At 46.1% G+C, this 72,089-nt stretch overlaps 1 protein-coding gene across 1 annotated transcript; it reads right to left on the bottom strand.

The window, feature by feature from the left end:
- Window positions 1-22,698: 22,698 nt before the first annotated feature.
- Window positions 22,699-53,063, bottom strand: LOC543033 (putative fucosyltransferase-like protein). The gene is made up of 7 exons (XM_044582146.1): window positions 52,640-53,063; window positions 47,291-47,451; window positions 44,041-44,282; window positions 25,131-25,235; window positions 24,513-24,669; window positions 23,391-23,618; window positions 22,699-23,141 (listed from the first exon to the last, which is right to left on the bottom strand). The coding sequence occupies exons 1-7, from the start codon at window positions 52,952-52,954 to the stop codon at window positions 22,886-22,888; spliced, it is 1,464 nt and encodes a 487-aa protein (XP_044438081.1). The 5' UTR covers window positions 52,955-53,063; the 3' UTR covers window positions 22,699-22,885.
- Between the last annotated feature and the right edge of the window lie 19,026 nt (window positions 53,064-72,089).

Below are 72,089 nucleotides of genomic sequence, written 5' to 3'. Positions count from 1 at the left end.
ACCTGGTGCCCCTGTTCCCGGTGCGACAATTGGGAAAAGAGGACAGAGGCTGAAATGGGCAAACACCTGCAGAAGAGTGGTTTTACGCCCGATTATACGGTGTGGACATATCATGGTGAGTCTGCCCAACGTGACCGAGCTGAGGTGGATCGTCGTCGCACCGACGAGCATGGTACCGGGATGGAAAACATGGTGCAAGACTTGGATGATGCTCGGGATTCGGACGAGGAGATGGAGGAATCTGCAAAGGCCTTCAATGAAATGTTGGAGTCTTCAAAACGTCCGCTCCACGAGCACACTGAGCTTTGTCAGTTGGATGCCATCTCACAAGTAATGGCTCTGAAGGCTCAGTTCAACTTGGGCAGAGAATGCTACGACGCAATGATGACAGTATTTGGACGCTTTCTACCCAAAGGCCATGTAATGCCTGCAAACCTGTACCAGTCGGACAAAATCCTCCGTGCACTGAAGATGCCCTATGAGAAGATACATGCCTGTGAGAAAGGATGTGTCTTATTTAGGCTTGACTATGCGGACTTGAACTATTGTCCCATTTGCAAGTCTTCCAGGTATGTTGTGGTAGACAACGGTATGGGTGAGAAGACACAGACCAAAATCCCCGTTAGTGTTCTTCGGTATATGCCAATCGTACCAAGACTTCAACGTCTTTTCATGGTCGAAGAGACGGCCAGACAGATGACATGGCACAAAATGGGCAAAAGAACCGAACTAGATGCAGATGGGAATCTGATGATCGTACACACATCGGATGGTGTTGCATGGAAAAGTTTGATGAATTACATGCTGACAAAGCGGCAGATCCGAGGCATCCTCGAGTCGGCATCAGCACGGATGGGTTCAGTGTGTTTGGTCTGACGGCAACCCAATACAGTTGTTGGCCCGTATTTGTCTTTCCACTCAATCTCCCCCCCGGACAGATTATGCAAAGAAAGAACATTTTCCTGACGTTGATAATTCCAGGGCCTAACTATCCGGGGAAAAATATGAATGTGTACATGCAGCCGCTTAAAGACGAATTGCAAGAAGCCTGGGATAATGGGTTCAAGACATACGACGCCTATAGCAAACGGAACTTCATAATGCGTGTCTGGTACATGTACTCGACGCATGACTTGCCGGCGTATGCGCTATTCGTTGGCTGGTGTGTGCATGGAAGGTTCCCGTGCCCCACATGCAAGGGAGCTCTTGAGTTTCGTTGGCTTCAGGCCGGTCGCAAGTTTTCTTGCTTCGACATGCATAGACAGTTCCTGGATCCTCGCCATAAGTTCAGGAAAGACAAGAAGAACTTCATCAGAGGTAGAGTTGTCAAAAACTCTGCACCACCTGCGTTGACAGGCCAACAGACCCTGGATCAGTTAAACGCTCTCGAGCCAGATCCAGAGCGTCCAGGGTACTTCAAGGGGTATAATTCTAAGCACGCCTGGACTCACAAGACATGCTTATGGGATCTGCCTTACTTCAAAGACCTCCTTTGCCCACACAACATCGACGTGATGCACACTGAGAAGAATATCGCCGAGGCACTTTTTGGTACATTGTTCGGCATAGATGGGAAGTCAAAGGATAATACTAAGGCTAGAGTCGATCTGGAGGCGCTATGTGATAGGCCGTTACAAAACATGAAAGAACCGAAAGGAAAGCAGAACTGGACGAAGCCAAAGGCATGGTTCAATCTTGGAAGGCCAGCTATGAGGGAAATTATCTTGTGGGTGAAAATGCAGTTGATGTTCCCCGATGGGTATGCAGCGAATCTAAAGAGGGGAGCGAGTCTTGATAAATTGAAGATATTTGGTCTCAAGAGTCATGATTGGCACATATGGATTGAGCGGGTAATGCCGGTGATGTTGCGTGGCTTCATCCCTGAGGATGAATGGCTAGTACTGGCAGAACTCAGCTATTTCTTCCGTGTTCTTTGTGCGAAAGAACTATCGCCTGGCGTGCTAGAAGAAATGGAAGAGTTGGCGCCGGAGTTGATCTGCAAGTTAGAGAAGATATTTCCACCGGGCTTCTTTAATCCAATGCAGCATTTGATTTTGCATCTCCCGACCGAGGCAAGATTGGGGGGGGCCGTGCAAAATCGTTGGTGCTACCCAACTGAGAGGATGCAGAAGACGCTTCGACAAAAATGTAAAAATAAACGTAGAATTGAAGCATCGATGGCTGAGGCATTCATCACTGAGGAGGCGGCAAACTTCGTGACAGCACACTACGAAGCCAAAAATCGTCATTTGCATAATCCGAAGCCTCGGTACAATGCTGACGAACCTCAAAAGGGTGGATCCAACCTCAGCCTATTCAAAGGGAATCTCGCACCAGCCAGTGGTTCGAAACCAGTATCTTTGGATAACGAAGAATGGCGGACCATTACGTTGTATATCTTCAACAACCTGACAGAAGTGCGGCCGTACATCGAGTAAGTTCTCGGTACATTGTTTCGCAACTTCTATTTCCTTTGAACTGCTCTTATTCCTGGATATTTCATACAGTCGATACGTCGCCATATTCTCGTATGGAGCGGTGATCCAAAAGGATTCCGTCGAAGAGTATGAGCTTCTCGCAAAGCAAGGAGGCGGCTATCCCGGTTTCATCTCTTGGTTCAAACAAACGGTAATTTCTATTAGACCATTTCATTTCATTCGCTAATTTCTGCCTAATGCAACAATCCTTTCGTATTAAACTTGTAGGCTAATTCAGAGTCTATGGACGCCGAATTGAGACAAGTCGCTAATGGTTTTGACTATAAGGTCCGTTCATTTGACAAATACGACATCAACGGGTATCGCTTTCGTACCTATGGCAAAGAGCTATCTATGGCCGACCGAAAGTCTACAAATTGTTGTGTATCTGCTATCGGCGAAGGAGGTACCGAGTATTATGGGAGAGTTGAAGCAATTTATGAACTTCTATTCTATGGTGACAACCCACCGAATGTCGTACTCTTCAAATGTTATTGGTTTCAGCCGAAGGAGACTAGAAGGACTCATGAACATATAGGGCTAGTTGAAATCAAACAAAGCACCCATTTAGATGTTCCTGATGTCTATATTACGGCTCAACAGGCGACCCAAGTATTCTATCTACCGTGGGCCTGCCAAACTAATCCAAATCTGAAAGGTTGGGATGTCGTTTATGAAGTGCCGCCACGTGCTAGACTATCTCCCCCAAAGGAAGAGGATTATGAACCTCACATTAACCCAGACACATATGAAGGAGAATTCTTCCAAGAGACACGTCTTTCCAAAAAGCGTTTCAAGAACCGCTATACTTCACCCCAAAACATTGAAGTAGACAGCGACAGTGAATCCGACATCAACCCAGAGGAGGAACAAGAAGAGCCGGAACAAGAAGAGGTTACTGCTGCGGATGACCTGTCAATGCTTGACCGATTACGTCAAGGTGGCCTTCCACATGTTGATGCCACTGAACCCTATGAGCCCGTCATTGATTATAGTGATGATGATGATTATGCATTTATTGATGATAGTGATCGAGATTATTAGTAGTGTCAGGTATTCAATTTTTTATGTTGTACTTGATGATGATACACTTAAGTGATATACATATTATTATTCATGTCGGTATTTTTTTATGTTGTACTAATTTCGTTTACTCTTTGTCATGGCAGGTGTTGAAAGATGGTGGGCGCTGGTAAGTTTCTTCTAGTGTTTTGCTTAACAAATGCATAAAGACCTAGACTTAGCCTTATTTCCTCCAATATGCTTACCACAATGACCTAGAGTTAGCTTCTTTTCCTCCAAAATGACTTAATAAGCTTACTGACCTCCAAAACCATCCATTTTACCTAAGTTAGCTCTAAAACGATCTATACTTAGCTTTGTTTCCTCCAAAATGACCTAAGTTAGCTCTAGTATGCTTAGTTAACTAGGTTTGCTCAATAATGACATGTACTTAGCTTACTTATGTCAAAAATGGCATAATTAGCTTAGTTAGCTCATAAACAATCCATTTTACCTAAGTTAGCTCTAAAATGACCCATTATACCTTAGTTAGCTCATAAATGATCCATTTTACCCAAGTTAGCTCTAAAATGACCCATTTTACCTAGACTAACTCCAAAATGATCCATTTTACCTATGTTAGCTCTAAAATGACCCATTTTACCTAGGTTAGCTCCAAAATGACCCATCTTACCTAGGTTAGCTCCAAAATGATGCATTTTACCCAAGTTAGCTCTAAAATGACCCATTTTACCTAGATTAGCTCATAAACGATCCATTTCACCTAGGTTAGCTCACAAACGATCCATTTTACCTAGTTTAGCTCCAAAATGACCCATCACACCTAGGTTAGCTCTAAAATGATGCATTTTACCAAAGTTAGCTCATAAACGATCTATTTCACCTAGGTTAGCTCATAAACGATCCATTTCACCTAACTTAGCTCAAAAACGATCCATTTCACCTAGGTTAGCTCCAAAATGACCCATCTTACCTAGGTTAGCTCTAAAATGATGCATTATACCTAAGTTAGCTCATAAACGATCTATTTCACCTAGGTTAGCTCATAAACGATCCATTTCAACTAAGTTAGCTCATAAATGATCCATTTCACCTAAGTTAGCTCATAAATGGCATATACTTCTTCTTCTAGTCACCTTTTTCTAACTTTCTTATTTGCCTTTTTGCAGATTTCATTCACTTCACGGAAGCTAGCTTGCTATGATGGAGTGCTTGTTTTTTCTTTCATTCTCCTCTAGTATTCTTCTAGCTTGCTATGATGGAACTTGCTATCTTGATGAAACTTTGCATTGTAATATGTATGGATGGAACAATGTGTATGTGCAACTTGCTATGTATGAATGGATGGAACTATATATGCATGCACGATGAAACTTATGTGCTGGATATGTCATTGTTTGCTGTTAAATAGCCCTGTGAAATATATATATATATATGTCATATATTTGCTGTGAAAATTGCTGGATTTAAAAAAAAAGAAAAAAAAGAGGCACCTTTGCCGTCAGCCGCTGATGGCAAAGGCGCCTTTGTCGTTGCCGCAAACGGCAAAGAAGCCACGCAGCGGCGGACGGCAAAGGCTTTGCCTATAGTGGCAGATGGCAAAGGCTTGTCCCGCAGTGACGTCCAGCTGACGTCATTCGGCGGACGGCAAAGGCCGGATGCTCTTTGCCGTCAGCGGCGGACGGCAAAGGCTGCCGTTAGCCGCCTAACGGACTAACAGCACATTTATTGCCGTCGGCTTTCTTTGCCATCAGCCGCTGATGGCAAAGGCCCCTTTGCCGTCCGCTTCAGAAAGCAGACGGGAAAGAAGCTCTTTACCGTAGCCTACTTTGCCGGAGCCTTTTGTCGTCCGCAGCAGACGGCAAAGGCCTTTGCCGTCCGCCATCCTTGCCTTTGCCATCCGCCGTGGCAGACGGCAAAGTAGCTGATTCCTGTAGTGTGTGGGGCAGTATGTGGATGAGTTCAGTAAGTTCGCTCGCTATGCCCGAGATGATGTGGCCACAGATGTCGCGAAGCAGGAGAAGTTTATGGAAGGGCTGAATGATGAGCTGAGTATGCAGTTGATGGTAGCAACATTTGCTAACTACCACGAGTTGGTAGACAGGGCTCTTATGATTGAAGGGAAGCAGCAGCAGATAGAGAGCCGCAAAAGGAAGTATGGACAAGGGAAGTACAACTCTGGAGCTCAGCAGAAGCCTCGTTTTACCCCGAACTCGGGAGGACACACCCATCATAACCATGGAGGCCACACTCACAATGGAGGAAGTTCTCATAAGCACAGTGGCCCCAAGAATGGAAATGGGAATGGAGCAAGCAGCAACCAGAATCGTTCCAATCTAGCAACACCCGCTAAGAAGGACCTGAGTCATGTCACCTGTTACAAGTGCGGGAAGACTGGGCACTACGCCAACGATTGTTCTGAGTTGAAGAATGGCAATGGAAATGGAAGCTCTGGGAAGAAGCCCAATCCCTTCACCAGAGGTCAGGTGAACCACATCAATGTGGAGGAGGTTGAAGATTAGCCTGACGCAGTGATTGGTAAGTTTTTGGTTACGTCATTTATCGCTCTTGTTCTTTTCGATACTGGTGCATCGCATTCATACATATCAAGGGGATTTCTGGACAAGTTTAAGTTACCAACCTTAGCCCTTAGGTCACCCATGTTAGTAAGCTCGCCAGGAGCAGAGTATATGGCCAGCCGATGGTGTGATCGGTTACCATTAACCATTGGTAGCCATGTTTTCCCCTCAGACCTAATAATTTTGGAGTCACAAGGATTGGATATAATACTAGGCATGGATTGGCTATCGAAGTATGGAGGAAACATCGATTGTGCTAGTAAGTCGATACTTCTCACCACCCCTGAGGGTAAAAGGATTAAGTATGTATCCAGGCATGCGCCAAGGAGGACCCAAGTGAATTCCCTCTGAGGAGTTGTTCAGGAGGAAGTGCATGTTGTGAAGGATTACCCGGATGAATTTGCAGAGGAACTACCAGGCATGCCGCCAGATCGAGATATAGAATTTTTTATAGAGTTGTTGCCAGGCATCGGACCAATATCCAAGAGACCGTATTGGATGCACGCAAATGATCTGGAGGAAATTAAGAAGCAGATTAAGGAATTATTGGAGAAAGGTTATATTCGACCAAGTTCATCACCGTGGGGAGCCCCAGTGCTCTTAGTTGAGAAGAAGGATGGATCTTTGAGAATGGTTGTTGATTATCGTGCATTGAATGAGGTGACAATCAAGAACAAGTACCCATTACCGATGATCAATGATTTGTTTGACCAGCTGCAAGGAGCTAAAGTATTCTCCAAGATCGATCTTCAATCAGGATACCACCAGCTGAAGATCCGAGAACATGATATACCTAAGACAGCTTTCACCACAAGGTACGGGCTATATGTGTACACGGTTATGTCATTTGGATTGACTAATGCCCCTGCCTATTTCATGAGTATGATGAATAAGGTGTTCATGGAGTTCTTGGATAAGTTTTTTGTGGTGTTCATTGACGATATATTGGTATACTCGAAGAATGAAGAGGAACACAAGCTGCATTTGCGTTTAGTTCTCGAGAAGCTCAGGGAAACATCGGCTATTTGCCTAGTTCAGCAAATGTGAGTTTTGGTTGAAAGAAGTTGGATTTCTTGGACATGTTATATCAGGAGAAGGTATAGCAGTAGACCCTACCAAGGTTAAGTCTGTCACAGAGTGGTTGGCACCCACCTCAGTAGGAGAGATCCGCAGTTTTCTTGGACTCGCGGGATATTACCGGAGATTCATTGAGAATTTTTCCAAAATTTTGAAGCCCATGACGGAGTTGTTGAAGAAGGACACCAAGTTTAAGTGGGCCAAAGGATGTGAAGCCAGTTTTCAGGAGTTGAAGAAACGTTTGGTTATAGCCCCAATGTTGATTCTTCCGGATATACGCAAGGATTTCCAAGTGTATTGTGATGCTTCTCGCTTGGGACTTGGAGGTGTGCTTATGCAGGACGGGAGAGTAGTTTCATATGCTTCACGACAGCTTCGACCTCACGAGCTAAATTATGCCACACATGATTTGGAGTTAGCTGTCGTAGTGCATGCGCTCAAGACCTGGAGACATTTTCTTATTGGAAACCGTTGTGATGTGTACACGGATCACAAGAGTTTGAGGTACATTTTACTCAGAAGGAGCTGAATCTCAGGCAAAGGAGATGGTTGGAGCTCATAAAGGATTACGATATGAAGTTGCATTATCACCCAGGAAAGGCCAATGTCGTAGCAGACGCTTTGAGCCGCAAGAGTTGTGTCAATACCCTCGTAAGCGGAGGATTACCGCAGGAGTTAGCCGACGATCTCAAGGAACTTCGTTTGGAGATAGTTCCAAGAGGTTTTGTTGCAACAATGGAGGTTCAGTCTACATTATTGGGAAAGATTCGAGAAGCTCAGAAGGAGGATAAAGAAATTGCTGAGATAAAGGAGAAGATGAGCAAGGGAAAAGCCAAGGGTTTTCATGAGGATGAGCACGAAACTGTATGGTTTGAGGATTGTGTATATGTACCCAATAATGCAGAGATCGGGAAGATAATACTTCAAGAGGCCCACGATTCGCCATACTCGATTCACCCCGGAAACACCAAGATGTATTTGGATTTGAAGGAACATTTCTGGTGGACAGGTATGAAGAAGGATATTGCCGAGTATGTAGCAGTATGTGATGTATGTCAGAGAGTGAAGGCAGAACATCAGAAGCCAGCAGGATTATTACAGCCTATGCCGATACCCGAATGGAAGTGGGACAAGCTTGGCATGGATTTCATCATCGGATTACCCAGGACTCGATCTAGATATGATTCTATCTGGTAGTAGTTGATCGTTTGACCAAAGTGGCTCACTTTATCCCAGTGAAAACCACCTACATGAGTGCGAAGTTGGCCAAGATATATATGACCAGGATCGTATGTCTGCATGGAGTTCCGAGGACCATCGTATCAGATAGAGGAACAAAGTTTACTTCGAAGTTTTGGAATCAGTTGCACCAGACTTTGGGTACCAGGCTAGAGTTCAGTACAACCTTTCATCCACAGACAGATGGACAGACCGAGAGAGTCAATCAGATTCTGGAGGACATGTTGAGAGCTTGTGCGCTAGATGATGGATCCAGTTGGGATGATAATTTACCTTACGCAGAGTTCTCATACAACAACAGTTATCAAGCTAGTTTGAAGATGGCACCTTTCGAAGCTTTGTATGGAAGGAGGTGCAGGACACCGTTAATGTGGGATGAAGTTGGAGACCGTCAGTTGTTTGGACCGAATTTAATCAAGGAATCTGAAGAGAAGGTTAAGTTGATTCGAGATAGACTGAAGGTAGCTCAGTCCAGGCAAAAGAGTTATGCGGACACTAAACGTAAGGAGGTAGTCTATGAAATCGGAGACAGAGCATATCTTCGTGTGTCACCACTCCGAGGAGTTAAACGATTTGGAGTTAAGGGAAAGTTAGCCCCGAGATTTGTAGGACCATATCGAGTTTTGGAACGTATGGGAGAAGTGGCCTACAAGTTGGAGTTACCGAAGGACTGTCAGGAGTTCATGATGTGTTTCACGTTTCCCAGTTAAAGAAGTGTCATGCAGAAATGGCCGATATTCCTCTGAGGGATACAGTGCCCCTGGAAGCAATTCAGTTGGATAGTGACCTAACCTACGAGGAGAAACCCGTCAAGATTCTCGAGTTTGCCAGACGAGTTACACGCAGCAAGGTTATCAAGTTTTGCAAACTTCAGTGGAGCCACCATACCGAGGAAGAAGCCACCTGGGACCGAGAAGAAGACCTATGGAAAGACCACCCGCACCTATTTTCTAGCCAACCTGAATCTCGAGGGCGAGATTCATCTTAAGGGGGGTAGGTTTGTAACATCCCAATTTTCAATTTGGATGTTATACATAGGTCATCATATGCATATCATATTTTATTTGCATTTTGATTTGTGATCCTAGAAATCTTAAGCAACTCAACGACCCAAGGAGAGAGTTGGGGATTTCATTTATTTTCATATTTGAAATTTTTCTCAAATTTGAAAAGAGGATCAATTTGGTTTTAATATTTTTCTCTCTAATTATTTCCAATATTAAAAATAAAAGAGAGAGGATAATATGAATTCTTCAAAAAGAGAGGAATATTGGAGGAGAAATTTTAAAATCAAATTTATATTTATTTTTTTGGATTTTATTTGGTATTTTATTTGAATTAGAAAAATATGCATTTTTGAAAATTGCATTTTTTAGGCCAGAAAAATGTTCACTTTGTTCTAAATATTAGGTTTAGACGGCGAAAATTGTTTTTGGCATTTTTAGAAAAAAAAATTATATTTTATTAGGATTTTTCTTCGAGCGAAATTATTTAAAAAAAAACTTCTTCCCGCCCGACTGGGCCGAAGGCCCAGCCGAGCAGGCCGGCCCGCCAGGCGCCGCCGCCTTCCTCCTGCGGCGCCGCACGGACGCCGAGAAACCTGGCTCGGACTCCCCATGGCAGCCCCGTCCCGCAAGGCAGACCCCCCCGGGCCTTTATAAGGCGCCGACCCCGCCGCCTTTTCCCCACCTCGCCCCACCGCAGCCGCCGCCCCGCCGCCTCCTCCTCCCCACCTCGCCCTGAGCCACCGCAGCCCGCAGCCGCCGCCGCGCCTTGCGCCGCCCGCCGTCGCGCCTGCCGCCGCCGCCCGCTGCCGCGCCTCGCTCGCGCCAGCGCACCGTCGCTGCCCACGCAGCGAGCCGCCGCCGCCCTGCCCACGCCGTTCACCGGAAACCGCCGTTGACCGCCAGTTTTTCGCCGGTTTCTAGGTATAAAACCTAAATCGGTTTTTTAGGGTTTCTTCGGTTTTCCCGGTTTTCCTCGGTTTATTTCCGTTCGGTTCTAATTAGCGAACGTTCACTCGAACGTCTCCGTTACCAAACGTATTTGTTCGTTTGTCCCTGATAGCGAACGTTCGTTCGATAGATTTTTTTTCTCTTCTTTTTTCGGCGAGGGACCTATCCGCGATTATTTTTATCGCAGATTAGCCCCTGATCTTCAAACCCTCGCAACTTTTTGCTCATTTATCCAAATCCAGTGAAACCAACGCCAAAGTCTTTATCTCGGACCCCTCTTTCCAGTTAACCAATTTGAACATGGTTTTGACAAATTAAAATTTGGTTGCAAGCAGATTTGAATTTGAACTTCTTTTGATTGTGGTTTGAGTTTCGTAGCTCCGATTCGATTGATTCTTTTTGCAAATCGAAGCTCTTCAGTCGAACTTTCAGTTTGGATCTTTTCTTTTGAGTTTTACCCTTGCATCTTATGCTTGAGTGCTTATGTATGTTATTGTTTGTTTGCGATAGAATTTCCGGAGTTCGAAGCGTGCTACTACGAGTCACTAGGGTTTTCAGATCGTCAGCAAGGCAAGTAATACTTTGATCATTGTAACGCCCATGATGCGGCTATATCTTCCACGTGTCGAGGCACGACTTAGAGGCATAACCGCATTGTGGTATTGTCGCAAGAAGGGTTATCTTCACACAATCCCATGTAATGAACAAGAATGGGATAACGAGAGTTGGCTTACAATCGCCACTTCACACAATACATAAATTAATTCATACATCATCCAAAATCCACACATAGACCGACTACGGTCAAATCCAAATGAAAGGAAGATAACCCCAAAAGCTAGATCCCCGATCGTCCCAACTGGGCTCCACTACTGATCATCAGGAAACGAAACATAGTAACGACCACGTTCCTCGTCGAACTCCCACTTGAGCTCGGTTGTGTCACCTGCACTGGTATCTTCGGCACCTGCAACTGTTTTGGTAGAATCTGTGAGTCACGAGGACTCAGCAATCTCACACCCGCGAGATCAAGACTATTTAAGCTTATAGGAAAGGATGGGGTAATGAGGTGGAGCTGCAGCAAGCACTAAGCATATATGGTGGCTAACATACGCAAATGAGGGCGAGAAGAGAAGCGACGCAACGGTCGCGAAGCTAGAAATGATCAAGAAGTGATCCTGAAACTACTTACGTTCATGCATAACTCAAACCGTGTTCACTTCCCGGACTCCGCCGAGAAGAGACCATCACGACTACACACACGGATGATGTATTTTAATTAAGTCAAGTGTCAAGTTCTCTACAACCGAACATTAACAAATTCCCATCTACCTCATAACCGTGGGCACGGCTTTCGAAAGATAATACCCTTCACTGGTGTCCCAACTTAGCCCATTATAAGCTCTCACGGTCAACGAAGGATAAACCTTCTCCCGGGAAGACCCGATCAGTCTCGGAATCCCGGTTTACAAGACATTTCGACAATGGTAAAACAAGACCAGCAAAGCCGCCCGAATGTGCCGACAAATCCCGATAGGAGCTGCACATATCTTGTTCTCAGGGCACACCGGATTGTCCAAGCTTCCGATAGGCGAGCCCAGAGTTGCCCCTGGTGGCCACCGGCGACTGACGGGTTGGACCAACACTCAGAGGAGCACTGGCCCGGGGGTTTAAAATAAAGATGACCCTCGGGCTCGCGAAAACCCGAGGGAAGAAGGCTTAGGTAGGAAAATGTAAAACCAAGGTTGGGCCTTGCTGGAGGAGTTTTATTCAAGGCAAACTGTCAAGGGGGTCCCATAAATCACCCAACCGCGTAAGGAACGCAAACTCAAGGAACATAATACCAGTATGACGGAAACTAGGGCGGCAAGAGTGGAACAAAACACCAGGCATAAGGCCGAGCCTTCCACCCTTTACCAAATATATAGATGCATTAATTAAATAAGAGATATAGTGATATGCCAAAATATCCATGTTCCAACATGGAACCCACTTCAACTTCACCTGCAACTAGCAACGGTATAAGAAGGGCTGAGCAAAAAGGTAACTTAGCCAAACAACGGTTTGCTAGGAAAAGATGGTTAGAGGCTTCACATGGCAATATGGGAGGCATGATATAGCAAGTGGTAGGTAGCGCAGCATAGCAATAGAGCGAACAACTAGCAAAGCAAAGATAGAAGTGATTTCGAGGGTATGGTCATCTTGCCTGCAAGGTTCTCAGAGTTGTCGAAAGCTTGATCCTCGTAAGCGTACTCAACAGGTTCCTCATTCACAAACTCGTCTCCCGGCTCTACCCACAGCAAGAACACAAGCAAAGGAACCACAATCAATCACGGGAAATGCACAAGCAACATGATGCACTACATGCATGATATGCGAGATATGATATGCGATGCGTATGCGTGCTCCGAAAGAAAAAGGATGAACAAGGCAGCAACTTGGAAAACCAAGTATGCCACTGGAAAGATGAGATGATTTCGGTCGAAATCGATATAAAGATTACCGGAAACGGATGCACGGTTTGCAAATGGCAAGCAAAACAAGAATGACACGATTCTGCAATTAACAGCATGATAGCAGTTAGAATACATCAAGTAACTATGCTACAGCACCCCAACATAGCAACAAAGCATATGGCAGTGATCTACAGGAGATTCTTGACAAACGATGAACACTGAGCTATGGCTAGATCGCACCATAACAGGTTCAAACAAGCATGGCAAAAGTGCAAAAGATATCAGCTTCACAGACTTGGTGAAAATACTGAACATGGCAGTATCAGGTAGCAATGTTCAGAGCAATCAATCAACATGCTACAGGAACTTATCATAGAAAAACAAGGCATGGAATGAGTCTACTAAATGCATAGAACAAAAATCCCTTACTGACCATGAGCCAGAAAGGCACAGAAGATATGATGGCACCCATGTAAACTTAGCAAGTTTCGTTAACAGGTTTCAGACTTAGCAGAAAACAGAGCATGGCATTAACAGAATTATGAAAGCATCTTTGTGAGCTCGATTCACTCATCACAAAGCAATGCATGACAAAACAAGCATACCTAAAGCAAGAAGACATGTTCATGAAGCTATCCATGGCAAGATCAAGTTAATAGCATGTATGGATCAACTACAACAACCTTGGCAAAATTGAATAGCATGTTAACATTCTGCCAGGAACATTTTATAGCAAAAGTAGAGCAAGATTGAGACATGCTAGGGCACTCCACAATTGCAAACAGGGGCATGGATGGATAGAGCATAACCATATATTCAAAACATCCTTACTGAAGTATCTCAAAATAATCATGGATCTCACTGTAGCCACATGGATACATGGCAACAAAATAACAGCAGGAAAAGACTGCAAAATCCTAAGTCCCTGAAAACAGAAACATCACGAAGCCTAGTTTGCATGCTTGTGCTAGTCACCACATAGATCACAAAAATACATGGAATACACCTCTGTGATGGAATGGCATAGATCAAAACACCTTTAGAGCTCATGCCCATAAGATGCACACATCAAATGCAACAAAAATAACAAAACACCAAGTTTTGATAAGTACCGCAGTAAACATCATATAGCACTCTTGCACCAGAGATTTGGGCCTCAAGATGGACTCAAACTAGCATGGTACAATGGAACAAAATGAAGAGCATCTCGTGACGAACATTTCGATATATCTTGCGCATGAAACGGAGCTGTATGCAATGAGATATGATGTGATGAACATAGCAACATAATGTGATAATTACGGGACTTAGCAGAAATATCACCTCCCGAAACAGATCTAGGGTTCGGGGCACGGACGCCGAGGTTCGCCGTGTCGGATCGGGTCAACGGAGTTGGTGCCGGAGAGGAAGGAGATGGCCGGAGCTCGGGGAGGGGGCGGCGGAGGCGCGGGAGCGCGGCGCCGGCGGGCGGCTCCAGTGCGGGACGGCGGGGCGGAGCACGACATCGGCCGGTGGCGCTGGGCGCGCGGTGGCCGGCGAGGGATCTGGCGAGGCGCGGGCGACGCGGGGCGCGGGCGACGCGGGGAAGGCGACGAGGCGGCGGGGACACGGCGGTGGGGCGCGGGCTCGCGCGGGCCGGATCTGGGCCGCGCGGTGGTGGGAGGCGGCGGCGACAGGTGGCGAGGCACGGTTGGACGCGGGCGGCGGCGGCGCTGACGTGGCGGCGGGGGATTGGCCGGAGTGAGGTGGCGGTGGTCGTGTCCGGCGCCGGGCGGACACGTCCGGCGGCGCGGAGGAGCGGGGCTAGGGTTTGATCTGCGCGAAAATTCCGGGGGAAGCACTTATTTATAGGTAGAGGGAGCTAGGAGACTCCAAATGGAGTGCGGTTTTCGCCCACACGATCGTGATCGAACGACCGAGAGCATGGAGGGGGCTTAGATGGGTTATTGGGCTGTTTGGAGGGGGGTTTGGCTGCAACACACAAAAGGTCTTTGCGGTTACCCGGTTAACCGTTGGAGCGTCAAACGACCTTCAAATGGAACGAAACTTGACAGGTGATCTACCGGTGGTGTACCAAGGCCACTTGGCAAGACTCGGTCCATTCCGAGAACGTTTAACACCCTCCCACGAAAAGAGACAAGAGGGGGGTGTGCCGGTGCATGTGGGAGTGTCGGATTGCAAAACGGACAACGGGGAAAATGCTCGGATGCATGAGACGAACACGTATGCAAATGAGATGCGCATGATGACATGATATGAGATGCATGACATGAACAAAATGCAAAACGAAAGACAAAAACCCAACCACGGAGGGAATATCATAACACGTAGCCGAAAATGGCAAGAGTTGGAGTTACAAATATGGAAAGTTACATCCGGGGTGTTACAATCATACCCCTTTATTACCTAGTTTTTATGCATTTTTCTCAATCCTCAAACATTGCATGAGTAGGATCTGATTAAACATGTGGGTTTTGGGAAGTAGATGATGAGGTAGAACCTATTGTCCTTTATTTCAAACCCTGGGAGTTACTTCTACGTTATGCTCATATTGCTTTGCTATGCTCGTAGACGTGGTTTGGGTTTGAGAGATCCATGACAGATGTGAGTGTATTATTAAAGGTTTAACTTAAGGTGGCTACTTTAATACACATCTAGGTGGATTGGTTTGTGGGCACCTAGGGAATCCAGTGTTGTCCAAGGAGATCCCGGGGAATCCGTGTGATCATCCTATGGTTCGCCACCCAGACTCAAAGGGATCATAAGATTATTCATGCTAGAAACTTTCGTGTGCAGCCACAAGCCATTATGGGCTCTGGCATAGTTGAGTATGTTGTGTGACCTCTTTCAGTGGTAAACTAGCAGATGTAGGGGATGTAAGTGGTACAGTTTACCCGTCAAAAGAGTTAATGCTTCCGGAAGACTGTGTCTCGGTCATCCGTTTCTCAAACACCATGTAGTGCGAGAAATTCAACGGAGGAGATCGAGTCTTGTGGGGAAAAGTGCGCAAACCTCTGCAGAGTGTACAAACTAATCATGGTTAGTCGTGTCCCCGGTTATGGACATCTTGAGTATCTGGTGCTTGAATTATTATGTTGATCTCATCACTTTACTTAATTAATTTGTTGGGTTATTGATTATTAATTTTGGGATTGAGATGGGGTTTCCATACTCAATGTTTTCAACCAACTTGATAGTTAAATGAAATATATTCCTTTGTAGTAGGGAAAAATTGGCTTTACGCAAAATAATAACCATAGAGCCTCCACCAGCCATATATGCATGTAGTGATAATTGTTATCTTGTTCATTGCTCTATAGTGTTATTTTGACAGCATATTCCATGTGCTGACCCGTTTCGGGCTGCAACGTATTATGTTGCAAACTTTTCAGACAAAGAGTAAGGTGCGCTAGGTCGTTGTCGTGCACTCAGCTATGCCATTGCAGTTGATGGACTCATTTACCTTCGAAGCTTCAGCTGTTATCTTATTTAGATGGCCTTCAGCCATATTAGTGTATAAGTTCTCTTTTGAGACATTCGATGTAATAAGTGTGTGATTGAACTTTGTTATAAATCCTTCAAGTACTGTGTGTGTGTCAGCATTACCGATCCAGGGATGACACTTATGCACAGAGATTTGACCGTCTGAGGTCGGATCGCTACATGACTGATGGTGGCTCACATTTTATTCATGGTCTTTCCATAAATTTCTTGCTAAATATGATGTCAACCATAGAATTGCATGCCCCTATCACCCTCAATCTAGTGGTCAAGTTGAATTAAGCAATAGAGAAATAAAGTTAATTTTGCAAAAGACCATCAATAGATCTAGAAAGAATTGTTCTAACAAACTTGATGATGCATTATGGGCTTATAGAACTACTTATAAAAATCTTATGGGTATGTCTCCATATAAAATGGTCTATGGAAAAAGCATGTCATTTACCTCTTGAGTTAGAACATAAGGCATATTAGGCAATTAAAGAACTCAATTGTGACTTCAAACTTGTCGGTGAAAAGAGGTTATTTAATATTAGCTCGCTAGATGAATGGAGAACCCAAGCTTATGAAAATGCCAAATTGTTTAAAGAAAAGGTTAAAAGATGGCATGACAAAGAATCCAAAAGGGAATTCAAAGTGGGTGAGTATGTTCTATTGTACAATTCTCGATCTAGATTTTTTGTAGGAAAACTTCTCTCCAAATGGGAAGGACCGTATATCATCGAGGAAGTTTACCGCTCTAGAGCTATTAAGATCAATAATGCCGAAGGCACTAATCCGAAGGTGGTCAATGGACAAAGAATTAAGCATTATATCTCAGGTATGCCTATTAATGTTGAAACTAATTATTGAAACTTTGACACTGGAGAAATATATAAAAGAGACCTTCCAAAACACTCTAGAACCCTAAAAAGGAAGAGGTATGTGATACGGTAAGTAAACCAACTCCAAAAATTCCATACATATACTTTATGTCAGTTTTGGAATACTAGAAAAAATACAAAAATAAGAAACACCCGAGGGGGCCACCCACGTGCCCACGAGGCACCAGGGCGCGCCCTGGTGGCTTGTGGGCCCCTTGTGGGCCTTCCTTACTCTGTTTTCTTCTGGAATAATTGGTTTGCAAGATAAAAATTCTTTATATATACTCCCGAACGTTTTGACCACCGCATCGCAGAAATATCCTCTGTTCTTGTTTCGTGCTATTTTTCTGTCAGATCTGAAAGTATGTCTTCCCAAGACTCGGATGGAGAGAGCTTTGTATCACACTATGTTGCAAATCCAAGGATCTATGGGGACATACATCCCTATGGGTGGTTCACGAAGGAGGAGCAAGATGTTAACTCGAAGAGGAACGGAAGACGCGAGCTCGGATGGAGATGATGCCCCTCTACCTCAACCGGGAGATATGCATGTGGAGTTCAAGAAGTCGAGTCTCCCAAACACAGTAAGCAAATCTAAGATCCAATTTATCCCTTTCTGTCTTCCAAAGGAAAACAAGAACACATTGTGTGAGAAGATAGTGGAGCTTGAGCAAGAAATTAGCAAGTTGAAGGAAGGAAACTGTGTTCTCAAGTGGAAACTAAGGGACAAGCCCATCACTTCATCACCACCACCATCACCGAAGAAAGAAACTTGAGTACACGGGTATGGGCACTCCCCTTGGCTTGTGCCAAGCTTGGGGGAGGTGCCCCGGTATCGTATCACCATCACTTTTATTATCTTTACCTATTTTTAGTTCGGTCCTTAGTTATTTCGTGATTTAGTTGAATAAAAGTTTAGTATGATCTATTTTCGAGTGCTAGTTTCGTAATCTATCGATTTACGTAATCGAGTTGAGAGTTATATAATAAAGAGTAGTTTGAGTTTTTGCTTCTTTATTATGTTTCAATCCTAGCAATGAAAATAATGAAAAAGATCATATGCTAATCTTATGGAAAGTAATGACATTACATAAGGAAAAGTATAAGTGGTAAAATTTATTGAAAGTTGACAAACATAGCATTGATCAATGATGCAATTCATGAAAAATTAATAAGGGAAGAGAAGATTCACATGAAAATACACTATCTTGGAAATTTTTATGATTGTGAGCCCCCATTAAGTATTATGCCAAAAATAATTCAGTTGGACAGGGAAGACAGCGTGATGAATTATGTTTGCCTATATTCACATAGAAGTTATATTGTCATAGATCCCCCAACATGTGGTGCTTGCCCAATATCTTTGCTAGCCAAAAATCCACACCAAGTTGAGATACTACTTGTGCATCCAAAGACCTTAAACCCAGTTTCATGTCATGGATTGAATAAGATCCTTCAAGTAAGTTGCCATCGGTACATAAATCAATAAAAGTTTCTCCTATATATGTATGATCTTTTACTGTAAGGGAAAATAAGATTTGTACGATCTTGTGATGGTAAAGAAATAAAAGAGACGGACCGCAACCTCTGCTTCCCTCTGCGAAGGATGTATCTTTTACTTTTATGTATTTAATTTTTATGCAAGATTCAATAATGTTCTCCTCTATTCCTTTTTATTTTTCTCTTTTGTAAGCATCATGTGGTGGGGAAAGATCTAGGCATATATCAGTTGGATATGAGTGATCATGAGTTACTATTGTTGACATCACCCTTGAGGTGAATAAGTTGGGAGGCGAAATTATAAGCCCCTATCTTTCTATGTGTCTGGCTGAAACTTTTTGCTCCATATATATGTTGTGAGTGTTAGCAATCATAGAAGACTAAATGATGGTTGAGTGTGTGGACTTGCTAATAAGCTCTGACATGAGACCCTTCCTGAAAATATGATGAATTGCAATTACATTGTTGACCGAGAACATAGTTTGTTAGTTCTCAAGAAAGTTTATGCCTTATACTTCATTGTTGTGATGAATTGTTACTTGCTCATAAGAAGTTCTATGATAATGAATATTGTTGTTATCATAATGATCAGGATGCTACTATGTTCGTTTTTGTTTTTATCGACACCTCTCTCTCTCTAAACATGTGGACATGATTATCGATATCGGCTTTCGCTTGAGGACAAGCGAGGTCTAAACTTGGGGGAGTTGATACGTCCATTTTGCATCATGATTTCTTACAGTTATTTATAGTGTTTTTAATCAGTATAACACTTTGTGGGGCAATTCTAATGCCTTTTCTCTCTTAATATGCAAGATTTGCACGAAGAGGGAGATTGCCGACAGCTGGAATTCTGGACCTGAAAAAGCTATGTCAGAGATACCTATTCTGCACATATCCAAATGAGCTGAAACTTCACGGAGATTTTGGAATAAATAAAAAATATTGGAGCAAAGAAGTACCAAAGCGCGCCCACCCCCCCCCCCCCCGCCCCTAGGGCGTGCCCTGGTGGCTTGTGGGCCCTGGCCAGCCTATGGTGCCCATCTTCTGGTATATAGGTAGTGTCGCCGTCTCAAGGCGGAACTTGGGCAGGAGCACTTTTACTCTTCAGTGGAGCGATTCCACCGGGGATACTTCCCTCTGGGAGGGGAAAATCGAAGCCATCGTCATCACCAACAACCCTCTCGTCGTGGGAGGACCAGCTTCATCAGCACCCTCACTAGCAACATCTCATCTCAAACCCTAGTTCATCTCTTCTATTCAATCTTTGTATCAAAACCTCAGATTGGTACCTGTGGGTTGCTAATAGTGTTGATTACATCTTGTAGTTGATGCTAGTTGATTTATTTGGTGGAATATCATATGTTTAGATCCATTATGCTATTCAATACCCCTCTGATATTGGACATGAATATGATGTGTGAGTAGTTACTTTTGTTCTTGAGGACATGGGAGAAGTCTTGTCATAAGTAATCATGTGAATTTGGTATCCGTTTGATATTTTGATGATATGTATGTTGTTGATTCCTTTAGTAGTGTTATGTGAACGTTGACTACGTGATACTTCACCATTTTGGGCCTAAGGGAATGCATTGTGGAGTAGTAATTAGATGATGGGTTGCTAGACTGACAGAAACTTAAACCCTATTTTATGCGTTATTCCGTAAGGGGCTGGTTTGGATCCATATGTTTAATGCTATGGTTAGATTTATCTTAATTCTTCTTTCGTAGTTGCGGATGCTTGCGAGAGGGGTTAATCATAAGTGGAGGCTTGTTCAAGTAAGAACAGCACCCAAGCACCGGTCCACCCACATATCAAATTATCAAAGTACCGAACCCGAATCAAACGAACATGATGAAAGTGACTAGATGAAATTCCCATGTGTCCGCAAGAACGCTTAGCTTATTATAAGAGATCGTTTCAGCCTGTCCTTTGCATCAAAAAGGATTGGGTTATCTTGCTGCACCTTAGTTACTATTGCTACTTGTTACAAATTATCTTGCTATTAGACTACTCGTTACCGATAATTTCAGTGCTTGCAGAAAATACGTTGTTGAAAACCGCTCGTCATTTCCTTCTGCTCCTCGTTGGGTTCGATACTCTTACTTATCGAAAGGACTACGATTGATCCCCTATACTTATGGGTCATCCGCGAGATATTCACTCCCTACAGAGGATGTCCGTCATCATCGCCACATGAGAAACACCGATAATTCCCAACTTTGCGGTGTTGTGGACTCATGGAAACACTCGCTAGTGGAATGTAAAACAACTAGGTGTGTTTGGGCTCTCGTGGACGAGGAACTTTCCGAAAAACTGTGGAGATGACTGATCCAAGTGCGAAGAGATGGATTTTTGAGCTCTGGGACTCATTATCGCATGCATAGTTTGTCAAAATGGTTGTGACTTTGTGGGCGATTTGGACTGCTCGAAGGAGGGCTATACATGAGAATATATTTCAGAGTCCGATGTACACCCACTTGTTCATTGAACAGTTCATTAGGGAGCTTGATTCCATCAAGTAGTCACTTCCATCAAGTAGTCACTTCCATCAAGTAGTCACTTCTACACCGGCGACCAGGAGAATCCCCCGAGCTACCGTGCAAAGTACGTGGAAACAGTCGGACAAAGGTTTCTACAAAATTCATGTGGATGAAGGTCTCTCGAGAGACGGCAAAACCGGTGCATCAGTAGCTATTTGCAAAGGTAGGGTCAGCAACTACCTGGGGTCATCTTTTATGGTTCTTCCGGGCACCATTGACACGGCCACGCTGAAGATTATTGCTTGTCGTGAGGCGCTAGCACTAGCTGAAGATCTTTCGCTCTCTAAGATCATTATTGCATGCAACTGCAAGACGGTTGTTAGAGATATCACAGAGGGAAAAGGAGGCATTTATGGGGCCATTGTAAAGGAGTTTATTGACCGGGCTAGTAACTTAGGTAGTTTCTTAGTTACTTTTCAAGGTAGAGCTTCGAATTGTGAAGCTCATTTACTTGCCAAACACTCTGCTATGCTTGATCAGGGTCGCCACATGTAGCTTATCTCTCCTTATGACCCATCTTGTATCCCTTTAAACATTCACATTGATCAATAAAGTTTTTGCAATTCTCAAAAAAAAGTCCCACATTGCCCCAATTTATCTTTAAGTTTCCTTGGTATCAGGAAGCAGTCTGAGGGATTAAAAATATGAAAGGAAAGAGAGGCTAAGAAAGGAAATGGCTGCTAAGTACCTGCACAACCAATTAAATCAATAAGATTGATTGGCTTAGAGGATTTCAAACGAAATAAGGGAGCGAGAAATAAGCAAGGACAGAGAGACTAATTATATACCTTATATATATATGTGGCGGGCTGCTATTAAACGTATTTGAGAGGGACAATTAAAATTCTATATCCTATATAAAACATATTCATGAGATACATGTACCCTTCATAATTTAAAGATGGACATTCCTGAGACAATGCATGCATCATATGCCCTGATCAATGAATGAAAAAAGCATCCAGAAGGGGATCTACGAACCAGGACTAATTCAAACTCGACTGCATGCACGTGGTTGAAAGTCTCAAGAAAAAATAAACTAAGTCTTTGGTAATTATCGTTTTAACTGAAGTTGGATTTAATATTTGTTTGTGTCCTACACGGACTGGTACTAAACTACTTCACTGATTAGTACTAAACTACTACGACGTAAAAGCAAGATAACACAAACGCAACACGTGAGAATTAGATTGTCCAGATGTGACCAAGATCTCAAACACATCCACACGCTGCAATTCTTAGGTTTAGATGAAACGTTCGTCGTATAGCGGACAACGTGACCATCATCGACAATGAAGACAAAGAAGAGAAGTGATAACATGGATGGGGAAGCTTCGGGTCATAATTTGTTTCTCCTATTGCAACGCACAGGCACTTTTGCTAGTATCTCTAACAGAACTACTCCCAGATTTACTCACAATGCATGTCCGACACTGTCATTACAAAGCACAATGTCTCTAGTTGTGTTACGCAATCCATGTTAATTGTTTCCCGCAAAAGATGTACTTGCCTTCAATAGAAATTTACATCCCAGTATCACAAAGCCTACAAAGTTGTGACTTGTACCAAGGTTGACGTTACATAAACGGGAATCTATTACAGTACAGCAGAAACTCAATACACAGAACTAGTTTGCAGTTGCAAAAGGTAGAGAAGATGGCAATATTGTAGTTATACAAAAATCACCTCAAGCTTTGCACATGGATGGCCCTTAATATATCTAGCAACTTCAGCATCATCACTGAATTGAAATTTATATAACGCTTGTCTTTCTGTAAGACCTATTGGGTAAATTTTGTACACCTTCAACTCATCCCCGCCTCGAATACTTGATGGCCTTTCATCCTTCCATACAGGAACATGCTTGAGGGATCTAAATTTACCATGCACGGCAGACTCCAAAGCTCCTAAAGTTAACTGATCTGATCTGCATGGTATACACAGGGAACATCTGTAAGAATGCAGAACAGAAACAAGCAAAAAGATGCAGTAAAAAAAACTTAATAATTTCATAATGCAAGGAAACTAGTACTTATAAGAACTTAGGCAACAACATAGCAGAAGCTGAGACTACGGAATACAAAATGATAAGTTGCTGTTTTTCTCTTGGTTCTTAATGATGTTAACTGCAAATACCAGTCACTAATACATGGTAAGCACAACCGTATTTCAATACCTTAGATAAATGCTCTCTGTCTTAAACCGCCCTCTCTCTCTGACAAATAAGTGGTATACTGTTCCTCTTTTGCTGGAGCAACTACATGAGCGATTCATAAATTTTGGCGTTCTTTCTTCTTTTTCGTGAATCTTCGTAGCGATATGTATGCAAAGGCGACAGGATGAATGAACCGCTGCCATGTCAATAAGTGCCTTGAAAGAATCAGATGGACCATCGTACTTCCACCTACAGATGCAAAACAAATGGTATGATTTGAGTACAGAAACATGATGACGCTATGGCTGCTAGAAGATCTCTGACAAAATTGTAACGTAAGATTTTGTCAATAAAAACATGATTTTTCATGCATCTTCTAAAGTTTACTCGATGATACCCGAGAGACTAGGACATGAAAGAGATCACATCATGGTAGAAATAAATAGAGATCCGAGAGACTAGGACGTGAAAGAGATTACATCATGGTAGAAATAAATAAAGAGATCCGAGAGACTAGGACGTGAAAGAGATCACATCTATTCCCAGTAGACACTGATAGCAGTACACCTTCGTTCAGAGCAACAGATTATTTCAAAAGTATTAGTAAGTTAGAGTGAAGTTCCCGTTGGTTATAATATAAAGCCTAATTCAAGCAACTGCCGCGTGCTTCAAGCTTGTAGGCTCTAGGTGGTTGGTCATGTTCAGTCTAGGATTGCATCCTTATCTTTAATACAAAGTGCCAGAGCCACACTAAAGCCTATCTAGATGGGGAAATTCATTCCTTGATTTAAGTATGCAGCAATTTGGTTCCTGAACAAGTCACATATTAACCAAATATGATGATTGCCGATTGATGCCTGATCCTGATGCAACAAAAATAAATAGGCAAAAGCATCATCATACTGAAGTTCATAATGCAACACAGCCTACTCCCCAGCAAACTGGAATATAGCTTAAGAAAAGAAAAACAAGGCTCCCATATTTTCCATTGCTCTCATGCTAATTAAGTACTTGATCTTGCAAATACGGATCATGGTTGTTCCAAATTTAGCTAGAGAACATAGGCTGTTCCAACAAAATGGTTGGTGCATGATACACATGTTACTTAAGGGATGTGGTCAACTGGGAAAGAAGGATATCTACCTCAAAGATTGATTAAAAGCATCAGGATTCGATGCAATATGTTTCATTGTCTTAGCAACTGAAATGACATCATCAAGCTCCTTAATGTGTAATATTGCACCTTCTCCTGGAGAAAACTCTTGAATATTTGGTGCGCCAACGACAACTGGAATGGCCCCTGTAATGAAGTGCAAATCAAATATTGGAAAATCACTTCCATTCCATCTACAGTTAAAACTTCATAAACTTAAAATGTAAATCGACTTCTGGAATATAGCAACAAAATAAGAAAGTGTCAATGAGTAAACATGGAGAATATTAGAAAAATGGTGATTCTTCTAATCACTTGAGAATGCAACTCCTTTTGTTTCACAGTATGTCTAGTTTCTTGAAGATGGCATTTTTACAATACATTTCAATTGATGAGATCATAGACTTTTTCCATGTGAACAAAATATTTTCGAATAAACTAGCACATGCAGTTCATAGAATTCATTACTCAACTAATTGAAGTCATGAGGCACAACCTAGTTACATATACTCAGCCTGCTATGCTCAATGAGAGTTACCCGATGCAAATTGTGTGGGTCGTAGGAGTGCACTGGGATTTGGGTGAGTGGTTATAGCATACAGTATTACCTGTTACCAGTGACTGAAAAAACTTTTCTGTAACATAATCTTCCTCATTAGAATTCTCAAAAGCCAAGCTGAATTTGTAGCGCTTTAGAGTCTCCACTTTGTCCACTGCATCCAAGCAGCAAACGAAGTAGGCATTACAATTATTTCAACTCAAGTGTAATATAACAACAAAAATTATGCATCCAAGACAAAAGCATCATGTGCCGTTGTTTTCATGGGTAGTAAAAGCATGCAGGCCCAACAATGACAAACATAAGTCACCCTAGAATCATGCCGATGCAAGCAATTTTAGATTTGACAACATCAGTGAAGAACAACATATCTAGACTGGCCACATGAAATTGGTATTACTAGACTCATCAAGAAATATACAAATTTACGTTTCATTGAGGCATTGTAATATGGTATAATTAGCAATGTCAAAAACTGCTCATGTTTGCAATAGGCGGGAGTAAATAACTACATAATGATACAAATTAGAACCTTAATTAACGAAGTTGGACCTAACAATCCTCATTGTTGCAATTAGTTGAACCTATAAACAACTGATGTATATAATACGGTCAAAGCCCTTGTCAATTACTCAATTTAAACAAGAAAGGGGAACCATGGCTATTAAGCTTTAACCTTCGGAAATCAAACAATGTGCTCGATATCACCGCCACTCGCATCACTAAATTCTTGCAACAGACTCTTTTTCAAGATAAACACAAAATTTGAGAACATACCGAGGCAGAAAAGGACTGAATAGACAATCCATGTGTGAGTTTTAGCAGTGCTGACATCACAGCTGTCACAAACATCTAGCAGCAACATATTTTATGGGACTGCACCAGAGAGCGGCGTCGCATTTTTGCCCACCCGTGCGCCGGCACCCTCCCATCTCTTTCTTGCATGCATGCAACAAGGCATCACCTAAAACTCTAAGCTCGCTTGAAGGGAAGCGTTCTGGTGAACCGGGCTGGAGCCTCATGGTGGGGTACATGTGTAAAGTGGATGGGGCGTTGCTTTTGTGTTGCATGTATTTGTGGCGGTCGTGTGGGCTGTTAGCTGACCACTTCTTTTTTAACACAGTACATTTGCAGATGCTCACATACACGGGCATGCACTTACCCCTATGAACGCACGCACGCACACCCTACCTCTATGAGCACCTCGGAGATACTGAGCCGGCACAACATCTTGAGATTGACGAAGTCATCACAGGTGCGTCATAGTTGACGTGAACGTCTCCCCCCACTGAACGAACATCACTGGAAAAACTGAAATAAATCCAGGAAAATACGAGTCTCACGACTAGTCTTGACTAGTCACGTGACTAGTCTAGTAGTCTCAATCTTACTGTCGACTAGCTTCTTCGTGTAGACTAGCTTGTTGAGTCGAGTGGTGGAGCGACTAGTCCAGACTAGTCTGGGTGTTTGAGTCGATCAACTCAATTTGGGAGGGATAAGGTTTTTTAGGGGAAATTGGGAGGGACAAGTGAGCAATTGAGTACTTCATCCACTTCCTCATGAATAGCTATCACAATTGGCACAGCCTCAGGTTCTGCATCCACTTCCCATGCATTCATTTTTTTTTGTATACTGTACTGTACTGTACTATATACTAGTATATACTACATACTAGGTATTAGTAGTTGAGTACTGTAAGATGGGTATTACAGTACCATGTTGAGTAGTCCAGCATTAGCCTAGACTACTAACGATTAGTCTATGAGTCTCAACCTCGGCTCGACTCGCGCACTCATAATTCTTGCTCTTGAATACACTGTCTAGCTATGCATAACATTGCAGTGTTCTTGAACATACGCTACTACTCCCTCTCTCTCAGTTTACAGGGCGTGCGCGTACCCCTAGGTCGTCAATTTGACCAACCTAATACAAGTCATATATTACAAAAAATATACCAATATAAACTTCAGATGTTCTATTTTTAAACGGTATAATTTTTGTGTTATATAGTTCATATTAGGGTGATAAAATTGACAACCTAGGTATACGCGTAGGACTTGTAAACTGAAACGGAGGGAGTATTATCTGATAATTATATACAATCATCATGGCAACTGTTCACCATTAAGATGGCAACTACGGTAATAATCTGGCGACTTGTGGCGACGACAAAAATCATCAAAACATGTCAACAAGCGATCTTGTTTCAAAGCCCTCGCCGAGGCAAACTCGCTGGTTAAGGCGGATCGCTAATCAGATTAACTGTTTGTGAGATAAATCATTTCAAAAATTCATAAAAAGCAATTAATGTGATGATGTCAGCATGATGTGTACAATTGCTGCATTCATGCATGTGCTCTCTCCATATATAGGTAAAACCCACTGGAAAAGGAGCAGCATGGGAAGACATGTATTCTCACGGTTTCAACATAGATTTTCCGTATTTTCTAACAATACTTACTAAGAAAACCATTTTGTAAGCTCCAGGCAGGCACACATGCAATTTGATTTTAGAGAGAGGTTAGTTGTCCCAGGTTTGAGCCTGGGAGGATGGGATTGCCAGCACCTCATAAACACAATTACGAGCACATATGTATGTTGAAAAACCAAATGTACAAGTCAAATGTGAAGTTACCAGTAGCTCATTATCGAAGACTAAAGTACATTCTAAATCCCAAAATGTGAACACGGCGTTGATCAAGAATACAGTGTTAATGTTAACCTCGAGGTATCTGCATCTTTCATGTCTCCTATCTTCATAGTAGCTATATAAGCGTACCCACACGTTCTTTAGCCTGCAAGTAGTCTGCATGGGCCAGAAGCTTGCTGCGTTCCAGCTGTGGCCAGGCCTAGTCTTTAGCTCGTTTAGTTAAGCTCTTGACTCGGCATGATCCCAGCTCGTGGGATGGCGTGCACAATTGTAGGATCGTGGCGAGGGTAAAAAATAAAAGATGCAGAGTTTACACGTCTCAAAAACCTCTTATCCCTGTGACTGCGTTCATCCACTCTGTCTTTGTCCAGCTTGGTTCACGTGCAGTACTGCAGTTCATCTAAGAAAGAAAGAGAGACAGAGAGAGAGGGAGAGCAGATCACCCACAAAAACCATCAATGGTACCATAGCCTTAAGGTTAGGACTTTTGGGCGTGTGGTGGCGATGATCAGAGGTGTTTGGGGGCGACGATGGGGGATACATCTCCTAAGAAGTGTGGTGGAAAAGGATGCGGCGAAAAGTACACGCCACCACCGGCCAGGAAGACCGGTGCAAGCAATGCAGACGTCGGCGTCCTGGTGCTAGCTGCCGCATCGAGGGCCACTAACGTGCCAGTGCAATATCAATGCTGACAGAAATGAACTACTCATTGTGGGCCTTGAAGATGAAGGCACTCTCCATCTGGTCGGCGACCAAGGAGTTCAACCAGCTGGCAAATGAGGGAGTGTTCGCCGCGCTCTCTCAATCTGTCCCAGATCACGTTGATGATGTAGGTTGTAACTACGGCACCGCGGAGGAGGCATGGAAGCCGATCCGGTGTGTGCTCATCAGCGAGGAGTGAAAAGGCGTGTGCACCCCAGCTCAAGAGGCAGTTTGATCACCTCGACATGGCGGATGGGGAGACGATCCCGAAGTTCGCTAGAAAGCTTACCATGCTAGTGAGAAAGATCCGTTCCATTGGCATGACTCCCGCGGACAAGGCCATGGTGCAGCGACTGTTCAGCATCGTTCCAAACTGGTTCACCAACATCGTCAACACGATCAAAATAAACCACAACAAAGGGGGATAAGAAGGGCCAAAGGACCTGATTCATCAAGTACATAAAGGTGCTTGGTGCATTCTGAATGTCCAAATGGCATGGTCGCCCATTCAAGCAACCCTTTGTCTTGAAGGTTGCTTTCCATTCATCCCCAGGTCTAATATGAATTTGATGATATCAGCTCCTTAAATCTAGCTTTGTGAACACTCTAGCCCCACTAAGTTGATTCAACATATCATCCAGGCGGGTAATAGGGAATATGTACCTTACGATGATCTTGTTGATGGCTCTACTATCCACACACATGCGCCAAGATCCATTTTTCTTTGCTGTGAGCAGGGCTAGTACAGCACACACCGGCTAATACTTTCTCGAATGTGCCTCCTATGGCAATTCCTCAACTTTCTCCTTCAATATATCATGCTCTTTTGGGCACATTCGGTAGTGTGGAGGATCGGGAAGACTTGCTTCCATAATTAAATCAATTCTATGTTGAATTCCTCTCATCAATGGTAGGCCTTGTGGCTCTCCAAGTATGTTCTGAAATTCTGCTAATAAGCAATGTACCGTTGTTGGAACTTCGACAACCGGTTGCTCCTCTCCTTTCACAATAAGTGCAGCACACAAATATGCCTCCTTCAAGTCTTCCATAAACTCATTAGAGGTGTAGGAGATATTTAACATACTTTTCCTTTCCTCCTTAGAGGTCTTACTATGAGTATTGTTTGGTAAAATAATTATCTTTCTCTTGTTCCAAATGAAAGAGTAATTCCTTCCCTTAACGTATCCACATCAAATTGCCAAGGTCTTCCAAAAAGAACATGGCTGGCACCCATATCAACCACATCAGATAACACATTCGAGCGATAATACTTGCCCGAAGGAAATGGCAGGTTGCATTGTTTGGTGATCCTCATATTCACTCCTTTCTTGATCCACCCAATAGTGTAGGGATTGGCATGATGATGAGTTTCAAGCTTTAAATGGTCACCAAATTCTAGGAGATAAGATTCTCGCTATTGCAACTATCAATCACTAATTTGCATACCTTGCCATTTACCGTGCATTTGCTATCAAACATTTTCTTTCGTTGTGTGTTATCAAGTTGTGGTATGGAACATAGCAGATGTTGAATCACACATACCACCTCTTCACCTTCTTGTCCCTCTCTTCAGATTTGTATTCTTCCTTATCGTCTTCACCATCATGGATAGTTGTGTTAAACAAATTTCCTCAGTGGCCAATTGTTCGATGTCTCCCTTCACCACATTTATAACATTTGGGCCTTCTTTGCCTTACCCTTGCTTCTAGTTTGCTTCGGGATAGGTCGTCTTGTGATGCGGAGCATCCTTTGGTCATCGCCATGGACACCACACCGACTCATCAAGCACCAAGTGGACCAATGACAAGAGCACGTGCACGTGCCATCGAAAGCGAGGTGAACTCACTCCTCTTCGAGCTCGACATGAAAATATGGATGGGACTTGGTTGCTACCTAACCATGGAACATTGTGTATCATTAGATATGAGAACGACCCCCACCATAGAGCTAAGGAGCCTCGTCAAGTCCAAGAAGAAGGACGAGAAGATTGCACGGAAGATGGAGGCCAGCAGCAAGAAAAAGGCGCACCCAGGCGACCCCGTGCGCACGGCCTATCCAGAGAGTTTCTGGATACCTCCAGGACCCCGTGCGCACGGGCCCTCCACTGTAGCAGCTGGGCACCCCGTGCGCACGGGCATGTACCATGCCCACGGGTCCACTTAGCCCGTGCGCACGGACTCTCCAGCGAGCTGGCCGTGGATTGCCTCTTTTGCCCCTCCACTTGTCCCTCACCTCCAGCCACCTATATATTTCGTACCTAGGCCATTTGTTAGGGATAGCAAAGTATATGAATATGATCTAGAGAGAGCGTCGCTCATCTACCACTACTCTTGGAGATCAAGACTGTTAGGAAAATATGCAACTAGTATTCCCATGAGGCCATAGGCCGATATATATACATGTACAGGTGTGGAACATATGCAGGAAACCCCTTATACAACGGGATAAATACAAAGGGGTACATGACTTATATTATAACTCTAACACCCCCCCCCCCCTCAAACTCATGGTGGATGAACAACACTGAGTTTGGAGAGATAAAAGCCATGTTGTGCTCTAGTCTGGGCCTTCGTCAGGAAATCTGCCAACTGTAACTCGGAAGGCACATACTGAAGAGCAATAACCTGATCCTGCACAGCAGCGCGCACATAGAAAGCATCAACACCAATATGCTTGGTGAGCTCATGCTTCACAGGATCGCGCGCAATGCTAATAGCACCTGTACTGTCAGATAAGAGCAGAGTCGGTGTAGTGACAGAAACACCAAAATCCTGAAGTAACCACCGTAACCAAGTCACCTCTGTCGTCAAAAGAGCCATGGCTCGCAACCCAGCCTCAGCACTCGAACGGGAAACTGCAATCTGTTTCTTCGTCTTCCAGGCAATGAGAGAACCACCAAGAAAAACACAGTAAGCAGAAAGTGAACGGCGATCAGAAGGATCACTAGCCCACGTAGCATCCGAATAGGCCTGAAGCTGTAAAGAACTGGAGCTAGGAAAGAATAGACGGTGAGAGATCGTGCCCCGAAGATATCGGAGAACACGAAGGAGATGACTATAGTGAACCGATGTGGGAGCAGAGACAAACTGACTCAGAATATGAACCGGATAAGAGATGTCCGGACGAGTGACAGCTAGATAGACAAGACTGCCAACAAGATGACGATAACGCGTCGGGTCAGGGAGAGGATCACCATTAGTAGCACGGAGGTGAACATTGAGCTCCATAGGAGTCTCAACAACGCGCTCGTCAGTAAGAGCAGCACGAGCAAGAAGATCCTGGATATACTTTTCCTGGGATATAAAAAAGCCATCAGAGGTAGAAGAGACTTCAATCCCAAGAAAGTAGCGAAGAGGTCCAAGATCAGACATAAGAAACTGCTCATTAAGACGGGCCTTTACAAAGGCAATATACTCGGGGTCATCCCCAGTGATGACCATGTCATCAACATAGAGAAGAAGAAGAGTCCGACCACGAGGAGAAAGGTGAATAAACAAGGCTGGATCATGAGCACTTGCTGAAAAACCAGCAGTAGTGACCACAGAGGCAAAACGCTCAAACCAGGCGCGAGGGGCTTGCTTAAGGCCATAGAGAGAGCGACGAAGACGACATACCATGCCATCAGGAACAGAATACCCAGGGGGTGGCTGCATGTACACCTCACGCAGCTCACCATTAAGAAAGGCATTCTTAACATCAAGCTGAGATATAGACCAGTGGCGTGCAGAGGCAACGGCAAGAAGTGTACGAATAGTGGTCATATGGGCCACAGGAGCAAAAGTCTCGTCATAATCACGACCATGCTCCTGCTGAAAACCACGAGCCACGAGACGAGCTTTGTGACGCTCAAGAGAACCATCGGAGCGAGTCTTAACCTTGTAGACCCACTTACAAGTGATGGGACGGACTCCGGGAGGAAGAGAAACAAGATCCCAGGTACCAGTGCGTTCAAGAGCAGCAATCTCCTCTGCCATCGCAAACTGCCATTCAGGATGAACAACAGCCTGACGGTAAGAAGTCGGCTCAAGAACAGCAGCACCAGCGGTGGGAAAACCAAAGCGATCAACAGGCGGACGAGGACGAGAACGCAAGCCATAAGTAGGCTGAGAGGAAGAGGACGACTCATCCAAGGAAGCATCCACAGGTCGTGAACGACGAGTGTAATGCTGAGGAAAAGATGGAACAATAGAAGGAGGAATCGCCAAGGTAGAATCAGGGGGTGGCGACGAAGAAGTCACCGGAGAGGAAGGTGTAGAATCCGGTGACATGCGAGGTGAGGAGACCGGGGAAGATGGTGGCTGCAAATCGACGAGGGGTGGAGAAGCAGAGGGAGTGGAACAAATAGGCACAGGCGCGACGGGGGTGATAGGTGAGTCAGGAAAAGTGAGGAAAGAGATATCCTCCACGAAAAAAATCGATGAAGATGGGCGTGGGTAGAAAGGACGAGACTCATCAAAAGTCACGTCTCGAGAGATACGCATCCGACGACCAACAGGATCCCAACAACGATAGCCCTTATGTTCATCACTGTAGCCTAAGAAGACACACTCAACAGACTGAGCGGTCAGTTTGGCGCGTTCGCGAGGGGCAAGAAGAACATAGCAAACACAACCAAACAAGCGAAGCATCGAATAATCGGGAGAACGGTCAAAAAGACGCTCAAAAGGAACACCACCCTGCAAAGCAGCGGACGGCTGAAGGTTGATGAGATAGGCGGAAGTGGAGATAGCCTCGGCCCAAAAATGAGGCGGAAGAGGCGGCGATCATCATCGCACGAGCCGTCTCAAGAAGGTGATGATGCTTGCGCTCAGACACGCCATTCTGAGCATGAGCACCAGGACAAGAGAACTGGGCAAGAGTACCCTGCTCAGCAAGGACACCACGCAACATCTTAGAGATATACTCGCCAGCGGAGTCAGCACAAAAAACACGAATGGGTGAAGAGAACTGAGTATGAACCATGGCAGCAAAACGCTTATAAATAGACAACACCTCACTACGAGAAGTCATGAAATAAAGCCATGTGTAACGAGAAAAATCATCGATGAAAATAATATAGTATTTATGACCACCTTTCGAAGCGAAAGGAGCCGGACCCCATACATCAGAATGGACTAAATCAAAAGGACGCGTAGACACTGACTCACTATGTGAATATGGTAACTGAATCTGCTTGCCAAGACGACAACCCTGACACTCTAAAGAGACATCTCCTGAGACAAACCCCGGAAGACCTCGACGAACTAAAGACGATAACCGAGAACCACACAGATGACCAAGTCGATGATGCCACTGCTTGAAAGAACCAGTAACAGAGGCGACAGCAGCGGAGGGACTGGCGATGGTGGTGGCAGCAGAAGGAACATGAAGCCAGTCCAACTCCCAAAGACCCTGAGAATCACGGCGGCGAGGGCCAGCCCCAACCAGAGTGTGCGTGCGACGATCCTGGACAGAACAAGAGTCAACATCAAGGATGACACGACAACCAGAATCAGTAAGTTGACCGGCAGAAAACAGATTCATGGTAAGTCGAGGAACATGAGCAACATCAGGAACAGAATAAGGAGTGGAAAGATGGCCTCTACTAGCAACAGAAAGTGGAGTACCATCAGCAGTGAAGACATGAACAGGAGAATCTAGCGATCGAAGAGAGGACAAAGCGGAAGAATGAGAAGACATATGAAAAGAAGCTCCAGAGTCCAAAACCCATGGGGATGTACCTGACTGTGTAGAGGGCGGGTGCTCAGTGCGGGAAGCATCAGTCACAGAACCAGCAGTACCCGTCGAGGAAGAACCTGAAGCCGCGAGCAGACGCTTAAGTCTCAGAATATCCTGCTCAGTCAAAGCAATGGCTGAAGCTGTCGAGGGAGATGACGAAGTCCCCGAGGAGGATGATCGCGCCTTGCGCAGGTGTTTCCGCTTTGTGTAGCACTGGGACTCAATATGACCATCATTGTTGCAGTAGTCACAATGTGGACGGGGGCGACCTGAGCCTCCAGAAGGAGTGGGCAAGAGCGGCGGAGCACTCGAGCGAGAATGTGGCGGTGCAGCAGGTGGAGTGGAAGAAGCCCGAGTAGCGAGCACAGAGGGAACCTCCAGCAAACCAGCACCACGTAAGCGAGTCTCCTCAGCACGAATCTCTGAAAGCGCCTCCATGAGAGAAATACGGCCACGAGCAAACAACTGAGCACGCCGGGGCTCAAACTCCTTACGGAGCCGAGACAGGAACTCGTAGACACGATGAAACTCCAAGTTGGCCTGGACAGCCTGGCAGCAGGGGCCGATCGGGAGGAGAGGGACAGCAGCCCAGCCGATCGGGAGGAGAGGAGCCTAGCGATCCACACGGCGGGAGGGCGATCCACACGGCCCAGTCGATCGGCCAGAGGAGCCTGGCGGCGGCCAATCGGGAGGAGAGGCAGCGGCACACGGCCCAGTCGATCGGGAGGAGAGGAGCTGGCGATCCACACGGCGGCCGCAGCGCTCGATCGGGAAGAAGCGGCCCAGTCGATCGGGAGCAGAGGCAGCGGCGACGGGGACACAGCGCTCGATCGGGAAGAGAGGCAGCGGCGACGGGGAAACAGAGCGGCGGCCACAGAGGACAATGGCGTCGTGGGGCGGATCAATTAGCACGAGTTGCAGCGTGCAAAAAATTGACCTAGCTCTAATACCATGTTAGGAAAATATGCAACTAGTATTCCCATGAGGCCATAGGCCGATATATATACATGTACAGGTGTGGAACATATGCAGGAAACCCCTTATACAACGGGATAAATACAAAGGGGTACATGACTTATAACTCTAACAAAGACCTCTTAGGAGAAGATCCCCAAATGGATATCAAGACCTCCTCTTGGAGAAGACTATCATCAAGACCTCATCTCCTTTGGATTTGAGAAGAACCTTACCTTTGTGCTATTTTCCCTTGATTGTTCATGTTATACTTGTGGATCTCATGTATGCTATTCTAGTGGATGTGTGATTTGGGTTTTGTTCGAGTGATTTCTCTTGTGTTCCTCTTGATTCTTCCCCTTTTTCCCCTCCAAATGTGAAAAGATCATAAACTAGGGTTCCACCCTACATCATCTTGGATCAGAGCAAGGTTGATTCACATCTTAGTACCTACCCCCACTTTTCTAGCCTAATTTTGTTGATTTTTGTCCCAATTCTTAAATCCCCACAAACATAGCCCTACCAAAAAATTTGCAATTTGTTAGATCTTGTGAGATTTTGTTGATTTGGTCCACGAATTTGTGGTTTGGCAAGTGGATCAGACCCTCCCCTCCATCCTCAACCTCTTCCACCATCGAATTTTCTCCGAAATTTTTCTTTTACCACGGATTTGGGTGTGTTCTTGTGCTAGCGGAACATCCCGTGCGCACAGGCCCCTGACAACCCCGTGCCCATGGGACCCCGTGCACACGGGCCTCACTTATCCTCAACCTCGTGCCCATGCAATTTTCGTTTCCTAAGGTGTTTTGGCTAATTAGGGACGGTTCAACATCAACATCACCGCCATTCATCATCGCCACGGACTCGACATGACAACAACCTCTTCACCTTCATACCAACCGTAAGCAAGGACGGTAACCTCGACGACATCTTTGTACATTCCTTGCTGTTGCATTGATAGCCCCGAGCCATTTTGTGTTCCTTTCCTGTCGAGACTAGCGAGTTGAGAATTGCCTGGCCACGCTCTTTTGTGCACCTTAGTGATACGCTTACGCCGCATAGCTACTTTTAGCATGCAATCATCTTGCTACCATCATTGTGTCGTAAGTGTCTCCTGTGCATATCGCACCTTAGTGATACGCTTACGCCGCATAGCTACTTTTAGCGTGCAATCATCTTGCTACCATCATTGTGTCGTAAGTGTCTCCCGTGCATATCTTACATACTTGTCTCATATATTGGCTCGAGCATCAAGCATTTTGGCATAGTATATACAAAAAAATGGAAAAGGCTTTTAAGCAAAAGAAGAGAAACAAAGAGCTTGTAAGCAGCAGCATTGAGCCATTTTGCATAATTACATCATATTGGATCATATACACATAGCATATTTGGGATTGAAGACGGCATGTTACTCTAATAGTTTGGTGCACAGCATATCTAGCCCATTGAGCGGTCGAGTTATCATCTCTAGTATCCGTGCAACACGAGCATTTTTGGTGATATCGCATTTTGTGCTCATTCCTTGATTGCGCGGATCGCACTTATCTTTCGTGTGTGTGTTCCAAGTGTCATCCTCGGTTTTAATCTATTTGTTTTACTTGCAATTTGTGAATCTCTTCAACATTATCAATATCTTGACTAACACTTGCTTGAATTTTGTGCCACTCATCCTAACCAAACTCCTCAACAAGCCTTTACTTTTGTAGGTGTGAGAAACAAACCCGGTACCAATTCTACTATTATAGCACTACATTGAGTTATACTCAATACACCCTCAATATATTGTTCCCTCATTTCCTACTCACCTCTACTTGACCATGATGGATAGGCCAAGTACATCGAACCCACTATTCGAGGAGCAAGATGACACGAATGACTACGTCACCAAAGGTCATCTCTTCGGCGTTCAACGAGCACTACATCAAGAAAGTGAAGCTTTGGGCGAACGCATCGAGCAACTCGCCACCGACTTACGCCACTCAAAAGCAAGGATCCGGGACTACCTTGACGCCAAGCTATCCACTCAAATGGAAGAATTTCGTGCCTTAATGGCCAACCGCACTTCTTCCACATCTTCTTCATCAAGACGGCGCCACTCGAGTCACCACTCTTCGGACACCTCTTCTGATGCAAGTCCTCCACAACATCGTTCTCATCAAGGTCAAAACAAAACATCGTTCTCATCATCGGGACGAGCATCAAGCTTCATAAAATCCATTCCATGGCAAGGGGTTGCAAGACCGTCTTCGAGAGCGCGGACGACATCGTCACCAAGAACAAGATGCCATGGACCAAGGGCAAGCTCGACAACGCCGACGCCAAGGCGACCAAGACGGCGACGCACTACGGCAAGAACAACACCGTGAGGAACAAGCGCTTGAAGCACAACGTGCTCTCCGAGAAGCCACTTGCGCCGTCAATGAGCGCAACCGAGTATGTGAACAAGAAGAGCTCTGTCAAGAGCAACAAGATTTAGCCGCTCGTCTTGCGGAGCGCCAAGAAAGGAGGAACCAAGCAAGAATCCCTCACCCTCAACGTCAAGCCAATCATAAGGAACAAGAGGTTGAAGACCCACCTCCAAGACATGAGCGACATCATCATCGCCACTATGATGAAGAACAACGCTACGACAAGCTCAAATTCACCATGCCAAAGTTCTCCGGAAGCACCGATCCTGAAAAATACCTCTCATGGGCAATGAAGGTCGACAAGATATTCCGGCTACACAATTATGAAGAGGAGAAGAAAATCACCATGGCCTCCCTTGAGTTTCAAGACTATGTCCTCATTTGGTGGGAGCAAGCGATTGAGCGACAAAGGGAGAAAGGCGATCCACCCATCACGACTTGGAACCAAATGAAGGATATCATGAGAGCTCGTTGCAACTCCTCAAGCAAGGCACAAAGTCGGTGGAAGAATACTACCAAGAGATGGGAGATTGCCATGATACGAGCCAACGTCAAGGAAGATGACGAGCAAACTATGGCACGCTTCTTGAATGGCCTCAACCACCCAATCAAGAAGATTGCCTATTTCCAACCTTACTCCAATCTCCTTGAACTAGTGTACCGAGCGACCAAGGCGGAGCGATAAGTGCAAGATGACTTCAAGTACAAGTACTCTTCCAAGACCTACGGCTCCTATTCCCAAGCTTCCACAACTACGGCGCCTACAACTACTACTCGAGCTTCACCCCACACCAGTGACAAATCAAGTTCTAAGCAAGCTACGACATCTTTGAGTCGTCCTCTTTCAAGAACCTACAAGCCAAGAGCTTCCTCGTCAACTACTCCAACGGATGCTACCGCCAAGGCAAGTTCAATTCAATGTTTCACTTGCAAGGGCCGTGGCCACAAGATATTCGAGTGCCCCACACGGTGCACAATGATTGCCAATGATGACGGCACCTATGACTCCATGAGCGAAGAGGACATGGAAGCACTAGAGCACGTGGCCATGCATCGCCAAGTGAATGAAGATGAAGATGCGCAAATCTTTTGCGACAACGATCCGAGCCCCGCTCTTGTTGCTCCAAGATCTTGACACTTCAACAACAATAAGATGAAGACAAATGTTGCCCTATCTTCCACACCAATGCGGGCATCCAAGGACGTTCCGTCAAGGTGATCATCGACGGCGCAAATTGCCACAATTTGGCAAGTGAAGAATTATGCTCCAAGCTACAATTGGTCAAGAAGCACCCTCGCCCCTACAAGGTCCAATGGCTAAGTGACTCTTGTACCATTCAAGTGGAGCACACCGTTCAAGTATCCTTCAAGATCGGCGCATACGAAGACACCTTGGAGTGTGATGTGGTTCCTATGTCTGTGTGTCATCTCCTAGGACGACCTTAGCAATTCGAACACGGTGTCATCCACAACGGGCGAACCAATCACTATAGCTTCAAGATGAAGGGCAAGGAGTACGTGATTCGACACATGTCGCCAAGTCAAGTGATCGCCGACAAGCAAGCATCGAGGCTTCGTGGAGAGACTAGTGAGAGAGTGAACCACCAAAAAGAGAGTGAGCGCCACAAGCCAAAATTGAGTGACTCCACGAAGAGCGACAAGAAAAACTTAGTTCTACTAGCCACTAAAAGAGATTCGAGGGATGTGAGTGAGAGCCACTGGAGAGGAGGAGGTGCGTGTGGATTGGGGGTTGTTTCTCTCTCTATCTCCCCTCTCTTACCTGTTGGCGCCAATAGCATCTATGTTTCCTGCCAAGACTCTGTTTCCCGCCTAAAACTGCTCCCATGCCTGCCTGGCAAGCTCAAGGCGTCCAATATAGACTAGGGCGCCAACCTGGACGTCTATGCTGACGCTTCAGACGCCTTAAAGCTTAAGGCGGACACCTTACGTAGGTACCTAAGGAAAGGTGGACGCCTTGGGCTTGCAAGGCGCCCTGACGCCTAAGCGTCACCTAGGAAACGCCTTACGGACGCCTTAAAAACAATGCACGTTGTTGTGGTAGTCTTGCTTGAAGACTACCTCCCTTTATTTCCTGTTGAACATCTTCGTCCACCATCTATGAATTTTCATCATTGGCAACAGGGGGGCACTCTTTCTTTTCATCTCAACTAGTTGATCGAATCTTGAATTACGATCTTTACGCAGCGTTTCAATTTGTTGTTCTGCAGCATCCATACTCTCCTCCAATTGCTCTATCACTTGCTACAGCTCTCTCAAAGAGGACACCAAGAACTACTACGGATCAACAGGGGTCTGGTACCACCTGAAACAAAACAAGGTTGTGGAGGAGAAACTCCACCTTGCTGCTACAAAGTGTACATCGCATGTGTTGAAGGAAAACGTGATGTGCTAGATATAGCTAGGCGGAAACAGGCCAATGTGGCAGCAGCAGTTCAATCAAAACTCCTAGAGCACAAGATCTAATCCAAGATCTTAGATAAGAACACCAAGTTCTAGATAGTGGGGTACACAGTCTGGTTACAAACTAGAGGTGAGAACCTTTATTTATAGGGCTTTGGGAAGCCTTCACATATCAACTTCTACTGATAGCTAAAACACTCTAGAAAACATTAGTTAAGATTCAACATTCTAGATATTATCTAGAAATGGGAGGGGGAGTGAGGATAGTGGAATTAGGTCACGGGAGTATATAGCTACTAGATGGGCTTTTGGGCCGCAAGGAAGTGCATAGGTCGTGGCATTCCTTGCAATACAGGGAAGTGCATAGTACGTGCTAAACTGCTGCTAAACTACTTGATTGCCCTGTTCCTTCTATGTCTAAGGAGTAACCTTGCCTCGCCTTACCGCCTCGACTTACACACTTCAAAGGTAAGGTGGGGCTTGGGCTCCTTGCCTCGGCTTACGGCCTTAAGAACAATGGAAGAAACATAGGAAGTTCGTCATTTCAAAGGTGAAGTGTTTTAACTATGATGAGCATGGACATTTCACCTCTAACTATCCAAGCAGAAACGGTAGTGAGCAACCTGACACAGAAGCAAACCGATTAAGATGCAGATGCAGCGCCGCTCATGACCAAGGTATGTGAGGTAGCTGAGAATACTTAAGTCACGGGTGACAAGGTGATGCAGCACGAAGAAAAAGTCACACCCAAACTAACAGGGTCACCAAACAAGTCCTTGTATCTTGATACTGGAACAAGCAACCACATGAGAACAGCGGAAAAGGAAAGCAAAAGAAACATAGGAAGTTCAATATTTCGAAGGTCTGAGATGAGCATGGACATTTTGCCTCCGACTGTGCAGAGCCAAAGCAGGAGCGTGCAAACCTGACACAGAAGCAAACCGATGAAGATGTTGCGCTGCTCATGACCGAGGTGTGTGAGTCACAGGTGACAAGGTGATGCTGCACAAAGAAAAAGTCAACACCCAAACTGATGAAGATGTTGCGCTGCTCATGACTGAGGTGTGTGAGCTGGTTGAGAACACTGAAGTCACAGGTGACCAGGTGATACCGCACAAAGAAAAAGTCACACCCAAAATGACAGGGTCACGAAACAAGTCCTGGTATCTTGATACTGGAGCAAGCAACCACATGACAAGCTGTGTGGAGAAGTACGTCAAGCTGGACCGAAAGATTAAAAGTTCAGTTTGATTCGAGATGGATTAGTTGTGGGCATCGAGGGATGTGGTCCAGCTCTCTTTCTTGCACACAATGGTGAACACCAACTGTTAACTGAACTTTAGCTGAAAAGCAATATAAACAGTCTCGGGCAGTTGGATGAGTTTGGTTGCGAGTACGCTGTTTGATCAAGGGCTGATGATTATGTTGGGTAAGGAGTGCAAGGTCCTTGCAGAAGTCAGGAGATCACCCAAGAGGCTCTATATTCTGAATATTGAGCAATCTGACCCAGTATGTTTGCTGTCGGAAACTTCAGAGGTTAGCGGATACATGGACAAACCTGCAACAGATCACTCGGCGGCCGTGAAGCATATCCTGCGTTGATGCGGCATACCCTAGCGCAAACATGCATAGTACACAGGTCATGATGAATACACCAATCATTGACAAGGGGTTGCAGGCATCTGCGGCAGTCGTTAACAAAGGGGTGCAAACAGAGGATATATTTTATGAATAAAGACAATGTGTTTTTAGGGTAAAATACCCGTATCGAGTTTTGAGGGGAAGCTGTCTAAAAATCTCATCAACTGGTATCAGAATACTGGGTTTATTACGGTGCAAATTTCCCCAATAATTTGTTGGTACAGATTCTAAAATTGCAATGAGAACGGAGTATTACTTTGAAGGTGAGATGTCACGAAGTGAGAAGGATCCGGCAACTGCACTTTCTTGGTTTCAGATCTACACAAGGGTGCAAGTGGGAAGAATTACTTGTGCTACAATGATGGATCGTTCTTCAAAAATAAATTTGGCGAGTCAAACCATGGTGGATGCGTTGAAGTTATCAGTGATAGAACATCCTGACCCATATAAGCTCTCTTTTTGTTTTTGGGGGTCCATATAAGCTCTCGTGGCAGGGCCAATTCCTAACTATCAAATATCAAGTGGAGGTGCGCTTCAAATTATGTGGATTTACCGACTTGGTTGTTCGTGATGTGTTTCCTCACCAATATGTACGTATGTTCTATGATTTTGGGTCAACCATGGACAAAAAAGAGGGAGCTACGCAGCGACAAATCTTGCAGTTTTTCTTGGAGGAAAATTCAGTTTCTTCATAAGGGGCAGTGGGTTTCTTTTGAATCCTACACTTCCGAAAAATATTTGGTAGATCGCAAGAGGCGAGACCATGCACACGCTACAATTGATGCAAAGAAAAACAAAGCTGAGATATTACCAGAAAAGAAAGGGGCTGAGAGTGATCTTGTTGTAGTTAAAAATATTTCTTCACATGAGGAGCTCAACAAGTCAGGGGCAATGGTGATTAATAGAGATGAGAATAGCAAAAATAGTACATGCTATGGGCAAGGTTCAGGAAGCACATGCGGCCATTAAAATAAAGGAGGGAGAGGCAATACGACTCACTGAGCTGAACATACAAATCAAGAGGGTACAGTATGGTAATAATAAGGTGGACAAAGGACAGCGAGTTTGTTTCAGACTCGGTGCGATATCAAGGGAATTTCCTGCAAATTGATTATCGATGGAGGTAGCTGCACAAATGGCATTAGCAGGGCGTTGGTTGCAAAGCTTGGTTTGTCCACGTGGCGATACGACGAACCACATCATTTGGAGCGGTTGAACAGTTGTGGACAGCTCAAAATTACACATAAGGTGCGTGTGTCATTTTCAGTTGGACCATATATTGATGAGGTGGAGTGCGACGTTTTGCCACTGGAAGTTTGTGATTTATTGCTTGGACAACCATGGCAGTACGACCGCAATGCAACACATGCCAGAAGGATGAATACATATACTTTTGTCCACGATGGGAAGCAAAGGACACAAAGCCAATCGAAGAGAAATTGATTTGCTCAGATATGGTGCTGACAGTATGCAAGGAAAAAGCTTTGAAGGACAACTTGAAAACACGGACGTTTTCTTTTCAAGAAAGGGAGGATGATGCGGCAATACCCTAGCGCAAACATTCATAGTACACAGGTCATGATGAATACACCGGTCATTGACAAGGGGTTGTAGGCATCTGCGGCAGTCGTTGACAAAGGGGTGCAAACGGAGGATATATTTTATGAATAAACACGATGTGTTTTTAGGGTAAATACCCGTATCGAGTTTTGGGGGAAGCTGTCTAAAATCCCTAAGTTTTGGAGGAAGCTTTAGAAAACCTCCGTGTTGCGATTTCTCTGCGAGGAAATTGTTTTGCGTGTGAGTTCCTTCGTCGAGATTGGTTCTCTCGTGCTGGATCGCAAGCTTCAAACCCTCTACTCGTGTACATCGTGTGCGCAGGCGAGAGGTTGCTGCTACTGAAGGTGGTGTGTCGTTAAAGGTCAGGCCGCAACAGATCAGATCTTGCCACAAGGTTCGGTCCTCATCATGCGTGAAGGGAACACTAAAGCTGGGCTGTTTCTATGGGAGAAGTGAAGAAACTGCTCGGTTGTAGTGACAGCAGCTTGGGGGTGACGTAGATGACAGGAAGAGTACAAATGGAGTCATCCTCTACCTTGGTACAAGTCCGGTAAGCTGGTTATCTCCGAACAAAGGGAAAACAGAAAAGACGCAGAGATTGCGCGTTGCAAAACTCTCCTCTCTGTGACTGTTTGTCCTATCTGTCTTCGTCATGCCATACAAAGTAAGATTCGATAAGTAATTCATCTCAATTAAAAATTCACACTGACAGCATCACAACTGCTATATTCGGTATCCAGTATTGTTATCACTTGCATTGCAATTAATACCATCATACTAAATTTGCAGAAGCTGGTCACTAGATAGTCTTCTAAGCATAACAGAGCATATCTAGCATTTGCTTATAAGCTATAATATTTAATAAATAAGTATATGTCTAGCAAAGTACTGAGAGAAAAGTGTACCTTTGCCATCACGATTACGATGACAGCTACCATAAGAATCAATTTTTACATCTAAGCTTTCAAGCATCTCAAGGGCTTGCAAACGAAAGTTGCGTGCACCGCAGTTGGAAATAAAGGCTGCAGCTAGGGCTTCTTCAGTCTTTGGAGGCACAGGTGCCATGATATCATATTCAGCCCATGAAAAGTAGCCAACCGGCACATCTGAGGAAAGGCTGGTTGTCATCACAATTTGGTACCCTCTTCTGTGATAGAAAGGATTAGAATCACCCAATATATTAGAATAATAATTATCAGAACGAACAAAGCCTACAAGGACCACAGACAATGGATGGTTCAACAGCTGGACATACATGAAAATAATATGGTAATGAGTGAGTATAATATAAGACAAAAGCAGTGTTCATTTTTAGATTGAGAAAAATTCACTCTATGTCCTATAACTTGCGCCGGCGGTCACTTTAGTCCCTGTGGTTCAAAATACCCGAAATACTATCCCTAAACTTGCTCTAGGGGTTCACATACGATCCATTATACGATTTCATCTACGTACATGCTGATCTGGCCCCAGTCATCCCGTGCCACGTGTGCGCTGACTGCCATGTCCTCTTGTCCGCCTGAATACGAAGGATAGCAAGGGTTTTTTTGCAAAAACGCAGTGATTAAAAGAACCTCCCACGACCCCGCTCCCCCGGTGCGCATCTGGTCGGAACAAAGTAGAGTAGGGCGTCATCGGCGATCGAACAGCCGCACCGACGTGCCGCCACTACCCCGGTGGGCGGCGGTCTCGCCGGAGGCCAGACGGTCGAGCCCCAGGTCGCCCACCAGCGGCTCCATGTCGGCGCCGAGCCACCGCACGCCCACGGGCCCGACATGCGCGCGTGGCTGCGCTATCCCCTATAGCGGCGCGGGGAGCGACATTGGCGAGGGTCTGGGTCAGGCTCGGCAGCGGCACAGCGTCCTTGCCCCTGCCTGCGGCCACGAGCAGGAAAGTGGAGTTGGGGCTGCCGCTGCTGAAGAGGAGGCACCAGAAGCCACCGCGCTGGTCCAAGAAGGCATTGGACGACGCGTTGCCGTGGCCGGGAAGCGTGGCGCCATCCTGGCACCGCAGGAGGCTCAGGTCGCTCTGGCGCGACGGCAGGTCGAGGCCGCCGTGGTAGGCATTCAAGCTCACGGTCAGCGCCGGCGGTGCCAGAGTGGAGCTCCTTGAAGCTGCTCGCGCCCAAGAAGGTGGCGAGGAGTGCGTCGTCGCTCTGGCAGCTCGGCACGGTCACAGGAGGCTGCGTGCTCTAGCCGAAGGCGTCCATATGTACTATGTGTGCCGCCACTGCCTCCGGCTGGCAAGCAAGACCCGATCCCAACTTGCTAGTTCTGCTGCGAATGTGCCCTTGCTGCTAGTTACTACCAAGCTAGTGGTAGATGCTGCTAGTGCACCACTACAAGCAAATAGTTAATTGAAGTGAGCTTGATTGCTTGATTGCACAAATAGAAATACATCCAATTAATCGATGAGAAAAAAATTAAACTGGTATGCATATTAGGGTTGAATTCCAACCAGCACGGCTAGATTACTGGGGACTTGACCACGGACACGGCCGGAGGTGTTCTTGGCGAGGATTGACGCCAGGCGTCCTTGCCCCTGCTAGTGCAGCACTTGCTAGTTCAATTGAAGTTGACGACCGCGGCGACAGCCAGCACGGTGCAGGTGTCGGCGTGTATGCTGAAGGGCGCGAGCTGATGAAGATTGAAGGCCCTGGCCATGATCACGAGTAGGAGAGCTTGTGCTGGCGTTCTTGGTGCCGCCGCAGACGGACCTGCTGCTCTTCGGGTTCTAACGCCTTCGACGGCGATGGCCACATCGAGCTGGTCTGCTCGCCCAACAACCCGACGATGCCATCCGCGAGGCCTTCCTGAGCTCCGAGTCCGGCAAGGCGATCCCCGACCTTGTGTACTACTGACCTCAGTACACGCCCATCACCGGCACTGCCGCCCACGATATCATGCTCTTCACCATGTCCAAGATCATCGGCCACGCCGGCGCCAGGCTCGAGTGGGCACTGGTCAAGGACCGCGACATGGCTAAGAAGATGGTGTACTTGGACCGGAGCGCTGGTGGGCCCTGCGCGCCGTCGTGGCCGCCACCGTCTATTGCAGCTTCACCAAGCAAACCGTGGCAGCTTCCCCGGTACGGTAAATCGATGCCAGATGCCCAACGCCCCAACCCAAGCACACAAATTCCGCCATTACTGCAACTTGCTTTGAATTCTCACTGGACTTGCAATCGGAAGCAGCGTTCGCGTGGCTGCGCTGCGAGTTCAAATTCCTCGTTATCTAAGAGAATGCTCATGGACCTGACGCTTGACGAGACGGCGGCGCCGCGCCCATGCCGCGGGCGCCGATCTCGCAGAGCCTGTCGACGGCAGCGAGGTGCTCCAGGCCGACGACCCCTCCTTGAACTGCTCAGCGCAGCGCCGCTGCAGCTGGTCAACGTACAAACCGCAGGTGTCGAAGTGACCGTGCATGGCGGAGGCTATGAGGTTGCGGTAGTCGTTGCGGCAGTTGTCGGTGAGCTCGTCGAGCAGAGCAAGTAGGCGGTGGCTGGGAAGATGGAGCAAGGAGGGTGCGGTGTGGTGTTTGTTTAATTTGTGGGCATTTTGCAAAAAAGACCTTGGTTCCCAGCATATTTCGGCGGGTAAGACGATGTGGCAGTCAACACACGCGTGGCTAGAGTTGACTGGGACCAGATCAGCGCATACATAGAGAAAATCGTATAATGGACCGTATGTGAACCCCTAGAGCAAGTTTAGGGATGGTATTTCGGGTATTTTGAACCACAGAGACTAAAGTGACCACCGACGCAAGTTATAGGACCTACAATGAATTTTTCTCAAGTGACCACCGACACAAGTTATAGGACCTACAATGAATTTTTCTCTTTTAGATTTCCTTTGAAGTGATAACTGATCCAATAGCCAAATAGTTACCACCATACTTTCTTATGCTATTTTGAAAGTTTAAACAACGATGGAACCTACAAACAAATTAGCGCAGTAAATAATGCACTTAATATGTATATCATAAGGAGCTAGGAGCCAGGGAAGGAGTGACGGATTATGTTGTATATGGAAGCATATGACAATCATGAGTTTCTGGTTCATCAACACTATTATTTACTCTGAGCAGAGCACAGTACATAATTTTTGACATGTCATTTCCAGCAGGCAAACAAAATAACTGGAAACATCTTACCCACCCTCGAGCCGCATTAATATTGTTCTCGGAATAATATTGAGACGATTCCATTGATCTGAGGATACTCTCTACGGAAGGATCTGGAGCGATTCCGAAAGTAGCATCAGGTGTCTTACTAGCTGGAAACCCGAATTCACATCCTACAGAACATCTATTCCAATCCTGAGAGGGGGGAAATGCATGAGCATATAGGTGGAAACAGCAAATAAAGCAAAAGAAAGAAGGGAGAGGAACATTAATGCCATAGATATGATGCATCAAATATGGTCATGTGGACAATGGTACAAACAATAAAACGCCCAAAGCATTGTAATGAACAAAGTACGCCCAAAGCATTCTAAAGGGGAACATTTAATATACTAGCACTTTGTACTAAGAAAGTGTTCCTTGATTAACACACTAGTGCACTACCCCCGCTTGTTTATATGATTGCATCAGCATGGCACCATGTGCGTTCGAATCTATTAGCAACATGTAAACAATCCTGATTCCCAGGAGCTTCTTCAATACTATGATAAATGATGCCAATGACAATTACCAAGTCGTGTTACACAATTTCCAAATTTTGCAGTACAACTACAAATTAGGCATGCAAGTGAACTGGGTCAGGCTAATTAATGGGACTACCAGAGTATTAGTTGCTTCATAACAAATCAAGAACCATGTGCATAAAGTGAACGACCAGTTAAGTGAGATGGATCGGAGGTCAGCAAAATCGCATCCCTAAATATTACGTGCATGTAGCGAACTAGTGATACGGACATGACATGACCCACTCAGAATTCCGCAAGCTGCATTTTTCCCCATTATCCTGTATGTTAGCAACCAAACTACTAATTCACTTGATTGACATGAATTTGGTTCCAACTCTGGAATTACAGAGGAGGATTTGAGAGGAAGGTGGAGATCAGAGAAAGAAGATGAGCAGTGCCTATCCTAAGCCAACGCCATGCCTCGGCCGAAGCCGCCCAATCCGTCCAAGCCAGGTTGTGTGTAGCTGCATCCCAATATTTGTAAACGTTGTCCTTCCTTCGTGGCTTTGGGCTGGGCCGGGTAATTGTTCAAAGCCGGCAAGACCCAGGTGGCTCACAATTACCCCTCCATAAAATTCGGCTTGCCTTCAAGCAAAAATCTCATGGTATTTGTAATTCCTTGTACGAGGTCAATTTAGTCGTCGTGGTCGACGGGGACTAGGTCGAAAAATGCATTGAGGTAGCAGTCATGGTTGGCACGGACTTGGTCGAAGGAGAGCGCGTGGTCAAACCGTCGAAGGAGTGGTCACAGCAGAACGTCAGCGCCACAAACATCTGCCCTCCTCGCACCCACCGAGCAAATTCCATGAATTTTGGCTTGATCCCAAACCGATGTCGAGTAAGACCACCAGGGTTCGAGGGCAAGTGCAGCACATAGATAGAACGAACATCCGAGCATTTGATCCCAATCACCAAGTAGCAGGTCACAGTGAAGCACTCCAAGGTAAGGTGCGGGTGCATACCCCGTAAGAAATAAAGTATTGCCAATGTTGCAGTTTACCATGCAATCTCCCACGGACGATCTGAATAATCGTACCCATGGAAGGAAGTTTTTCCAGCAGGACAAAACTGAGACCAACCCTCCAGTAGTGGATGTAACTATGGAATCCTCCATTGCATTAATTCAGGATCCCATCGATTATGATCACTGGTGAGGCAGTAACTCTGGGGTATCGCATAATTCCACGGGATCATTCCTTCGGAACAGAATTCCATAATCTGAAGCATATAACTTTCCTGCCCATCATCAGGTCCTGAAGGAAAATTTACCATCATTCCAGACCGTGGGGAAGGTAGATTTGGACATACAATTGGACCACAAACCGCCCAATATTTGAGGCCCACGCAATTAGCCGCGCTGGTGACTTGAGGTCCCTTACAGTGCAGATACTGTACCAACACAGAGTTTGCTACAGCATTGAGTGACATAGAAGACCATGTGAACTGAGCAGACCATGATTTGAATGCTATGGCTCTTATTCAGCTGCTTGGAGGTTCTGGTGCTTTCTTGTGACTAAAGGTGCGGGTAGCAGGCCTTATCTCCATTATTTGTGAGCTATCAGAATCTGACTCTGTGCATAGCTAGCTATTTGACAGTTCAGCAGATCAGGTGTCTTAACATTATCAGAAAAAGGTGACATGTAAACTTTTTTGTTCCCTAAAGATGGTCCATTGGTGGTTCGAGCTTTAAGTTGGTCAAGCAGGCTGTCTTGTTCTAAAGGAAGATGTTCCGGTTTTTCTCACAAGCAGGTCATCTGGTTGTGATGGAGAAATCATAACAGGGGTGACTTCAGGTCCCTCTGTAGCAGATCCACCATGGTTTGCAGCTGCTTGTGAGACCCGGAGTGAGGCAATATAACCATTCGAGGGTCTAGATCTTCCATCAGTTTCTTGAGACAAGTTCCTCTCATTTGTGGAGGCAGTAGTAGTATCTCTGCTTTTTGCTACAGAACATGCCCTTGGACTTGGTGTGCCAATTGAGACATTAGGAAGTAAACAGAATTCCAAGAATAGCAGATGCCAAACCACCAGAATTCCATGTCATATGCAAGCAACCCTTCGCAGTAATTTCCTGCCCGAGAATGCATAACAAGAGTTCAAGTTGGAAAGTGCCCATCCTGAAAAACCAAGCAATCTCCCACTGGAGCAGCCCACGGTCATATAGCAAAGTACAGTTGTCTGTTACCACCATTCCGAAGCTTGAATAGGCACTACATTTGTTGCAATAGCCATGAAAAACAGTCGGTTGCAGGATTGTTGAAGAATGGAAGTCCCACGGCTCCAAACACTCTAACTGCATTACCCAGGCAATTGCCAGTTGGAATTGTTCAGAAACAATTATGAGAACACCTTCAGATGAACCAGAGCAGAATAGAAAGATTGTATGGAAAGTTGCAGCCCATAGCAGTATGGTCACTGAGCTTCCTATCCAATGGAGCGGCAATAGGCAAACTCTGCTCGCAGAATTGCAATTTCAGTGACGACACATTCAGAGAAAAATGGGTTCGCCACACAGGTTTGTCATCCCATTGCAGTAAAGGGCGGATCAATGAATGCAGCAGTAGTTTAGGGCAATTCACAGGGAAAAAACTGGCGAGTATGAAATGGAAGGAACTCACGAACTGTGATGGCATGCTGCACTGAGGAGATGTCCATCTTCTGAACAGATTTACCCTTCTCCTCAGAGTTGTCCTGTTGCTCGGTCATGGCCATATCAATGATATCCAGTGCAGGAGAGAATGTGAGCACCAATGAGAGAGTGACGAGGTTTTGACCCATCGTCGAAGACATACGCTGCAAGGTTGAGGTCATCTATTTCCACCACAGTGGCACATGCGCCTGTGTTGCAAGGATGCTCCAAAGTGGACACGAGCTCGAGCAAGGCCGGCGAGTCCGTATCCATCATGGCTGCCAACAAATCAGTGGAACTCCTATTGACCTCGACATTGAACCGGGCGATCCACGCATCCCGCTGCAACAGATGATCTAGCCTGATATAGACTTGGGCAAAGCCTTGCTGATGTCATGGCCAGGGGCGAGGAATGACCGGTTCACGAGAGACGACGATTCCACACGCACCAGATCGTTCGAGGCACGATCGCCACGAGCAGAGGCGGCTCGGCGACTTGGATGGCGATGTTGATGGAGATCAAACCCGAGGTCGAACAACGGACAATCTAGCCTGATATAGACTTGGGCAAAGCCTTGCCGATGTCATGGCCAAGGGCGAGGAATGACCGGTTCACGGGATGCGACGATTCCACACACACCAGATCGTTCGAGGCACGATCACCACGAGCAGAGGCGGATCGGCGATGCAGCTCGGCGACTTGGATGGCGATGTTGATGGGGATCAAACCCAAGGTTGAACAAGTGGTGTGCGCTATGGTGCAGAACCCACTAGTTGCAGGGACAAGATCCACGAGAGCCTCCTCGACATCGCTCCTTGCAGGTGTAGCCGCAGTCGAGTTCGATGTTGACGAAGCCGACGCGAAGGAAGCGAGCAAGACGTCCAAAGCAAAGGTATGGGTTGGGTTGGTGATGAAGATGTTGTGTCAAACACTCACTGTGAGAGCGTCGTTGATGAGACCGACGACACCTTTGCTGAGTCCCGCTTGGGGTCGAGGAAGCCGGCGAGGGCAGGGGCAAGGGCGACATACTCATCTCACTTCTGGTCGGAATCACACGGGTTTGCCACGAGGAAGGCATGTAGCGCCTTCATCCTCGGGCACTCTTCAATCATGGCTCGCATCAAAGTCATAGTGGTGGTGGAAGAAGAAATTTGGTGGGGATTTTGTGGAAAATTGGGAGGAAGGGGGGTCGAACAGCTCTGATGGCAAATGTTAGCAACCAACTACTAATTCAACAGTGCCTATCCTAAGCCAGCGCCATGCCTTGGCCAAAGTCGCCCGATCCATCCAAGCCGAGTTGTGTGTAGCTGCCTCCCAATATTTGTAGGCCTTGTCGTTCCGCTGTGGCTTCGGACTAGTCCGAGAGAGAAAGGTGGGCCACATAGTAATAACACAATATACAAGTATGACTAACTCGTGCAGGACGGACTTTTGTTTTTCTCTTGCTGTGCTTGCCTGCACTCGTGCAGGACGGCTGTTACAAAACCTTTCTTCCATCCTTAATGAAATGACGCGCAATTCTCTTGCACGTTCTGTAAAAAAAAGTATGACTAACTACTATATGAGTGGGCTATTAGGTTGACTCTAGGTGACGTGGCAACTTCAAATAGCCGGTTATTGACTATACTATTAACCATGCTCCAAAGAGCTTCTTCTGATAGTTTTCGAAGTTCCAACTATTACAAGACACTGCATTAAATTCACAATTACGAACTTACAGTTCAAATAGCAAGTCCAAACTGGCATTGTGTTTCACCAAGTATGGCACTAGGTCTATGTTCCACCCTCAGGAGCTCTACAAGCTTCTGTCAAAATATCTAGTCCCTCCCTTCTGGTTATTAGGATCCACACATATTTCTAGATCAGCAATTTGACCAATGGAATACAAGTTATATCTCATAAAAAATATACCATAAGAAACTAGTACTTGCGAATAATAATTCAATTGCAATACTTTGTTGTCGCATATGACTCCTATTTGGTTGGTTAAAATGCCGATCTAGGAACTCTAACCTCCCAAAAGTTCATATGACGATTGTCTAGCAAGATTATCTAGATTTTTTTCGGGAGAGATTACTGGAACTTATACACCTGCTAATGTTACCCCCAATGAAGCGTTGAACGAAATAAGCAGCAGATCCGGCAAGTCCGTCAACGTCGATACCAAATTGCAAGGAAGGAACATGCCTTAGCAGCACCGCCGACAAGTACGGGATCCCTTTCAAAATCGCGGTCGTAGGGCACGGCGTCCTCCCTCTCGAGCCGCTCCTCGCACTCGTCGTCGTCGTCCCCGCTACCCGGAGGTGCGTCCGCGCCCCAGGTCGAAGAGAGGCGGTAGAAGGAGGTGGTCCAGCTCTCGACCGCCGCAGCGTTCTTCGACATGTCGAGGCGACCGAGGAACGCGATCTCGCCGACAAAAGCAACACCAACGAGAAGCGGGAGCAGCCACCCACAGCGCCGCCGACGGCTTGCCGCCTGGGACTGCGAGTGGGAGCCCTTCATGGGCGTTAGGGAGCCTCACGGCTCTTTCCGTTGGCTGGCGGCGGCTAGGGTGGACAGGTCAGGAGGAGCAAGAGAGGTATAGAGGCGCGGGGATGAGCCGAAGGCGTAGTCGACGTTATAGCACCTGCAACCCCACTGCGCAAATATGATCCAGCATTTTTTTAAAAAAATTACGAATCAACACGTGGTTGGATGGTTAGAGAAAATGTGGTATTCTCAGCCCACAAGAGTTCAAATCCTGGTGCTCGCATTTATTTCTGGATTTATTTCAGAATTTCCGGCGATGCGCATTTAGTGGGAGGAAACGTTCCCGTCGACGACGAGGTGACCACGGTGACTTTGTAAATTTCAAGATGATATGCCGACACAGCCTTTCAGAGGTGCTCATAGGGGTGGGGTGGGCGTGTGTGCGTTCATTGGGTTAAGTGTATACGCGTGTATATGAGCGCTTGCGTTTGTACTGTGTTCAAAAGAAAAAATAGCATTTTTTTTATATACATCTTCTTTATTCAAGCAAGTTCAACGAAATCGTTACAATGTCATGTGATTGAAGTAGCCACACATAACTTCCAACATCTACAGACAAAGCAAATTTAGCTAAGCTATCAGCCTCAAAGTTTTGAGACCTTGATTTGCTAGCACAAATCTCCTGGATAATAGTTGCATGTCTTCCACCCTATTTTGCCTGGATATCTTTTATTAATGTAGCACAGTCCAAAGAAATCAAGATCCAGGAGATGTCTAGATCCTTGGCCAAAGTCAAAGCTTCACGGCAAGCAAGGACTTCCAACGTTGGCAAGTTGGTAATACCCATAAAAGTGACCCCCCCCCCCCCCCGATAAACCAATATGTCACCACCGCAAGGATTATAAATGTAGATGACGCGCTTGGAAGACATGGGGTGAGAGGTGTTGCGGTTGCAATTTCTTCGGACGTGCCGACTCCCGTGTTGAAGGCTTCGCCCCAGATCATATCATCGAATTTGGCAGTTTGGAATACACTGCCGACTCCCGTGGCGATCTCGCCCTCTCTGTATGGACGCCAGATCGGTTGGAGAACCCTGCGGGCACCGTGGTCTTAACCTTAAACCCAACCTCAGATCCAATCTTCGGATCAGGTCCCGCCTCGGAACCAACCTCAAGTTTGGATTTGTTCTCTTCAACATCAGACGAGGCCCTTTCCCTGTCTAATCCGCGCTCCGAAGTTGTGTCACCCGCTTCGTCGAGCATACTGCAAGTTAGCCATGCCTACTGTAAAGAGATGGGCCCGGTAGACCTCTTGCTTTTAAACGATATGTTGGACCGAATCCAGAAATTTAGGATTTCGGACGACCGGTCTTCAATCAATGACCAGATCGGATGTAAAGCTGATGACAGGAAATTTACATCCCGCCCATCACCCACCTAGTCGCTACAATTGAGGATTTAACCTACGTACTAGACTACGCCTTCGATGAGGCAACCGACATGGATGAAGATGTCGGCGATCTGCCTAGCGCCGCACCATCCAACACGGGCAAACTGGACGGCAACCTCCACCTACGACGTCTACATGGTGGATGTCGGCGTAAGAAAAACTAAGGTATTGCTAACCGGGTGTATTGGGCCTTGACAGTGGGCCCATGAATAATCCTCAACGGGATCATAACCCTTGAAGACCCCGCTCTACCCGGTGGACTATGACATGGGCCATCGAGGAATGGTTACAGATGCAGAGTCGGGATGGCCCCGGGAAGCTCTTCGCAGGAACCACCCGGGAGGCTACGTTTGTGCGTCATCAACCCGTCCGGGGGGTAAGAAACCTGGCTTCGGGAGGTTGCGCAGCGTACCATGCCTCGATCACTGCTGTTACCATCAGCAGAGGGATGGGAGCTGAATGACCAGTCGGTACGCATGGGCTCCAGCAAGGTCTATGTAGGGATGAGATCGCTCACAGCGGCTACAGGGCAGTTCACCTGCTCCCTACGCTGCTACTGGGGCAGTACCTCATCGTTGCAAGCCCTATATGAGGAAGGAAGCAAGTGAGTATTCGCGGTGCAATACAAGCATGCCATGAACGGCCATGTCTCAATGGTACAAGCTAGAGCCAGCCTACCGATGTGCTAGAATTTTGTCTATTTCGGGCCTAGCCCAATAGCAGTTTCAGAAATTCCTAATAAATCCTAGAGGCCCACGCAGCTCATTCGTGCAAGGCAAGAGGTGGAACTAAAGTCTAGTCCCACATTGCTAGTTTAGAGGGAGTTTGACCTCTTTATAAGGGAGGCTCTTTCTCCACATGTATGAGGATGAGAACAAGAGGGACATCCACGCGCGCTCCTCCTTCGCCGCCCACCTCGCCACGCCACGCCTCGTCACGACGCGCCGCGGGTTGCGGGAACGAGCCGATGTCTAAATTTTTGCCACGCACGACGGGTATACGAAAGGTCACGCGGAAGCTGAAGCGTTTTTGCTGTAGTGGAGAATTGAATACGAACAGTGCACCTCTTCGCCTGCTGCCTGTTCGTTTCGTCTCCCTCGTTCTCTTCAGCTCCCGGCGCAGCCTCTCGCCTCCTTCTCTTGCGCCTATAAAAGGGAGGTCGCTCCCTCAGAGAGATGCACCAGAACCTCTTCTTCCTCTCGCCACAAGTTCCTGAGCACTGCGCTGCTGCTACGTTCTTCCTCATCCTGGCTTGCGGCGTGCACCACAGGTCGGGACAGTAGGCCTCCGGAACCGCACCTTTTGAGTCATGTACGGGAGAAGGGTGATAATGTTTTTGGGGAGCGCTCCGCGCGACTACTAACTTCTTCATCACGGACTCCGACGACTACTTCCCCGACGTCGACAACCTCATCAACGACATGGCTGGAGAGGATGTCGACCCCAAGTCCAGTGCTTCTGCTGCTGCTGTCCCGTATGTGTTCTTGCTCTTTCTGTTAGAAGTCCTGCCGCAGTTCTTTGCTCTAGTCTCTGCCCTACATATGTTAGGCTCTACTTAATATATGCAACTTCATCTAGTGTCTGTTCTAGATGTGTTTAGTTCAAGTTCATATATGCAGATGCTATTTACCTTCTCTTTGTCAGATTACATGACTTGCTTTATCTCTGCTATATTAGTCATGCTTTATTTAGTATTTTCGTTAATAAAATCATTAGGTAAGTTGCTCATATTTCCAACAATCCAAAAACCTTATTATAGGCAATTTACCCCAAGTGGTTTTGCTGCTTCCATGAGACCTCCTATGTTTGAGGGTATCCACTATAAGAGGTGGCGCGTGAGAGCAGTCTTATGGTTTCAAACCATGAGTTGCTATGACGCCACTCTTGGCAAACCTGAAGGAGAGCTTGATGCTCAACAGGCACAAGCTTTTCAGAAAATGGATACTCTGTTTAAGGCTGCTCTCTTGAGTGTTCTTGGTGAGAACATAGTTGATGCTTATGCGTCAATTGATAATGGAAACGATATGTGGGATGCACTCGAGGCCAAGTTTGGGGTCTCGGATGCTGGCACTGAGTTGTACATCATGGAGCAATTCTATGATTACAGGATGACTGAAGAGCGCTCCGTGGTTGAGCAAGCTCATGAGATACAGTCATTTGCTAGAGAACTTGAGCACTTCAGTTGTATGCTACCGGACAAGTTTGTTGCCGGAGGTATCATCACTAAGCTTCCTCCTCCGTGGAGGAACTTTGCTACCTTACTGAAACATAAGAGACAGGAGTTTTCCATCCCGGATCTCATTGGCACTCTTGATGTGGAAGAAAAGGCGAGAGCAAAGGACACACGTGCTCGAGGTATTGAGGGAGGATCTAGTGCCAATCTGGTACAGAAGAAGAACTTCCAGCCCCACAAGTTCAAGAACAAGGGCAAGTTTGATGGTAAAGCAAAGTTTGATGGGAAGAACAAGGCTGCGCAACACACGAACTTCAAGAAGAAGAATGACAAGAAGAAAGGTGTTTGTCATGTGTGTGGGGATCCTGATCATTGGGCTCCTAGTTGCCCTAATCGCTATGACAAGCGTCATCCTGGGAAAGGCGGCAAGACTGCTAATGTTGTCATTGGAGACACTGACATGAAGGATGCTGGGTATGGTATATTTCCCACTATTCTTTCAGTATGTCATGCTCCTGATTGGTTGATTGACACGGGTGCTAATGTGCATGTATGCGGTGATATTTCCATGTTTTCCTCTTATCAGACCGCAGGAACTTCAACCATGCTGATGGGCAACGGTTCAAGTGCTTCTGTTCTGGTGTTGGCATGGTCGATCTGAAGTTTACTTCGGGGAAGATCGTGCGACTGAAGAACGTGCATTATGTCCCCTCCGTCAATAAAAATCTTGTTAGCGGATCTCTTCTGTGTAGAGATGGCTACAAGCTTGTCTTTGAGTCGAATAAATTTGTAATATCCAAGTATGGAACTTTTGTTGGTAAAGGCTATGAGTCAGGAGGCCTGTTTCGTTTATCCTTGTCAGACGTTTGCAATAAAGTTGTTAATCATGTTTGCAACAATAGTGAATCAAATGTGTGGCATTCACGTCTTTGTCATGTTAACTTTGGTTGCATGTCGCGACTAGCGAAGTTGAACTTAATCCCTAGTTTCACCACTGTCAAGTTTGTGTGCAAGCTAAGCAACCTCGTAAGTCTCATACGACTGCGGAAACGAGAAATCTTGCACCCCTAGAGCTCATACATTCAGATCTATGTGAAATGAATGGTGTTTTGACAAAAGGTGGAAAGAAATATTTCATGACGTTAATTGATGACTCCACTAGACACTGCCGTGTGTATCTTCTAAAATCTAAGGATGAGGCTTTGAACTTTTTCAAGATCTATAAAGCTGAAGTGGAAAACCAACTTGATCGGAAAAGCAAGAGGCTTAGGTCCGACCATGGTGGAGAGTATTTTTCCAATGAATTTGATGCTTTTTGTGCGGAACATGGTATAATCCATGAGAGGACGCCTCCCTATTCACCTCAGTCAAATGGGGTGGCCGAAAGAAAGAACCGTACTCTAACTGATTTGGTTAACGCCATGTTAGACACATCGGGTCTCTCCAAGGCATGGTGGGGGGAGGCGATATTGACTGCATGTCATGTCCTAAACCGAGTTCCTACAAAGAATTAAGAGATAACTCCATTCTAGGAATGGGAGAAGAAAAGATTATAACTCTCTTATCTACGAACCTGGGGTTGTTTGGCGAAAGTCAATGTGCCAATTCCAAAGAAGTGCAAGCTTGGACCAAAGACCGTGGATTGTGTTTTCCTGGGATATGCTTTTCATAGCATTGGTTATAGATTCTTGGTTTCTAAATCTGAGGTACCTGACATGCATGTCGGTACGATCATGGAGTCGAATGATGCGACTTTCTTTGAAGATATCTTTCCCACGAAAGATATGGCTACCTCATCTAATCAGGAGATGCCTAGTTCATCGAATTAGTTACAATTACCGAACCTGCCATTTCGATGGAACACTTTGGAAGTCCTGTGGAGGAGAACAATGAAGTTCCCACTAGGAGCAAGAGACAGAGGACTGCAAAGTCCTTTGGTGATGATTTTCTTGTGTATCTCATAGATGACACTCCCAGTTCTATTTCAGAGGCCTATGCATCTGAAGATGCTGACTACTGGAAGGAAGCGGTTCGTAGCGACATGGATTCCATCTTGGCGAATGAAACTTGGGAGATAACTGATCGTCCTTATGGGTGCAAACCTATAGGATGCAAATGGGTATTCAAGAAGAAGCTTAGGCCTGATGGTTCTATTGAAAAGTACAAGGCTCGGCTCGTGGCTAAGGGTTATACCCAAAAGGAAGGAGAAGACTTCTTTGATACTTACTCACTTGTGGCTCGACTGACCACTATTCGAGTTCTACTTTCACTAGCTGGCTCACATGGTCTTCTCGTTCATCAAATGGATGTTAAGACCGCTTTCCTAAATGGAGAGTTGGACGAGGAAATTTATATGGAACAACCAGATGGGTTTGTACTAGATGGTCAGGAAGGAAAAGTGCGCAAGTTGCTGAAGTCTTTGTATGAACTCAAGCAAGCACCTAAACAGTGGCATGAGAAGTTTGAAAGAACTTTAACAGCTGCAGGCTTTGTTGTAAACAAAGCTGACAAATGTGTGTACTATCGCCATGGTGGGGGCGAGGGAGTTATCCTTTGCTTGTATGTTGATGACATACTGATTTTTGGAACAAATCTGAATGTTATTAAGGAGGCCAAGTATTTCCTATCTCGTTGTTTTGAGATGAAGGATTTAGGAGTGGCTGATGTCATTCTGAACATCAAGTTGTTGAGAGACGATGATGGTGGGATTACATTGCTTCAATCTCACTATGTGGAAAAGATCTTGAGTCGCTTTTGTTGGGAATCGTAGCATAATTTAAAATTTTCCTACGCTCACCAAGATGCATCTATGGAGTCTACTAGCAACGAGGGGAAAGGAGTGGATCTACATACCCTTGTAGATCGCGAGCGGAAGCGTTCCAATGAACGTGGATGACGGAGTCGTACTCGCCGTGATCCAAATCACCGATGACCGAGTGCCGAACGGACGGCACCTCCGCGTTCAACACACGTACGGTGCAGCGACGTCTCCTCCTTTCTTGATCCAGCAAGGGGGGAGGAGAGGTTGATGGAGATCCAACAGCACGACGGCGTGGTGGTGGATGTAGCGGCTCTCCGGCAGGGCTTCGCCGAGCTTCTGCGCGCGAGAGAGAGGTGTTGCAGGGGAGGAGGGAGGCGCCAAAGGCTGTTGTGTGCTGCCCTCCCTCCCCCCCTTTATATAGGCCCCCAAGGGGGGGTGCGCAGCCCTTGGAGATGGGATCTCCAAGGGGGGGGCGGCGGCCAAGGGGGAAGGGGTTGCCTTGCCCCCCAAGGCAAGGGGAAACCCCCCCTAGGGTTCCCAACCCTAGGCGCATGGGGGGGAGGCCCAAAGTGGGCGCCCCAGCCCATTAGGGGCTGGTTCCCCTCCACTTTCAGCCCACGGGGCCCTCCGGGACAGGTGGCCCCACCCGGTGGACCCCCGGGACCCTTCCGGTGGTCCCGGTACAATACCGATAACCCCCGAAACTTTCCCGGTGGCCAAAACTGGACTTCCTATATATAATTCTTCACCTCCGGACCATTCCGGAACCTCTCGTGACGTCCGGGATCTCATCCGGGACTCCGAACAACTTTCGGGTTTCCGCATACATATATCTCTACAACCCTAGCGTCACCGGACCTTAAGTGTGTAGACCCTACGGGTTCGGGAGACATGCAGACATGACCGAGACGCCTCTCCGGTCAATAACCAACAGCGGGATCTGGATACCCATGTTGGCTCCCACATGTTCCACGATGATATCATCGGGTGAACCACGGTGTCGAGGATTCAATCAATCCGTATGCAATTCCCTTTGTCAATCGGTATGTTACTTGCCCGAGATTCGATCGTCGGTATCCCAATACCTTGTTCAATCTCGTTACCGGCAAGTCTCTTTACTCGTACCGCAATGCATGATCCCGTGACTAACGCCTTAGTCACATTGAGCTCATTATGATGATGCATTACCGAGTGGGCCCAGAGATACCTCTCCGTTTACACGGAGTGACAAATCCCAGTCTCGATCCGTGCCAACCCAACAGACACTTTCGGAGATACCCGTAATGCACCTTTATAGTCACCCAGTTACGTTGTGACGTTTGGCACACCCAAAGCACTCCTACGGTATCCGGGAGTTGCACGATCTCATGGTCTAAGGAAAAGATACTTGACATTGGAAAAGCTCTAGCAAACGAAACTACACGATCTTTTATGCTATGCTTAAGTTGGGTCTTGTCCATCACATCATTCTCCTAATGATGTGATCCCGTTATCAATGACATCCTATGTCCATAGTCAGGAAACCATGACTATCTGTTGATCAACGAGCTAGTCAACTAGAGGCTTACTAGGGACAGGTTGTGGTCTATGTATTCACACATGTATTACGATTTCCGGACAATACAATTATAGCATGAATAATAGACTATTATCATGAACACAGAAATATAATAATAACCATTTATTATTGCCTCTAGGGCATATTTCCAACAGTCTCCCACTTGCACTAGAGTCAATAATCTAGTTACATTGTGATGAATCGAACACCCATTGCGTCCTGGTGTTGATCATGTTTTGCCCTAGGGAGAGGTTTAGTCAACGGATCTGCTACATTCAGGTCCGTGTGTACTTTACAAATATCTATGTCTCCATTTTGAACACTTTCACGAATGGAGTTGAAGCGACGCTTGATATGCCTGGTCTTCCTGTGAAACCTGGGCTCCTTCGCAAGGGCAATAGCTCCAGTGTTGTCACATAAGAGAGTCATTGGGCCCGACGCATTGGGAATCACCCCTAGGTCGGTAATGAACTCCTTCATCCAGACTGCTTCCTGTGCTGCCTCCGAGGCTGCCATGTATTCCGCTTCACATGTAGATCCCGCCACGACGCTTTGCTTGCAACTGCACCAGCTTACTGCTCCTCTATTCAAAATATACACGTATCCGGTCTGTGACTTCGAGTCATCCGGATCTGTGTCGAAGCTAGCGTCGACGTAACCCTTTACGACGAGCTCTTCGTCACCTCCATAAACGAGAAACATATCCTTAGTCCTCTTCAGGTACTTCAGGATATTCTTGACCGCTGTCCAGTGTTCCTTGCCGGGATTACTTTGGTACCTTCCTACCAAACTTACGGCAAGGTTTACATCAGGTCTGGTACACAGCATGGCATACATAATAGACCCTATGGCCGAGGCATAGGGGATGACACTCATCTCTTCTATATCTTCTGCCGTGGTCGGGCATTGAGCCGTGCTCAATTGCACACCTTGCAATACAGGCAAGAACCCCTTCTTGGACTGATCCATACTGAACTTCTTCAATATCTTGTCAAGGTATGTACTCTGTGAAAGACCAATGAGGCGTCTTGATCTATCTCTATAGATCTTGATGCCTAATATATAAGCAGCTTCTCCAAGGTCCTTCATTGAAAAACACTTATTCAAATAGGCCTTTATACTTTCCAAGAATTCTATATCATTTCCCATCAATAATATGTCATCCACATATAATATGAGAAATGCTACAGAGCTCCCACTCACTTTCTTGTAAACACAGGCTTCTCCATAAGTCTGTGTAAACCCAAACGCTTTGATCATCTCATCAAAGCGAATGTTCCAACTCCGAGATGCTTGCACCAGCCCATAGATTGAGCGCTGGAGCTTGCATACTTTGTTAGCATTCTTAGGATCGACAAAACCTTCCGGCTGCATCATATACAACTCTTCCTTAAGGAAGCCGTTAAGGAATGCCGTTTTGACGTCCATCTGCCATATCTCATAATCATAGTATGCGGCAATTGCTAACATGATTCGGACGGACTTCAGCTTCGCTACGGGTGAGAAAGTCTCATCGTAGTCAACCCCTTGAACTTGTCGATAACCCTTAGCGACAAGTCGAGCTTTGTAGATGGTCACATTACCATCTGCGTCCGTCTTCTTCTTAAAGATCCATTTGTTTTCTATGGCTCGCCGCTCATCGGGCAAGTCAGTCAAAGTCCATACTTTGTTTTCATACATGGATTCTATCTCGGATTTCATGGCTTCTAGCCATTTGTCGGAATCCGGGCCCGCCATCGCTTCTTCATAGTTCGAAGGTTCACCGTTGTCTAACAACATGATTTCCAGGACAGGGTTGCCGTACCACTCTGGTGCGGAACGTGTCCTTGTGGACCTACGAAGTTCAGTAACTTGATCTGAAGCTTCATGATCATCATCATTAACTTCCTCCCCAGTCGGTGTAGGCACCACAGGAACATTTTCCCGCGCTGCGCTACTTTCCGGTTCGGAAGGGGTGACTATCACCTCATCAAGTTCCACTTTCCTCCCACTCAATTCTTTCGAGAGAAACTCCTTCTCTAGAAAGGACCCGTTCTTGGCAACGAAGATCTTGCCTTCGGATCTGAGGTAGAAGGTATACCCAATAGTTTCCTTAGGGTATCCTATGAAGACGCATTTTTCCGATTTGGGTTCGAGCTTTTCAGGTTGAAGTTTCTTGACATAAGCATCGCATCCCCAAACTTTTAGAAACGACAGCTTAGGTTTCTTCCCAAACCATAATTCATACGGTGTCGTCTCAACGGATTTAGACGGTGCCCTATTTAAAGTGAATGCGGCAGTCTCTAAAGCATAACCCCAAAATGAGAGCGGTAAATCGGTAAGAGACATCATAGATCGCACCATATCCAATAGAGTGCGATTACGACGTTCGGACACACCATTTCTCTGAGGTGTTCCAGGCGGCGTGAGTTGTGAAACTATTCCACATTTCCTTAAGTGTGTACCAAATTCGTGACTTAAATATTCTCCACCACGATCTGATCGTAAGAATTTTATTTTTCTGTCACGTTGATTCTCGACTTCACTCTGAAATTCCTTGAACTTTTCAAAGGTTTCAGACTTGTGTTTCATTAGGTAGACATACCCATATCTACTTAAATCATCAGTGAGAGTGAGAACATAACGATATCCTCCGCGAGCCTCAACACTCATTGGACCGCACACATCGGTATGTATGATTTCCAATAAGTTGGTTGCTCGCTCCATTGTTCCGGAGAACGGAGTCTTGGTCATCTTACCCATGAGGCATGGTTCGCACGTGTCAAATGATTCGTAATCAAGAGACTCCAAAAGTCCATCTGCATGGAGCTTCTTCATGCGCTTGACACCAATGTGACCAAGGCGGCAGTGCCACAAGTATGTGGGACTATCGTTATCAACTTTACATCTTTTGGTATTCACACTATGAACATGTGTAGCATCACGTTCGAGATTCATCAAGAATAAACCATTGACCAGCGGGGCATGACCATAAAACATATCTCTCAAATAAATAGAACAACCATTATTCTCAGATTTAAATGAGTAGCCATCTCGAATTAAACGAGATCCAGATACAATGTTCATGCTCAAAGCTGGCACTAAATAACAATTATTGAGGTTTATAACTAATCCCGTGGGTAGATGCAGAGGTAGCGTGCCGACGGCGATCACATCGACCTTGGAACCATTCCCGACGCGCATCGTCACCTCGTCTTTTGCCAGTCTCCGTTTATTCCGTAGTTCCTGATTTGAGTTACAAATATGAGCAACCGCACCGGTATCAAATACCCAGGAGCTACTACGAGTACTGGTAAGGTACACATCAATTACTTGTATATCACATATACCTTGGGTGTTGCCGGCCTTCTTCTTGTCCGCTAAATATTTGGGGCAGTTCCGCTTCCAGTGACCACTTCCCTTGCAATAAAAGCACTCAGTCTCGGGCTTGGGTCCATTCTTTGACTTCTTCCCGGTAACTGGCTTACCGGGCGCGGCAACTCCCTTGCCGTCCTTCTTGAAGTTCTTCTTACCCTTGCCCTTCTTGAACTTAGTGGTTTTATTCACCATCAACACTTGATGTTCTTTTCTGATCTCTACCTCAGCTGATTTCAGCATTGAATATACCTCGGGAATGGTCTTTTCCATCCCCTGCATATTGTAGTTCATCACAAAGCTCTTGTAGCTTGGTGGAAGCGACTGGAGGATTCTGTCAATGACCGCGTCATCCGGGAGATTAACTCCCAGCTGAGACAAGCGGTTGTGCAACCCAGACATTCTGAGTATGTGCTCACTAACAGAACTGTTCTCCTCCATTTTACAGCTGAAGAACTTGTCGGAGACATCATATCTCTCGACCCGGGCATGAGCTTGAAAAACCAGTTTCAGCTCCTCGAACATCTCATATGCTCCATGTTTCTCAAAACGCTTTTGGAGACCCGGTTCTAAGCTGTAAAGCATGCCGCACTGAACGAGGGAGTAATCATCAGCACGCTGCTGCCAAGCGTTCATAACGTCTTGGTTCTCAGGGATTGGTGCTTCACCTAGCGGTGCTTCTAAGACATAATCTTTCTTGGCTGCTATGAGGATGATCCTCAGGTTCCGGACCCAGTCCGTATAGTTGCTGCCATCATCTTTCAGCTTGGTTTTCTCTAGGAACGCGTTGAAATTGAGGACAACGTGGGCCATTTGATCTACAATACATAGTGTAAAGATTTTAGACTAAGTTCATGATAATTAAGTTCATATAATCAAATTATTTAATGAACTCCCACTCAGATAGACATCCCTCTAGTTATCTAAGTGAAACATGATCCGAACTCAACTAGGCCGTGTCCGATCATCACGTGAGACGGACTAGTCAAGATCGGTGAACATCTCCATGTTGATCGTATCTTCTATACGACTCATGCTCGACCTTTCGGTCCTCCGTGTTCCGAGGCCATGTCTGTACATGCTAGGCTCGTCAAGTCAACCTAAGTGTATTGCGTGTGTTCCGAGGCCATGTCTGTACATGCTAGGCTCGTCAACACCCGTTGTATGCGAACGTAAGAATCTATCACACCCGATCATCACGTGGTGCTTCGAAACGACGAACCTTCGCAACGGTGCACAGTTAGGGTGAACACTTTCTTGAAATTATTATAAGGGATCATCCTACTTGCTACCGTCGTTCTAAGCAAATAAGATGCAAAAACATGATAAACATCACATGCAATCAAATAGTGACATGATATGGCCAATATCATCATGCTCCTTTGATCTCCATCTTCGGGGCACCATGATCATCTTCGTCACCGGCATGACACCATGATCTCCATCATCATGATCTCCATCATTGTGTCTTCATGAAGTTGTCACGCCAACGATTACTTCTACTTCTATGGCTAACCGTTTAGCAACAAAGTAAGTAAATTACATGGCGTTATTCAATGACACGCAGGTCATGCAAAATAATAAAGACAACTCCTATGGCTCCTGCCGGTTGTCATACTCATCGACATGCAAGTCGTGATTCCTATTACAAGAATATGATCAATCTCATACATCACATATATCATTCATCACATCTTCTGGCCATATCATATCACATATATCACTTGCTGCAAAAACAAGTTAGACGTCCTCTAATTGTTGTTGCAAGTTTTTACGTGGTTTGTAGGTTTCTAGCAAGAACGATTTCTTACCTACGTATGACCACAACGTGATTTGCCAATTTCTATTTACCCTTCATAAGGACCCTTTTCATCGAATCCGTTCCGACTAAAGTAGGAGAGACAGACACCCGCTAGCCACCTTATGCAACTAGTGCATGTCAGTCGGTGGAACCTGTCTCACGTAAGCGTACGTGTAAGGTCGGTCCGGGCCGCTTCATCCTACAATGCCGCCGAAACAAGAAACGACTAGTAGCGGCAAGAAGAATTGGCAACATCAACGCCCACAACTTCTTTGTGTTCTACTCGTGCATAGTAACTACGCATAGGCCTGGCTCATGATGCCACTGTTGGGAATCGTAGCATAATTTAAAATTTTCCTACGCTCACCAAGATGCATCTATGGAGTCTACTAGCAACGAGGGGAAAGGAGTGGATCTACATACCCTTGTAGATCGCGAGCGGAAGCGTTCCAATGAACGTGGATGACGGAGTCGTACTCGCCGTGATCCAAATCACCGATGACCGAGTGCCGAACGGACGGCACCTCCGCGTTCAACACACGTACGGTGCAGCGACGTCTCCTCCTTCTTGATCCAGCAAGGGGGGAGGAGAGGTTGATGGAGATCCAACAGCACGACGGCGTGGTGGTGGATGTAGCGGCTCTCCGGCAGGGCTTCGCCGAGCTTCTGCGCGCGAGAGAGAGGTGTTGCAGGGGAGGAGGGAGGCGCCAAAGGCTGTTGTGTGCTGCCCTCCCTCCCCCCCTTTATATAGGCCCCCAAGGGGGGGTGCGCAGCCCTTGGAGATGGGATCTCCAAGGGGGGGGCGGCGGCCAAGGGGGAAGGGGTTGCCTTGCCCCCCAAGGCAAGGGGAAACCCCCCTAGGGTTCCCAACCCTAGGCGCATGGGGGGGAGGCCCAAAGTGGCGCCCCAGCCCATTAGGGGCTGGTTCCCCTCCACTTTCAGCCCACGGGGCCCTCTGGGACAGGTGGCCCCACCCGGTGGACCCCCGGGACCCTTCCGGTGGTCCCGGTACAATACCGATAACCCCCGAAACTTTCCCGGTGGCTAAAACTGGACTTCCTATATATAATTCTTCACCTCCGGACCATTCCGGAACCTCTCGTGACGTCCGGGATCTCATCCGGGACTCCGAACAACTTTCGGGTTTCCGCATACATATATCTCTACAACCCTAGCGTCACCGGACCTTAAGTGTGTAGACCCTACGGGTTCGGGAGACATGCAGACATGACCGAGACGCCTCTCCGGTCAATAACCAACAGCGGGATCTGGATACCCATGTTGGCTCCCACATGTTCCATGATGATATCATCGGGTGAACCACGGTGTCGAGGATTCAATCAATCCGTATGCAATTCCCTTTGTCAATCGGTATGTTACTTGCCCGAGATTCGATCGTCGGTATCCCAATACCTTGTTCAATCTCGTTACCGGCAAGTCTCTTTACTCGTACCGCAATGCATGATCCCGTGACTAACGCCTTAGTCACATTGAGCTCATTATGATGATGCATTACCGAGTGGGCCCAGAGATACCTCTCCGTTTACACGGAGTGACAAATCCCAGTCTCGATCCGTGCCAACCCAACAGACACTTTCGGAGATACCCGTAATGCACCTTTATAGTCACCCAGTTACGTTGTGACGTTTGGCACACCCAAAGCACTCCTACGGTATCCGGGAGTTGCACGATCTCATGGTCTAAGGAAAAGATACTTGACATTGGAAAAGCTCTAGCAAACGAAACTACACGATCTTTTATGCTATGCTTAAGTTGGGTCTTGTCCATCACATCATTCTCCTAATGATGTGATCCCGTTATCAATGACATCCTATGTCCATAGTCAGGAAACCATGACTATCTGTTGATCAACGAGCTAGTCAACTAGAGGCTTACTAGGGACAGGTTGTGGTCTATGTATTCACACATGTATTACGATTTCCGGACAATACAATTATAGCATGAATAATAGACTATTATCATGAACACAGAAATATAATAATAACCATTTATTATTGCCTCTAGGGCATATTTCCAACAGCTTTGGCTATAGTGACTGCAAGCCCTCTCCAACACCATATGATGCGAGTGTGTTACTTCGAAAGAATCGAAGAATTGCTAGAGATCAATTGAAATATTCTCAGATTATTGGCTCGCTTATGTACTTAGCCAGTGCTACAAGACCTGACATCTCTTTTTTTGTTAGCAAACTGAGTCGGTTTGTCTCAAAACCAGGAGATGTGCATTGGAAAGCTCTAGAGAGAGTTTTGCGTTATCTGAAAGGCACTACGAATTATGGAATTCACTACACCAGGCACCCAAAGGTGCTTGAAGGGTATAGTGACTCAAACTGGATCTCAGATGCTGATGAGATAAAGGCCACGAGCGGTTATGTATTCACTCATGGAGGTGGCGCTGTTTCTTGGAAGTCTTGCAAGCAGACAATCTTTACGAGGTCAACAATGGAAGCAGAACTCACAACACTAATACAGCTACGGTCGAAGCAGATTGGCTTCGCGGGCTCTTGAATGACTTGCCGGTTGTTGAGAAACCTGTACCGGGTATCCTTATGAACTGCGACAAGCAAACTGTGATCACGAAAGTGAGCAGCTCAAAGAATAACATGAAGTCATCAAGACACGTTCAGAGAAGGTTCAAGTCTGTCAGGAAAATGAGAAACTCCGGAGTTATTGCATTGGATTATATCCAAACGTCTAAAAATCTGGCAGATCCTTTTACTAAGGGTCTATCACGTAATGTGATAGATAATGCATCGAGGGAGATGGGTATGAGACCCACAATATGATTTGTTCACAGTGGTAACCTCTTCTTTGTGATCAGAGATCCCGTGAATTAGATGTGGAAGACAAGTTGTTGATCAACTGAGAGGAGAGTATCCTTACTATCAACAATACCACTCCATGAAGATGCAATACTCTCCTAAAACTGCATGGCAGGTTGATGTATATCTTAATGTGTTCTAAGTGGCTCATTTAAGCAGAGATGTTGTCCTGCAGAACATCTTTTGAAGAACACACCTATATGAGTCTGATTGTTAAACGTTGCAATCTATGAGAGTAGGGTTCTCTCTAGTAAACTCATGAAAGGTCTCGGAGTATGACGCATAAGCTCCACCCGCGGGGAAGACCCACGGTAGCCACGTATCGGTCAAGGCTTTATGTGAAGCTAGATTCGCAGAAAACTTGCAGTTCAAGGCCCAGTCCACTGTTCAAGTTGCTTACTAGTGTAGCATAGAGTTCTAGGTGGAAGTTCAACTTAACAGTCTCCATTGCAGTACCGGTATATAAAACAGTGTTTTGGAACCAAAGGCAAATTTTGTGTGCCTCTGGGATCTGGTGGGGGATTGCTGGAATTTTGTCTATTTTGGGCCTAGCCCAATAGCAGTTTCAGAAATTCCTAATAAATCCTAGAGGCCCACGCAGCCCATTCGTGCAAGGCAAGAGGTGGAACTAAATTTTAGTCCCACATTGCTAGTTTAGAGGGAGATGGACCTCTTTATAAGGGAGGCTCTTTCTCCACATGTATGAGGATGAGAACAAGAGGGACATCCACGCGCGCTCCTCCTCCGCCGCCCGCCCCGCCACGCCACGCCACGCCACGCCACGCCTGCCTGTTTGTTTCGTCTCCCTCGTTCTCTTCAGCTCCCGGTGATGAAGCTATGTACCTAGGGTAGGGTCATAGGCCTACCCTAGACACCCTTCCCTAGGACATCACCTTAAAGTCAGAAGTATTCAAAGGATAACAGCATCCACTCGACCAGAAGCATTCCACTCGGAAGATTCGATGTCACTCGACCGTAACAGAAACCACTCGACAGACAGAGGATCCAAAGTCACTCTGCACAGTAGCGGTCGGGCGTTACTCATAGACTTAATGATCATTTATGCCACTTTATTATGGACGTTACCTGTAACGCTCCCTCTTTATGTACATTGAACTCCTTGTAACGTGGGCTGGCTGGGGTCCTGGCGCACTCTATATAAGCCACCCCCTCCACTGGCACAAAGGTTGGCACCCCCTGTAACACACACGCATAATTCAGTCGACCGCCTCCGGGCTCCGAGACGTAGGGCTATTACTTCCTCTGCGAAGGGCATGAACTTGTAAAACTCGTGTGTACAACTTTGCCATAGCTAGGATCTTGCCTCCTAATACCTACCCCCATTCTACTGTCAGTCTTAGATCCACGACAGTTGGTGCCCACCGTGGGGCGGGTGTCTTAGCGACTTTTTGGTGAAGTTGTAATTTTTCCGATTCCCATCATCATGGTTTCCAGCTTTGGATTGGCTGAGGGCCGCGAGATCCGTCTCGGCGCGCTCGTCTTCGTCGCCGACGACTCCGCCTGGCTTCAAGAGGCTCCACTCGACGTCGAGGCGCTCCCCATCCGCGGGGCGACGCACTTTCGCGCGTGCGTCCGCGGCGTCCTTCTCCGGCAGCCGTCGACCCAGTATCGGTCGGCTCCTGTGGTGTCCTCACTCCCCGCTGTTCGCCGGCGCAAGTGTTCCGGTCGGTCGCGGCTCCAGCGGTGGGTGAGACACGCGGTGGCCCGTCAGTCGGCCACCCCACAAGTCGCGGCAATCGAGCCCGACGGGACTCTCTACGGCCTGTTCGACTGGCTCCGTCGAGACTGCATTCGAGTGCAACAGCAGCGATCCCGCGGCAGAAGTCTTGATGGTCAACGGACCACGCAATCCTCCTAGCTTCCCCCGCGACGACGGTGGCGATGGCGGCGGAGATCCGTCACGCGCTCACGAGGAGTACCGCCCCGAGCCCCTTTCTTCGCAGCAGAGGGAAGAGCTTCGCCGCCGCAATATGGATGCACTTCACACTCCTATCATTGGAGAAACCCCCGAGGCCCGGGCCTTGGAGGAGGCGCGCCTGGCCAACTTGGCTGAGCGCACTCGACTGGAAAATCGGCAACATGCACTCGACGAGTGTGCTTGACAGCGGATTCCTGAGTCCAGTCGACGACAGCTTTTTCCGCCCCAAACTCAGGTATACCGAACTCCGATTCAAAATCTCACAGCTGCAGCCCGAATAGCAGAGTCGATTCAGCCTTCCCAGTCGGAAGCTGATAGAGGCGAGGGTGTCCCGATCTTTCGATGAGATGATAACTATCGATTTGGTGGAGACGACTTTGACGATCCGACTACAAACGTGCACGACGTTGCGCCTTATCAATCGCTAAACCAATCTCCTGAGGTTACTGACGATGCCGGAAGCACGATCAGCCTGACCACGAAGGTCTATTCCTGCAAGCAATCGAAGAACGAGCAAGAATATGATAATGCAATCTGAATATTGCGAATATATATGAAGTATTGATAGTGGTGGGAATCCGTAAGCGGTCTTGGTCTGGTCGTTGGACACAAACGAAGTACACGAAGTTGCAATGGCTAACTTTTAACTAAACAAATTCCAAGGAAAAAGCTACTAGATGGATCTACTTATATAGGAGCAAGGGATGGCGGCCAAGGAGGTGGGAGGACGTCCCAAGGCAGCCTAAAACCAACCCTAGGTCGTACAAGGCTCATGGGCCCAAGTGGAGGTGATGCAACACCTTTGGACTTGTAGTTTGATTCGGATTCTGGTGCAACGTCAGATTGTTTCGACCATAACTCAATGCTCCGGGCGAATTTAAAGGTGAATCCAATTGGGTTGGAAAGAGCACGAAATCTAGTTTCCAACAAAAAAAGAATCACCCAATTCGGAGTCCGTATGAAAAAGTTGTTGGCGTTTTGAGTCAGGTATGTCTGTGCAGTCCGAATCTGAATCCAGAACGTGAGAGACTTGGACTCTATCTTCTCTTGGCCCAAAAGTGACGTGAGAGGACTTTTTGAACAGAACCTAAACTTCTCCTTTTGCCTTATCTTCATATGTGGATTGTACAAATGTCCCATACACCTGCAATTAGACAAAACACAAAAGTGTGTGAAGTATTTTTGTTCTGGATAACATAAATAGATTATTAAATAGTTTGCACTAGAAATCACCTGACAAATATGCATGTATGCAATATTTTTGGTCGTATCCAAGGTAGTCATGTCCTCA

Source organism: Triticum aestivum, chromosome 7D (genome assembly GCF_018294505.1).
Source record: "Triticum aestivum cultivar Chinese Spring chromosome 7D, IWGSC CS RefSeq v2.1, whole genome shotgun sequence".
NCBI lineage: Eukaryota > Viridiplantae > Streptophyta > Magnoliopsida > Poales > Poaceae > Triticum > Triticum aestivum.
This window is presented reverse-complemented; position numbering and strand designations above follow the sequence as displayed.

Bases quoted from the DNA above. Each gene is read 5' to 3' on its own strand.
- LOC543033 (XM_044582146.1), bottom strand. From the start codon at position 52,954: ATGAAGGGCTCCCACTCGCAGTCCCAGGCGGCAAGCCGTCGGCGGCGC. The intron at 25,236-44,040 runs GTACACTTTTCT...GCTTGGATGCAG, and splicing joins TCGTAATCGTGATGGCAAAG to TGGACAAAGTGGAGACTCTA. The intron at 23,619-24,512 runs GTAGATATCCTT...TTGCATCTGTAG, and splicing joins GCTTTTAATCAATCTTTGAG to GTGGAAGTACGATGGTCCAT.